The sequence below is a fragment of the Astyanax mexicanus genome, chromosome 1 (assembly GCF_023375975.1).
Source record: "Astyanax mexicanus isolate ESR-SI-001 chromosome 1, AstMex3_surface, whole genome shotgun sequence".
Classification (NCBI taxonomy): Eukaryota; Metazoa; Chordata; class Actinopteri; order Characiformes; family Acestrorhamphidae; genus Astyanax; species Astyanax mexicanus.
Window position 1 is genome coordinate 87,372,092 of NC_064408.1, and position 72,089 is coordinate 87,444,180.

At 38.1% G+C, this 72,089-nt stretch overlaps 4 protein-coding genes across 5 annotated transcripts; 3 read left to right on the forward strand and 1 right to left on the reverse strand.

Moving 5' to 3' along the window:
- The first annotated feature begins 11,448 nt into the window (after positions 1–11,448).
- On the forward strand, positions 11,449–17,752 carry psmc6 (proteasome 26S subunit, ATPase 6). The gene is made up of 14 exons (XM_007252931.4): positions 11,449–11,595; positions 12,262–12,341; positions 13,265–13,304; positions 13,391–13,443; positions 13,964–14,031; positions 14,738–14,852; positions 14,928–15,015; positions 15,477–15,538; positions 15,644–15,767; positions 16,126–16,187; positions 16,319–16,439; positions 16,816–16,896; positions 16,979–17,050; positions 17,321–17,752. Exons 1-14 carry the CDS (start codon positions 11,511–11,513, stop codon positions 17,437–17,439), a joined length of 1,170 nt encoding a protein of 389 aa, XP_007252993.2. The 5' UTR covers positions 11,449–11,510; the 3' UTR covers positions 17,440–17,752.
- A 368-nt stretch (positions 17,753–18,120) lies between these two features.
- Positions 18,121–25,245, reverse strand: cgrrf1 (cell growth regulator with ring finger domain 1). Its single transcript, XM_007252933.4, has 6 exons — positions 24,954–25,245; positions 24,309–24,445; positions 23,843–24,020; positions 22,857–23,004; positions 21,524–21,631; positions 18,121–19,900 (listed from the first exon to the last, which is right to left on the reverse strand). Exons 1-6 carry the CDS (start codon positions 25,055–25,057, stop codon positions 19,586–19,588), a joined length of 990 nt encoding a protein of 329 aa, XP_007252995.3. The 5' UTR covers positions 25,058–25,245; the 3' UTR covers positions 18,121–19,585.
- A 63-nt stretch (positions 25,246–25,308) lies between these two features.
- ddhd1b (DDHD domain containing 1b) lies at positions 25,309–42,594 on the forward strand. The gene is made up of 14 exons (XM_049485290.1): positions 25,309–25,809; positions 28,568–29,024; positions 29,666–29,842; positions 29,978–30,106; positions 30,994–31,141; positions 32,132–32,241; positions 32,341–32,447; positions 35,561–35,817; positions 38,067–38,142; positions 38,315–38,464; positions 38,704–38,768; positions 39,352–39,530; positions 40,533–40,790; positions 42,251–42,594. Exons 1-14 carry the CDS (start codon positions 25,636–25,638, stop codon positions 42,430–42,432), a joined length of 2,469 nt encoding a protein of 822 aa, XP_049341247.1. The 5' UTR covers positions 25,309–25,635; the 3' UTR covers positions 42,433–42,594.
- A 4,081-nt stretch (positions 42,595–46,675) lies between these two features.
- On the forward strand, positions 46,676–54,267 carry stxbp6l (syntaxin binding protein 6 (amisyn), like). 2 transcript variants are annotated; one of them, XM_007252935.4, is made up of 7 exons: positions 46,676–46,812; positions 47,991–48,164; positions 49,577–49,707; positions 49,788–50,058; positions 50,741–50,848; positions 52,536–52,791; positions 53,445–54,267. In XM_007252935.4, exons 2-7 carry the CDS (start codon positions 48,008–48,010, stop codon positions 53,452–53,454), a joined length of 933 nt encoding a protein of 310 aa, XP_007252997.3. In that variant the 5' UTR covers positions 46,676–46,812; positions 47,991–48,007; the 3' UTR covers positions 53,455–54,267. The 2 variants fall into 2 exon arrangements, with proteins under 2 accessions (XP_007252997.3, XP_007252996.3); XM_007252934.4 differs by having other exon boundaries at positions 53,643–54,267.
- Positions 54,268–72,089: the final 17,822 nt, after the last annotated feature.

Sequence of the window (72,089 nt, forward strand, 5' to 3'; positions counted from 1 at the left end):
TAAAAAAGACATCAACTGACTACACTAAAGTGTTTAGAAAAATTCTGACAATAACTGTTTAACTGTTGAGCATGTATGTTTATTATACAGTAAATATGACTAGAGCTGGGGTTATTAATCTAAACAGTAGTTTTAGCATGCCAAGCCTTTTAATGGAAGAGGCTGTGGTATATTTAATTTAGACTGAATTAATTCAGTTTAAAGCAGCAGTATGTGAGAATTTTTATTTTTGTTTCTGGGTGTCCCGTACTTTTGGGGAGTGTAATTTACTTTTATACCACTATCATACATACAAATCACACATTGTGCACGATCTCACACACAGTTTTAAACGTGCATTTGTTGACAAGCTGAGAGACATAGAACTGGCATCTGAGATGAAAGAACCACTGGGTTCTTTCAGCAGACAGATATTACAGGATTGTTACAACTTGAATCATTTCACAGTTTTCTCAAGCAGTCGTGTGCATGATTCACAAGTTATTCACAAGTTACAAAGTGTAGTACCTGCCATGACAAGTCTGGAGTAGCAACTATAGAGATGTTATGTCTGTTACAGTCAATGGACAATAATTCTGGAGTTATTTTAAGGAAATGTTGCTTTAGGTTATATAATGATACTTATTTTTTTGTTTTTTATTTTATGAATGTCCTGGATCTCAGTATTTTTTATTGGACTATTTTCAAATGTATCTATTTAAAGGTTTCCTAGCTTCTGATGTCTATACGATTTTACTAAATTAAGTGTTGTGGTGTGTTGAAATTGTGTTACAGGTAACTAACTTTAACTATATCTGCAAAAATTTAAGTTTAATTCACTAACAGCTTAAATATTTTGCATCCTAGAAACTGGAAGGTCTTTGGTTTACCACCAAGGTGCACCAACAAAGTTCCCTCAAACAAGATAGTAAACACCCAACTGCTCCCAGGGTACCACAGCTAGGACTATGTAAAACTTTGGGCATATCCAGTATGCTGAGTGTCTCCCCTAGTGTTTGAAAAAAGTAAATGATTTGTTTTTAGTTAAATTACCATAGTAATTACCCAGAAGTGCCTCTACTTTCTGCGGAGACTGAGAAAAGCATATCTTCCACCTCCAATCCTCACCGTGTTCTACAGAGGGACTGTAGAAAGCATCTTGAGCACCTGCATTACCATCTGCTTTGGGAACTGCAACACTTCAGATCGCAAGACCCTACAGCAGATACTGAGGACAGCTGAGAAGATCATCTGAGTCTCTCTTCCCTCCATCACTGACATCTACACCACACGCTGCATCCGCAAAGCCACCAGCTTTGTGGACAACCCCATCTATCCCTCACACGGACTCTTTGCTCTGATGCCGTCCAGCAGAAGATAAAGGAGCATCTGAGCCTCCACTACCAGACTCTGCAACAGCTTCTTTCACCAGGAAGTCAGACTCCTCAACACACAGAGACGGGCAGTTAAACTGTCTCATCTGCTGTATTTATTGTAGTGTTATAGTTCTATGTTGCACTTTCGTTACACGTTTGCACTTTATGTTGTCTATTGTATTGTTAAATCATGTTGCACCATGGTTTATAACGTAATTGCGTTACACTGTGTACCTGTACTCAGATGTAATGACAATAAAAGCCTCTTGACTTGATGCTATCTGTTCACATCCCTGCTTATTAGCCAGTAGCTGGGGGGTCTGACTTTTGGCTACCACTTTAACCAGTGCTGGCTAAAAGCCACCTGCAGGAGCCATAGTGGACATAAGTGCGTGAGTTTTATTAGAGTGGGCAGCTTTATCTCAGAGAGGTTTACAGAGAGTGCAGCCTCCGTGTGTATGTTGGTGTATGAGACCCAGCTGGTTCCCCTCTCTGTCTCTGTCTGTGCTGCTGTTCCCAGACTGCTGGGGAATAATTAATGACAGAGAGGTCACACACACACACACACAAACAGTGCAGCGAGGCCTGAAGAGTAGAGGCTATATAAACTGCTTACTGTGAGTGAAGAGGGGCAGATTGGAAATAAAGCCAAATGAACACAACCCTGTCATATGTCTCAGGCGACATTTCCCTGTGATTCACAAACAGCTCGTTGGTCAGGTCGCTCGTAAAAAGCCACGGCGAGCCTTCCTTTACATCCACATAACGTCATAATTCCACAACACTGCGTCAGTTACGCAGCAGCAGGACATCAGCTTCAGCAGGGTGACCCCAAACCATTAGTAGTAGTAAAACAGTCTATTCCCAATGACCTCATTCTGGTTACTCACCAAATATCCACAAAATACAGGGTGAGTCAAATATCAGGACTTTCATTTTAGAAACAAAAGGGAAATTAAACTAGCAATGGGCGAGAGGACTATGTTCGAGACAAGGCTGTCATTTTGTTTTGCCACTTTTGACTCATCTTGTATGTCATGTCATGCTGTAGACTGAATGGGTTGAAGCTAAACTGCTGTAGGCTGAATGGGTTGGAGCTAAACTGCTTTAGGCTGAATGGGTTGGAGTTAAACTTCTGTAGACTGAATGGGTTGAAGCTAAACTACTGAAGGCTGAATGGTTGAAGCTACACTACTGTGGGCTGAATGGGTTGAAGCTAAACTGCTGTAGACTGAATAGGTGTTTTTCTGCCTTCTATATTTCTCTGTCTCTTTATCCCAGTCTGTTTTTATGGGCCCTATTTTAGCAAGCAATAGGCGAGCCATCACAAAGAACGTATTAGCGTGTCTTCAGTATCTTAAGTATAGAAAAAATATGCCTTGTGCTACTTAAAATGTGAAAAGGCAGGTACTAACTCTCCTAATTAATCATTGGTGTGTTTTGGCTGCTTGTAGCTTATCACTTGTCATTGCCTTTAAGAGCAAGGTGCGCTCTGATTTTGGTAAATTGCATCTGTGTGTTTTAGCAGAGGAAAATCACCAGCAATGTTATTTTATTCTGTATTCTGTTTATTCTTGCTGTGTGTGTCCTTGTGTGTGTATAATGAGCGGGGTGTGTGCACAGCCCTGCATCTGTGTTGTCAAGACTGCAATGAACGTCTGACTGATCACTGTTGTCTAGGTTATTTTTTATTCAGTGGTGCACCTGTGTTTTCTGATGCCAAAATAGCAATACACCAGAAATTTATCTGAACACACCTCACTTCCAGCAAACCATGCCCATAGGCGTAGATGTACTCATAATCTCCATCACTATTACGCACATACAAGGTGTGAAAATAGACAGTTCACAGGGTGTAAGGTAACAGTGAGCATCGCGACATGCCTTGCACAGGGTGTTGCACAAGACAAGGCTCATAGTATTCTGTGTCTATGTCTTTTTTTGTCTGTCTGTTAGTCAATTTCTCTCTTTCTGTCTTTATGCCTACATCTACATATCTGTCAGCCTTTTTATGTGTCTGTCTACTTGAAGTACAGATTTAAAGTTGTCCATAGAGAATGCAGATTGAAAATGCAATTCAAGGCAAATTACGTAATAAGTCCATAGATGTTAGTTCAGTGTGTAGAGATTGTTTTACATTGCCACACACATCTGTTGAGACTGATTTCCTGTTCCATTGAGCAACCTGAATCGTCTGCTCGCTGGGAAAGGTCCAAACAAATGTCCTCTGTGGAAAAAAAAACTTAATTCATCTATGAGCCATTAAACCAAAAGGTACTGCATGGCTAAAATTGGACCAAATGGTATAATATTACAACCTAACAAGACTATCAAATAAAGTAACCACTATCAGACTTAGGAAAACCCCAAATATGGAGTTATTTTAAAAATAACTAAGATATTTAAACAGGGTGGTTATCCTGAAGTTTACTCTTGTTATTGCCCTGCACTCTGCTTTACCTCAGGAAGCACTCAGGACTGTTTTAAGGGGTTTTACACAATGTAAGGTCAAACGCCCAAGATTGCTCAAGGAGCTTACTCAATAGTGATATTTTAGCATTAAGTCAAAGTTAACAAAAGCAGCAGACGTACGGCCTAATAAGGTGAAACGTGGACAATAGACTACATGTTTAAGCTTGTTTGAGTGAACTGTAGTAAATCCTTTTTTTTGTCAAGTAACTGTCTCTTCACCAAGGCTTCAGGCTCTTAAACCTCTTCCTGGGTGCCACTGCCCATCACTATTGGAATATGTGGGCACACTTTATAACTGTGTGGGTAACACTTTATAATACTGTTCCATAGTTAATAGGTAACTAAGCAGTAACTAATTAATAGTGCTGCATTAACACCTAAATATTTTCTATTAACTACCAGGGAGTACTGAATAATTACTCAGTAGATAGTACTGAACTAATGATTATAGTAGTTCACTATTAACTCCACAATAATTACTGAGACTTACATATCTCCCAGAGAACTACTTACTAATGATGTCTTCTTTATAATAACTACTTATTACTTACTGCTCAAATCAACATTAACTACTGAAAACCCTTACATCCCACCTGGGGAACTATAGATCTAAATCAGTCTACACAAACAATTATTCTATCAGTGGTGATATTAAAGGCATATTTGAGTGACACCATTTGTAGTAGTAGTAACCTTAATTACCTTATTATCATCATTATCTTCCAAATATTAGCAACATATAGTAAAATACTACAGTGTGTCGTAATCTGCTTAAACCCCATTTTTGAAAGAAAAAAAAACTTTATAACGTAATATTATTACATAGTAGACATTATTTATGTTCTCCAGAAGACTCTAAGACTGACTGTACTTAATTTTGTTTTAATGGTCAGTGCTTTAATTTTAAGCACCAACCTTATAAACGTTCATCTTCAGCCTTGCAGTCTCACAGACTTTTAGTGCGCATTATTAGGGTAATTACGGTAATTCCACAGCGCCGGACCGCTAGCCTCTATCAGTGTGTTTATCTGCTGCTGCAGGTTATTCAGTGGTGATATTAAAATCAGTGACACCACTTATCATATATTAACCTTACTTACCTTAGTATGCTCAATATCTTCCAAATGTTAGACACACTGAAATGTGCAGCAGTCTGCTTAACCCCCATTTTTTGTAATGTTCTGTCAGTGTGTTACAGGTGTTTATTCTAAACCTGTGCTCTTCTTCAGTCCTCCTGGAGATGTGCTCAGTAGAAGTGATGGCTCACATACAGCTTTACTGTAGGCTGTGTCCAACATCCTTATTCTGGGGGAAATCATGTTTAAATGAATAAATATTTGTGTTAGATAACAAACTAGGCATCCCTGTGTTCTTCATAGATAATGAATAAGGGGTCCCTGTCTTCTTTTTTCGGGAGTTAACAGCAGCACATGGTAACCCATTACTAATTACTGAGGAGTTACTGTGTTCTTCTTTAGGAGTTACTGTAGATCATGTCACAGTATTATAAAGGGAAATATACATTATTAATAATAATAATAATAATAATAATAACACACATTTAACCTAGTTAACTAACACACACACATTTAAACTAGCTAACACAATTAACCTAGCTAACACACACACACATTTCCCCTAGCTAACTTAGCTTGCTAACTAACACACATATAACCTAGCTAACTAACACACATATAACCTAGCTAACTAACACACACGCATTTAACTTGCTAACACACATATAACCTAGCTAACTAACCCACACATAAAAGTTAACCTAGCTAGCAAACGAACACACATAACCTAGCTAACTAACACACATTTAAACTAGCTAACTAACACACACATAACCTAGTTAACTTAGCTGGCTAACGCTAACTACACACACAACTTTGCTAACTTAGCTAGCTAACACACATCCTAAAGCTGGTTAACAACCCACAAAGCTCACAGAGTCTCTCTTAATCCTCCTCCAGCAGCAGCAGCAGCACAGCAGAGAATTTACACGAAGGACCAGGAGAGCTGCGTCCGCTGTGAAATTACCGTAATTACCCTAATAGTGCACAGTTAAATAAATCTCTGTGAGACTGCAAACGCTGAAGATGTACTTTTATAAGGCTGATACCTAGTATTAAAGCAATGATTGTTACATTATTACAGTCTTACAGTCATTCTTAGAGTCTGAGATGCCTTCTGGAGAACTTTCATCAAGGTCTTCTATGCAATAATATTACGTTATAATGTTGCTTTTTTATTCCAAAAATTATTGTTATGCAGAGTAATACACACTGAAGTATTTTACTATATGTTGCTAATATTTGGAAGTAACTGAGGATAATAAGGTAATTAAGGTTACCACTACTACAAATGGTGTCACTTGCTTAATTCAAATATGCCTTTAATTAATATGCATTTAATTAAATTAAATATGCCTGATTTAGATCTATAGTTCCCCAGGTGGGATGTAAGGGTTTTCAGTAATTAATGTTGATTTGAGAAGTAATTAATTAGTAATTAATGGATAGTTATTATAAAGAAGACATCATTAGTAAGTAGTTCTCTGGGAGATATGTAAGTCTCAGTAATTATTGTGGAGTTAATAGTGAACTACTATAATCATTAGTTCAGTACTATCTACTGAGTAATTATTCAGTACTCCCTGGTAGTTAATAGAAAATATTTAGGTGTTAATGCAGCACTATTAATTAGTTACTGCTTAGTTACTGCTTAGTTACCTATTAACTATGGAACAGTATTATAAAGTGTTACCACTGTGTGTATATGCTCAATATTGTGCTTGTGCACTGCGTGGATGGAAGTCAAATTCCATCTATGTCCAACACGAAAGCTCATTGTGGTTGTTTTGTCTTGTCTTCTGTCTAAGAATCTACTAGATTTTGAGATTGTGGAGCATTGTTTTGACTGCTTTCTTTGATAAGCATTAGTGAGTTCAGGATGTTGGATGATCACCACTCTACCTGATCCCCAGCTCCCCAACTCACCCATTCCAAAAGTATGGATGAAGCTAAACAGCTCAATACTGCAGGTTTTTACCCCTTCAAAATTATCTCTACACACTTGCTCTAGGTCCCACAAGGCCTCATTATTGATGTTTTGGTAACAAAAAAAAAAAACATATAGGTATTATGTTCTATTTAAAGGTGAATTAAATAATTTAATATAGATATGCAAACATTAAAATATATATTGTAATTCTTCTTGATATCTGATTGTTAAGATATAAAATGACTGGATTTCTGCATATTCTTTGTTCAGGAAAGGAATTCATGAGGAATTGACCAAAATCCAAAGCAATCCAGGACAGACTGGGAGGAGTTTTGTCTCTCATGCATAAGTGGATGAAGGTATGTGTGTGTTGAAGGTGTTTTTATTAATGTTCCTGCTGGTGATAACCTGTTCTAAAAATGAAAGATTATGCAAGACTTCTTTAGAAACATTAAGGCATTGCAGCTAAACACACACACACACACACACACATTTTTTTGTTGGAAAGCTACATATCTTTAATCAGCAATTGTTGAAACTATTAATATTTGTTTATTCATTAAAGAAACACCTATAAAGTATAACGATAGTGAACTTTGATAAAAATGCTGTGATCATGGTTTAAATAAAGAATAATGATAAAGTGTCTGTCAGTTGTAGCTGCAGAACAGTTTTGCGATTGTAAATGTGTTTTAGTGTTAGTATTCCTGCATCTCTGGTTTCCTCACTTCCCTGTTCTAGGTGTCATATGGTCACATGAATTGTCACATTTTATTTTGTTCTAGTACAGGGGATCTTCAGAGTGTGGTTAAGTTTGCGCAATTATTACTTCTACTGTTTTAACTAAATTAAAGCATGGTTTCCCAGACAGGTATTAAGCTTGTTCCTGGACTAAATTTTCTTTTGTCAGGACTAGTCTTAATCCCTGTCTAGCCCTAAATGTGTAAAAAGGTACAGACAGACGAGACAGTTTAACAGACAGGACGGTGCAGTACCGATACAGTATAATGAAAATTCCAGTGAGGATAAGGTGTAGAGATATGTAAAATACTGCTATATATAGAACATACATGATCACAGCAGTTACTGGGGTAAAGCGAGTTACTGTGTGCTGAGTGTGTGTGTGTAGAGTAAAATAAGCTGTTGCAGAGTCTGGTAGTGGGGGCTCTGTGAGTTGAGGTGTCTGACTGCCTGGTGGAAGAAGCTGTGCAGATCCAGCTGTGATTGGATCGTCCACAACGCTGGTGGCTTTGCGGATGCAGCGTGTGGTGTAGATCTCAGTGATGGAGGGGAGAGAGACTCTGATGATGATTTTCTCAGCTGTCCTCACTATCCGCTGTAGGGTCTTGCAATCTGTTATGTTGTAGTTCCCAAACCAGACGGTAATGCAGGTCCTCAACATGCTTTCTACAGTTTCTCTGTAGAAGATGATGAACATAGAACCATATGTAAAAGGCTACCTGCTTCTGAATGATCATATTGCGGCTCGGTGTGTTGATAAGGGCTGAGGCATAAAGTTTTTTATGATGTTCACAGTCTGTTTTTGAGAGGCACAATTGTAACCCTTTTTTCGCATTTTATAATTGATATTGTTTATGTTTTGATTATATTTTTCAAGAACAAACAAGACACAAAGCATTTAAATGTATTTGATTGAAAGACTTTTCAATGAAAATGAATCAGTCTCTGTGCATATTTTTATTTAATATTTTTATATAAAAATATGACTTTAGAACTACAGCATTAAGCCAATAACAGCTTTGACTAATGCCAGAAATATTAAGACTAGATTCTTGAAGGTTTTTGTTGAACCTCAAAAGTCATATCATATTAATCAATGAATGAATGAATTAATTAATTTTTTAGTTTAAAAAAATATTAATTTCCATTTGTATGTTTTTTTATTTTAATTTCAAATCATGTCTTGTCCAGATAGTGTTCTTTAGTGTTTGTCACTCTAGACCCATAATTGGAAAACATTAGCAGGACATCAGTTCCAGACATTACCAAAAAGTGAAGGCAGATGGTGTTCTCTGAGGAAATGACACAGCTGAGGAAGAGTGCGGTAAGTAATAAATGGGAAAAATCCCTTTAGTGATTTTCTAAGAGCTTGGACCTGCCCAGGCACACATCACACAGGGGGATACAGCAGAATACAGTTAAATAAATTACTGCAGTGGATTAGTCATTCTGTGGATACAATGCTATTATCATCATCAGCAAATACAGCCTAAAACCCAATAAGTAGTGAAATAACATGTGGGTTTACATTAGAATTAAATAGAACTGGTCAGACTGGATCATACAGGAAAGGCTAATCCAGGGTGGTAAATCTGGATATTGTTATTTTCTCTAGTAGGAATGAGTTACTTGTAGAATATCTGAAACACTTCCACTTTCTAAAACTCGACTTCATTCGAATCTGATTCATACAAATGTGACTTCAATGGAACATACATATGCATAGCTGTGCTGGCAGTTAAAAAAAAACATTTACATATTAACAATCAGTTTGGTTTATTTAGGGGTTCAATTACTTCTGTTAGTAAAACCTAATCCAGTCAAGTAATCATAGAAAGTTCAGTTTATTTTAGTTTAGTTCAATTTCAGTAGTTTACTAGATCAGCTCATTGAGTTCTATTGTTTTCAGATGGTTCATTTCAGAGTCAGTTTAAGTCAAGTCAGTTCATGTTTCCTGACATAATCAATTGCCTAATTTACAGTGTCCTATTTAAAATGACTAATATACATATTAATATAACTTGTGGGGAAAGAACAATGTGTATATAAGAAAAACACAAGAGTTATAGAAAACTCTTATGGCCTAAAATGTTATAATTTTGCAGTCATGTACATTTACTCTGTTAGGCTGGGATCAGTTTAGTTATAATCAGTTTAGGTTAATTTTATTGAGTCAAGCATCCATTTCCCCACTGTATGTTTCTGGATCCTCTGAATTACAGGCTCATTAATTAGTCATTTTATGTAACAACAACATGAAAGGCAATGCAGACTCAATGAGCTGTACACACACAGTTCTCGTCTCAAACACAAATGTTTAGAAACTGTAAAGAGCAGAACTGTGTTCAAAGCTGTTTGTCCAGCAGACAGAGAGAAACAACAGCCCACTGTGTGGACTAGAACAGCAGGATTCCACAGAGCTTACAGTGTGAAACAGGAACAATGCAAAAGAATTGAAAAGTGTTAACAGGAAAGTTTAAAAATGACACGGTAACTGACGTCAGGCACTTAAAAAAGGGGGAGCCAATCAGTTGTGAGATAAGCAGCACTCCCATAGAGGCTGCTAAAAAATAAAAGTAAAAAGTTATACTATTTTTATATAAATGGAAGTTTGTCTTTTATAAACAAAAAATAAACACAAATAAAGTATGTGGCTAAACATAATATTTTAACAACAAATATAACGCATGAATATATGTTGACATGAATATAAAATAAATGTGTTTATGTGGAATTAAAGGAGCAGGTTCAGTAAGGTAGCTGCAGTCATTAGGTGTTTCATCATGAGGGACAAAGCAAAACCCATGGAGCTCCCGAAAAAAATCCTACTTGTTCAATGACGTGACTCAAGATCTTTAGGGGGTGGGAGGGTCACACCTAAGTTTTTTTTCCCTCAAACTAATTATATTTTAAGACAATTATGAGGGAGGAAATCAGGGAATTACCAACTCTGGCCTTTAGATAAAACCAATACACTAATCATCATATTCGAAAACCCACTTATCCTAGCTGACCACTAACCTCAATAGATATTAAGTCCAGCTTAAATGTTGTGCCTGCAAAGTTATGAACCATGTTTTAAAGAGGAACAGACTGTTTCAGAGGAAGATATATATATGTTCTGACACGGCTTTCTGGAGAACTACATGGATAAGCATTTATTCATCTGGTGTTTGGAGTGGCATAAACACCCAATGCATTCACCTTGATCTGTGAAACCGTAGCTGTTCTTAAATAAGAAAGAATAGCTCTGATTTATCAGTGCAGTTCTTCCTCTGCACTGTTTTAAAACAATGGTTAAATTGCACTCTGGTCTAACAGCGAGCGCTTTGCCTTTAATACTAAGGTTAAGAAGATGAAAATGAATGGCGTGTTGGTGCCATCTAAAGGCCAGAGCGGGTAAAGCAGCTGAGTTTTTTTTATCCCAAGAACTCCTACAAAAAAACATTCGAGTCAGAGCATTATTTTACATTTTTGCAATATTTTTTTTCCATCCATGTAAAATCCTTTGTATATCCTTATATCCTTTCAGAGGTTCCGTAAAACAATTCAACAGCACAGCTGGTCTGTGTATATACAATAAATATATAAATATAAATATATGATATTATTATTATATGATATTATTATTATTATTATTATTATTATTATATATTTTTTTGCTTTACAATAGCAGAGACACTGCAGTGAGAGAACACAAACAATATTGAGAAGTCTGTTAACTGAAGAATACAGTGTTGCAAACTAATGAATTAACACCACAAACTTATTAATACGAATCTTTTTTTCAACCCTTTAATTAATTGATTAGAACAGCTCTCAAAGGTTTACCTGAAAGAACCGATTCAAAGAATCGACTCATTCCCGTGCGACACATCACTAGCTAGCTGGCTAAAGCTAGTACAGCAGCAGCAGCAGTAGTATCGCAGGGGGATCATGGCTGACAGCAGGGAGAAGGGACTACAGGACTATAGGAAGAAATTACTGGAGCATAAAGAGATCGATGGGCGTCTGAAGGAGTGTGAGTGATCTATCTGAGGTTTTTGTTCCTGAGTTTAATCTTTAATCGTCTCTTCTGGCTCATTTCGGCTTCTGTTAGTTTGAATCGGCAGTCAGGCTCAAGTCGCTTTGTCATGCAGGAGTATGCGGCGTTAGCGTTAGCCTAGCTGAACACCCGTATTTCGACAAGTCCCGCCCCTTTCGCCTTCGGGATTGGCTAATTAGAAACTACGTCCTGAGCTATGATTGGCTAGTAGGTCCAAATCACACACAGTTTACCAATCGCAGGGTGCGAGGGATGGGATTTATCGGAATACGGGTGGGGAAAAAAAAGCTAGTGAACTAGAACAGTTTTACTAGCTAGCTGGCTAACCTAGCTAACAAACAAACAACCAATAAACTCGGTTTTAAATGGCTTAAGGGTGTAATACTGTTCTCTGATTATTATAAAAACCTAGATCAAATTGGGATTCAACACAATCTACCCGTTTTCTTTGGTGTTCTTTCTAATGTTAGTTTGGTTAGCTACTAGCTTAGCTTTCTAGCTTAGCCGACCGAGGTAGTTAACTGTTACCGGCTAACGCAACACTACACAGATAGAGACTTTAGACTAGCTAGTGTAAATTGTTTTTCCAGGACAAACGTGTGACTGAAATATCTTTACTGTAAACATTGTTTTATGTTTTAGTGAGGGAGCAGCTGAAGGAGCTCACCAAGCAGTATGAGAAGTCTGAGAATGACCTGAAGGCTCTGCAGAGTGTTGGTCAGGTAGGATGACAAATGAGTTATTTACATTATCCATAACTTCCATCTTTATTTTTTTTTATTATTTACAGAATGTTCACATTATTTAAACCACTATAGGTGTGTAACCTACTGTAGCTATGTTTTTGACTTCACAATATGCACAGCCTCTTATTTAGGTAAATTACTTTAAAAAGATTTCCAGTGTGAAGTGGATTTGTGCTGCAGTTAAACATGTAGCATAGGCCACTTCTGTTAACCTCCAGCTTTCCGAAATACAGTGCTTTCAGCTGATGCTCCCAGCAGGCTTAAAATCTCTGTTCTTACACAAGTATCAAGCTCAGAATAGCTTAACACTTCACTGGTATAATTCTGAAGGTGCTGGCACTGAGAGCTTTGCCAGCACACAGGTAGTTGATTAAAAACACTGTTGATTATGTAAAATTTGTAATTTCTTTGCATGGGTAATGTTATGCCCCCATCACTAGCATTTTAAGCCTTTTTGGAACATCAGCTTAAAGTGCTGTATTCCGGATAGCTGTGGGCTAGTTCACAAAAGTTCGTACTCATTATTTTTTACTACACCCCAAGTCTATTTCACACTGGATTTTCCCTTTATAATCGCTACATTAATTTTAATTTCCACACTTGGAGGACTGTTATTGATTACATAGCATTTACAAACCTCAATGGTTTTAATTGTTTGCAGTATATCTTATTTTTTGTTCTGTTTTTACAATTGTAAGTGTATGCAAAGCACTTACAGGACCCTTAGTATTTACAGTATATAAACTTCTATCAATTGTACAATACTTGTATTTCTTAATCTAATAGGAGGAGCAAATCTTTTTAAACTTGGCTACCTTAAAAATTAATGATATATCCAATAAAAACTGCATACAGTATACTAATATTATCGAAATATTTGTGTATTTCGTTCTTTTTAGATTGTTGGGGAGGTATTAAAACAGCTGACTGAGGAAAAGTGTAAGTGTTTTTAATTTACTCAGTATGTTGATTAATTTTGTCTTACCATTTTCAGAAAGTTAATCAGATTGTATTTGTCTTTGCAGTTATTGTAAAAGCTACCAATGGACCTCGATATGTGGTTGGCTGCCGGAGACAGGTAAGAGGCACCATATTGTAGTAAACATTTACTATTAAAGAACTGTTGCACAGGGTGAGACCTCCACAGTGCTTATATCAGGTCCTTTGTTTTGGGGTCATGAATAAATTTGACTCCTGCAGCATTTTAAACTTGAAAACTAGAGTTTATCTGGAGAAACAAAGTTTCTCATAATTTCTTAGCTTTTACTGATTGAGCTACAATGCTGTAATAGCCTTGGAAAGACAAAATTACAAGCATTTGTTTACTGATAATGTCCTGAGATTATTATCCTACATACATATGCATTGCTTTAAAGTACTACTGACAAAGTTGTGCAAAAAAAAATACTATTTTTCTATTCTATTTGTCTAATTAGTGCACACGTAAAATCTTCGTAACTTTTTGTGGTTTTCTCTTCACACTTAAGTCCTTCCTGTTTAGTTAAGCTTGCGGTTGCTATTTAACAGAAGGGCGATTTGAACTACATGACGACTGCATGCTTACCTTTTTTTTTCCTAACACACTTCATCTGTTACAGCTGGACAAAACCAAGCTAAAGCCTGGAACCAGAGTGGCTCTGGACATGACCACACTCACCATCATGAGGTGAGCAGATGACCTGGGCAAAACACTGCCAAACAATTGCTTTACTAACTCTAAAAGTAGCACCCTGCCAAAGTTGATCCCCCTTATGTCCAAATTTGTTGGGGTGAATAATTAGTGTACATGAATAGACTGATCTGCAAAAGGCATAATATGTAACATGAAACATCCTTTTTGATTTGTTGGATAGACCTTAACAAGCTAAGGCTTGTTCAGATTTATTTATAGCAAATTTTATTCTGATTAATAAATCAAATAATTGATTCCCACAAAGCAGATGAAGTCTTTTAAATAGTTAATAGTTTATAATGCAATTAAAAAATGACTGTTAAGAACGGTGAAGGTCAAGTGGAACCAAGTGAACTTGTAGAGGGAATTGGTGGTAGCATTGCTAGAAAGGCAAATCAAACCCCCTTTTGACTGTAAAATGCTTTTATTTAGCAGACCCTGAAGTGGTGAAGCACTTTCTACTTCATGGAGTCATCCCCATGTCAACCCCTTTCCATAAAATTCAGAATCATATATGATTTTTTTTTTTTAATGGAACGTCTAATCAAGGCAGTCCTGTGGATTGTAAATTTTTGTTTGGAGAAAATTCTGTGTAATTTTATTAAAGAATCACATTCCAAATGATAACATGGGTAGATTTGTCATGAACCATTTCTTTAAGAGTTGCTCCACTTGACCATTTTGTTCCACTCATTTCCAGATATTTGCCACGTGAGGTCGACCCTCTGGTGTACAACATGTCGCATGAAGACCCAGGCAGCGTGTCGTATTCAGAGATTGGTGGACTGTCTGAGCAGATCCGCGAGCTCAGAGAGGTGCGTTTGTCTTCAGTGTGGAAATAAGCAGCTGTAAGGGTCTGAAGGTGTGAGTGACGCTATGTTCTTTTTCAGGTGATCGAACTGCCACTGACCAATCCTGAGCTCTTTCAGCGTGTGGGCATCATTCCCCCTAAGGGGTGCCTGCTGTATGGACCTCCAGGTACCTGCCTTATTATAATCATATATTTTAAATAGTAATTGAGCAGTTAATAAATAATCATTGTATAATAGTTAATTGTTGCAAACATTCTGGTGTGTATATTACATCTCAAATTATGAGAATGGTCAGTCATGGCTGTCAAGTTATAATTTTGTAATGTAAGGCATTATTAAATTCTATGCAAACTAAGTTAGAAAAGACTATGGCCTTTAAAACAGGTTAAAGTTTATAGTATATATGATGACAAAGTTCAATAGGTAACGGGTGACTAATGAGGAATCTCTAGCCTGTAACCTGACCTGTTGTTCAGGCCTTATCTGTCTGTCTGCTTTGTGTTGATGGGGAGGGGGAGTGGACTTGCTGATGATAATGTGACATGAAAAAATACTACATAATATTTAACTAAATATTAAATATTTTAAAGACTGAATTAACATATAATGAGTCTCTTTTATTAACAGGTACTGGAAAGACCCTTCTAGCTCGTGCTGTGGCCAGTCAGCTGGACTGCAATTTCTTAAAGGTAATTGAGCAAGATTTAAATTTCATTTAAATTACATTTCCTTTTGGGGTTTTAATGGAAAACTGTCCTGTTCAGCCAAAAAGTCAATGACTGATGTTTCTGCAGGTGGTGTCCAGCTCTATTGTTGATAAATACATTGGTGAGAGTGCCAGGCTGATCAGAGAAATGTTCAACTATGCTCGGGACCACCAGCCATGCATCATCTTCATGGATGAAATCGACGCCATTGGTAATATAACCTCTCAGTTACTAACTATTATCCAACACTGTCGCACCATCCCAGAATAGCATACATCACCATGGTTTGAAGTAATGTTTATGTTACCGTAAAAAAAAGTGAGCATTCATGAAGTGGAAAAAGCTAATGAGACTTGATGCATAAAAATGTTTTTGAAAGTAACCACTTGCTCCCTGTGGACTATTTGGTTTCAAATTCTCTGAAGTCTTCTAAAAGACACTTGCTTAGCAACAGGAATATTCCTATGAATCTCAGTACCTCTAAAACTTTAGGTCAAGATCACAGTATGACTCCAGTACAAGTACAGAGCAAGAGAAATTGACATTTAGTTTTTTGTATGTTTATCAAGGGGGTCGCCGCTTTTCTGAGGGAACCTCTGCAGATAGAGAGATCCAAAGGACACTTATGGAGGTAGGCTGTACTCATAATTGACTTTAAATTGTCATTCCAGTATATACAACACAAACCGTCTGGATTACATTAATACTATACTGTGCCTTCAGAGGATCAGGGCTGAAATGTAAATTCTGTTTTCTTTTTAGCTTTTGAATCAAATGGATGGCTTTGACACTCTGCATAGAGTGAAGATGATCATGGCCACCAACCGCCCTGACACACTGGACCCAGCTCTGCTGCGACCCGGCAGACTGGACAGGAAGATCCGTAAGTCCCTTGTTCAGTCTTTGCTCCACAGATCAATTAAACGTCAGATTCCATCTCATACTCGCTTTAGATCCACTTTGTTTACTGTACTTGTACTTTTGTTTAGATGTGCCACATTTTCAGATTTATGTTATAAAAAGACAAACATGACTGATCTCTGACAACAGATGCAGTCAATCAACTAACATGCGTTTGAAATCTGATGTGTGCTTCTTTAGTTTAGAGTGGGAGATGCTATGCTAACATTAACAAGCACCTAACTTGGACTATAAACAATTTTAATTTCGTAAAAGTCACATAAGCAACTTAAACAAGCTAAAATGTAGTCTTTCCTGCTGCTGTGCTCATTTAAATATTTTTTGTTTGTTTTTGACAGACATCGAGCTGCCCAATGAACAGGCCCGTCTAGACATCCTAAAGATCCACTCTGGACCCATCACCAAGCATGGAGACATAGGTGAGTTTATACTCAAAGAGACCATTATCAGATATGCTTCAATCAACACCCTTTTAAATGATCTCATCTGCTGTTTCCTCAGATTATGAAGCCATCGTCAAGCTCTCGGACGGTTTCAATGGAGCTGACTTGCGAAATGTCTGCACTGAGGCTGGTACGGAACTGTCAGGCACACTAAAATATCGACATAAGTAGTGATTTTCTATAAAGCTTCCAAGATATTTTAATATTTTAAGTTTTATTGTAGAGAAACTGACCAAAACTTGGTGCAAATAAGGTTAAACATAAAATTCACTTATCATAGTAAAGTGTGCTTTGTGAATCCAGTCAATAATCAAAATTAAGTTTTTGTTGCAGTTATTATTAGATTATGCTGTAAGGCAAATGTGTTCAGTGTTTGATGTGTTTCTGTGTTTAATTGCAGGAATGTTTGCCATTCGTGCTGACCGTGATTACGTAACTCAGGAGGATTTTATGAAGGCTGTGCGGAAAGTGGCAGATTCGAAGAAGCTGGAATCCAAGCTGGACTATAAGCCTGTATAAAATATTTACGTGAGATCACAGCCGGTGGATGTTATGGAGACCATTCAGTACTTTTTGTTACTCTTAGTTGCAGAAGATCTTTTTTTTGTGAACTGTTGACCAGGGGCTTTTCTGATTATTACTGTCTCAATTAGTGTTACCATCCAGTGAGCTCAGCTGTAGGGAAACATATGTAGTCCAATACATCGACTGTTGGCCAAATATACAGGTCTTGAAAATTATAATACCAATTAGAACAATTTATATCACTATTATAAATAAGAGATGTTCCTTCCTGCCTTGTTATACATCATTAAAGTTTCATACTGAGTGAGTTAATTTGGTGATGTGTAATTTTTGGTGGCTCATTTCATAAAAAAAAATCTTTGAGTCAACATTATTAACATTGTAAATCTACAGTTTAAAGACATTGTAAAGCAGCAAGTCATTATTTTGCTATGTTCCAAGTACAGAGCCATTTACATATCCACCTGTTTAGCCTAGTGTAGGCCCCCCTTCCCCATTCAAATTGTATATAATGCATTAGAAGTGTTCCAGTCTGAACTGCTTTATGTAAATGAGGCAGAGGTTGGTAATTAATGTAAAATAAGATGTGAAAATACCTGCTTTTGTTTAGAAATTCACAAACGTATACAGTATATGAGCTCTGAGGAGGGAGAATAGAAAGGAAAATGTAGGCTGTTTAGCTAATTATAAACTCAGATCACAAGTTTTTATTTTATTCACTTGCGTTATGATGGGATTTACAAACATGTACAGCAGACAAAATGCTACATTTGCATATTCATGTTAAAAGTACTAGTTTAATGCATCCCAGCATTCCTGGATCTGAACACTGAAGTCTTTAAATGGATTTCTGTAGCACCTCATCTACAGCACATTCTCAGCAAGAAAACAAGCAGGAGCATTTTGCTCCAGTAGTTAGTAACACAAAATCCATATTTAAGCTACAACTGAAAACAAAGAATAAATATGAGATAAAAATCCATGTTTTCTTCATATTGAAAAAATCTCAATTTGAAACATGATTTTCTAAAAATGAAAAGTTAGTGCACAGCTGCCTTCATTGATACTCACGTTGTTCTCTATCACTACTCTAGATAGCTCCAGCACTAATTATAACTGCATTGTACTGATTAATGTCTGCCCATTTAAAAAATATTTTGATAACATTAAAATGCAGTGTAATTACAGTCCATGTCACAGGTGTAGCAAATTAGCCTCACCAAAAATATTAGGTTTTTACAAATACAAAAAAAAAAAAAGTTTACCTCTATAACATTTAATCAAAATGCTAATGAGGTCATATATACATAAATGACCAACACTGCTGATTGATTATTTAAATGGGCCAAAGTCTCTGAATCAGAGTCACAGATTCAAATATGAAATGCAAAAACACTGTTTGGTAAAATACAGCATAAACACAAAAAACCTAAACAAACAAAATCTGTGGAATGCTGGGTAATCATGCCACTTAAACAAGATGAAAAAGTGAAAGTAAAAGCATCTGTATACCCAAGGGTCTCATCAGCCAGCACAGACTGAACATTGACAGTGCAGGAGAACCACCCCTCTTCAGTCTGCATCTGTGTTTAAGCTGATTGGCTGAGCTGCTTGAAGCAGCAAGAAAGAAACTGTGAACAGTGAATTTTGTATTAATGTTCTGAAATCATTTTCAAAAAGAGTTAAGTTGTTCTCAACTGCATTTGCAATGTTCACCATTGTGCTCAATTCAAATAGATTAGAATGAGCTTTTAAGTATGTGGGTTAATTATCAGCTGAGTGTGAGTGGCAGACATGCTTAACAGGACATTTACTGTTGGGTTCATAGAAATTTGAGTTTTTGCACAGCAGGGTGGGGACATTATGGGCCGGGATGAATTGCCGGTTTGGCAAACGAGGGCGCTAGTTCTACATTTCACAGAAATTGTAAGACTTAGCAGTAATCCTTGTTTACAATTAAGTGAAAATGTCCTTGTGATGCTATATTTACTCTATTTAACATTACAGTTAATCTGACCCACTGTTTTTTTACTGTTGTAATTTGCCATACACAACAGGTACAGCAGATACAAATTAGGTTAAAGAGGAACTATCCCTTTAATACTCACCACTAATATTGATCATGTGATCGATATCTAACTCACTCCTCTGCAACATCCCCAGCTTGTGTCTGATTGGCCAGAGCAAAAGACTCTACAACAAATGCCCGGCAAATCGGGCAGTGCTGAAACCGTGCCACACATCCGTCGCACACACATGCGTGTCGACATGGTAAAAGCACTCTGTTCACAGGTGCGTTTTGACACACAACACAGTCCCTGCCTGGAGCACCTGTCTCCTCTTCCTCCTCCTCCTCTGGCTCCTCTCTCTCCTCCTCTGCTCTGGTAGACTGTGGAGGGTCTTCTACAGTGGAGGATCCGGGCTGCATGCTGCTATCAGCAGACATGTAAAGAGGCTGTAGGGAAAGACAGCAGACCGAGATCAGCTATATTGACCTTATTATACTGAAATAAAGCAATCATTTCTAAGAACATTTTCCTCCCAAATGTTGCTGAGTCAGGTTTAGTGTTTCTTTAGTTTTAGACTGGAGCCCAAGGGCGTAGGAGCAGGTTTGATATTGGAGGGGACACATTTGCCAATATGAACCCAAGCCCACCCTATAGTTTCTTAGAACAACATTTGTGGAAATTACTTTTAATCACAAATAATCATTTTTTTCTGTATTTTGTTTTTTATTAGTTAACAAGGTGATTTTACAACCTAAACATGTTACTCCACATTACATTTACTGTTGTAAGAAAAAATTATGCATATACATATACATACAAAAATGATCAGTTATCACCTAATATTTAAAATAATATAACAGATTTGGTTATTATTATTATTATTATTATTATTATTATTATTATTATAATCATGTATTGGCATGTCAATTCTGTTGTATATTTACATTTTCTCCACTCTTTAAAAAAAAAATCCTATGCTTTTTTCTACTGAGAGCTCTTCTAAAGATTTGTGTCTTTACGTTTCATAAAGGACATGTGGCCTTACTGTGAACCCTGTTCTTACATATTCTACTGAATATTAACACTGTTCTACATATTCTAGAGCTTCCTCTGCTTTAAAGGCACTTATTAAAGTAAGTGGTGGTATGATGTGTCTAATACACTGCTGGATATACATGATTAAACTCAGTAAACTCAGTAAATGACTGTTTATTAGCTGATAAGCTGGATCAGGTGGAAAACACAATTTTGGGGCAGTTTTTTTTTTGTTTTACACTGGAACTACACATTTAATGTAACAAGTGGTCAATGTTTTTTTGGTTTAACTTTGACTGCTTGTTAGCTACATAAGCTTTGTAGTTGCAATGTTTCTTTACTTTTAAAATGTAACTATGAAGCTAATTTAGTTAGCTTAGCAAACTAGTGGTCAACGTTTCTATAGTTTTACCATGGAGCCACAAAGCTAATGTAGTTTACTAGATACAAAGTAATGAATGTTTTCTTTATTTTTACATATTTAATGTGTAAGCTAATGGGCAATGTTTTTTTTTAGTTTTACTTTGAAGCTACAAAGCTAATGTAGCTAATAGGCAATCAACGTTTCTTTAGTTTTAGAATGAAAATAAAGCTAAACTTATTAGTTATAAAATAATTAGTTTAGTTAACTAGTGGTTAACATTTCTATAGTCTTACACTGGAGCCACAAAGCAAGGTTTCTTTAGTTTTACTTTAAAGCTACAAAGCTAATGTAGCTAACAAGCAGTCAATGTTTCTTTACTTTTAAACTAAAACTATTACTAGTGGCCAATTTTCAATAGCTTTACATTTACAAAGCTAATTTAGTTTTAAACTGAAGGTAAGCTAACTTAACTAACTAGAAGTCAAAGCTGACTACATTGGTGGAAAGGGTGGAAAATTGGTGATTTTTACACCATACTATCGCTTTAACAGTACATTATTAGTTACAGTCTGATAGGAATTCTGCCGAGACAAGGGGCTACAGGTCATGTGTGATTAAACTGATTAAAGCAGGGCAGCTGAAAGCTGAGCATTACAAGGTCAGACCTCACCTTTAAGTCGAACATGTTCCCCTGAGCGGTGAGTAGATACTGAAACAGAATCCTTGCAGACAATCTGTATTTATCATCAGGGATGTGAAGCACCGTTACACTGGAAACCTGCAGAACCAGAGAAGAGAGAGAAAGTGTCATGCTTCATTGTCACTGTTGTATAAAACTAAACTTGCATTTAAACTAGTTGCATTTAAATGTATATAAAATATTTCAGGTTTAACCTTTTATAACATTAATATCTATTAAGTTCTAAAAACATATGGTCTAATTATATGATATATATATATATTATAACTGGGTAATATTAATACCCAGAATAAAGTATAAATACCATGATATAATAACCATCTGTAATCCCATATATTTTATTATTATTTCAACTTACGTCAACTTATATATTATTTCAATTTATGTCAAGACATATCTTGGCAAAAGTACTGTAAATAGTTACAGTACATTACATTATTTAACATGAATTATAACTCTTGGGTCAGCAGAAGCGGTGCTAAATTCTTAGGCCAAATAAAACTTTGTTTCTAATGCAGTATTTTCACTATGTTCAGTCCTTGAACAGTCTGTTCTCTGCTTCTCTGTTCTGGTAAAACAAGCCAACACTTCTTGTGTACGCACAGCTTGTACTTACCAATACACATTTACACTCAGTCTGTCTGAACAATAATCTAATTTGCTTTCACTCTGTGTCTGTTGTTTTCTTTTTAAATGTTCTAAACCCACATGGCCTTGTGATTGCCCCCTAAACCTAGTAACTGGTTGGGCCACCCTTAGCAGCAACAACTGCAATCAAGAGTTTGCAGTAACTTGCAATGAGTCTTTCACAGCGCTGTGGAGGAATTTTGCTGCACTGTTCTTTACAAAATTATTGTAATTATGCCACATTGGATTTCCCAACATGAACCACCTTTGTTTTTCTTTAGCTATTCAGAGGTGGACTTGCTGGTGTGTTTTGGATCACTGTCCTGCTGCAGAACCCAAGTGGGTTTCAGCTTGAGGTCAGTGGCAGTAATCAGGCCTGGGTGTGGCTTGAGAAACTAAACTCAGGTATGATCAACCGCAGTTAAGTGAAGTTTTTTTGACTGGGACGGCAAACACTTTTTCACACAGGGCCATGTAGGTTTGGATTTTTTCTCCCTTAATAATAAAAACTTTTATTTAAAAACTGCATTTTGTGTTTACATGTGTTGTCTTCGACTAATATTTAAATTTGTTTGATGATTTGAAACATTTCAGAGTGACTACCGTGCAAAAAGATAGATAGATAGATAGATAGATAGATAGATAGATAGATAGATAGATAGATAGATGTTCTCACTATATTATATGTTTCTCTGTGCTCAGTGTTGGCCAGGGTCAGAACAGCTACTAACGGGTACCGGTCCCTTGGGAGCGGCCCAAAGTCGGTCACTCCAAGATCTGCTGGCAGCTCTGTGAAACACTCCTTTCGCTCCTCCTTCTGTAACCTGAGGCAATGGTTAAGGTACAAATCCATGGAGTTGGTTGTTTACTATTTATCTACAGCCCAGCATTGGGAGTTATTCAAATCACAGGTCCCTGCTAAAGTTTCTTAAAGCAACTGGAGCCATAGAAACACTTAATGTCTAATTTACCAAAATTATTTAAATGATTGCAACTAATATTTAACTATTTAACATATCATTAAACATTCCATGATTTAAATATGAGATAAACAAATACACAAAAAGCTTAAATTTATGTGAAGGAGATGTGTAGCATTGAATACATTACTGCAAGGCAGTGGTGGCCCAATGCCCATTCAGCTGGGTTATTAATGGCGGGGCTGTGGGTTTAATACTCAGGTTGGGGAAGCTCCCACCAATGGGCCACTGAGCAGTGCTCTTAAACCTCACTGCTCCCTGGGCACCGCAGTGAAGGCTACCCACCGGTCAGGGCATGTGTGATTACAATATCACTGTGTGTGCTAACTAGTGTGTATTTGTGGTTAAAGGTGGCAGTATTATATACACATGTATTATAAATGTGATTGTCTCCTGCAGACTGAATGAGCCAAAATGCTGTTGGCTGAAAGGGTGAGGCTAATCTGCTATAGGCAGGATGGGTGGGGCTAAACTACCGTAGACTGAACAAATGGCCCTAAACTGCTGTACACAGAATGGGCAGGTATATGTAAACATGCTGGTTTCTGTAACATTACAAAACAATGAATGACAAGATTTTTTCTTTCCCATGTTTGTACAGTGGGAGTGCATCCAGGTCTCCATGTGGTTAGAAAAATATGTTTTCTATGATACAGGCTCTTTAAGAAACCAGAGTGGATATTGGAAGGTCTGGCAGTGGAGGTAGTGAAGCTGCAGGGCCTGCTGGAACAGCTGTGGCGTGGAGAGAGCAGTGTCGTGCTGGTGTTTCTGCAGTGCAGCTTGAAGAACCTGAACTCCACAACCCCAATAACAACTCAGTACACACTCCTCCAGACAGTATGACTGAAGACTCACACCATCTAAAACACACAACACACAGCAACAATTTAACTGATAAACTCTGTGTTTAACAGAGTGGTATGCACAACAGGGCCACATCTCAAGACATCAGAACTGCCTAAAGGAACAGTTCAGAAAAAAAGAAGAAAAACATGAATGAAATTAATAATTGTTATGCCACATACTGTATCAACCAATTGACTTGTCAATGCTTAGTTTACTTATTAGTTAGACTTTTATTCTGACGGGATGTAGGTTGTGATTTGAAAATTAAACAAAATGACACAAATACGCCAGTGCTCACTTACCCAATAAAGTACCAGCTGTTGTACCCATTTCCAGTGAGAAGGGGTTGGTCACCTGCACCATCCTCTTCTCTGGGACGGGCAAAAATGACTCTGCTTCATCAGAGCTGCGTAGAATCACTGGCACATCAAAGCCGAACCTAGAGATGGAGCACATTGCAAAGTACTGCAGAGCCAGAAAACATCCCAGATTTTCAAAATAAATAATCATTTTTATTATTTATACAGTAATCTTGTCAGCCCGCTACTGTTTATTTATTTTTTTATTAATTATTCTTATAGCGTTTTACCATTTATTATTATTTATATAATAATAGTCTTACCAGCCCAATACCGCAGTGTTTGATTGTATTTATTTACTATGAAGTATATCACATAGTTGTGTTAAATCTTTTTTTTTTATTATTTATAAAATAGAAACTATAAAAAGTTCTATTTAAGAAATATATATGCCTTAATAGCTCAATATGAGTCTTATCAGTACTGTAGTAGTTTTTTTTATTATTTATAAAATTAGTCCTTACCAGCTCAGTACTGTATTTTATTTATTTTCTATAATTATTTATATAATACGAGTCTTACCAGTCCAGCACTGTGTTACTTTATTATTATTTATTTATATTATAATGTATACAACTACAGTCTTACCAGCCCAGCACCGCCGCTGCAGTGATGATAAAGCAGACTGAAATCACACTGATGTAGAAAACGGGGGAATACTCGTACAGTTTCACCAGAAACTCGGCGGCCATCCCCGCGCTGAAGCTCGCTCTGCTCTGAGGCGAGTGTGGAGATTTAAATGATAAAGTTTAAACTGTTTTAAAGCTGAGAAAAAAAGCTGAATATAGAGAACTCAGCGCTGTCACAACAAACCCACCCCACCACTCACACACATCCGCTTACTGCAGCTACGGCGGCCCGCGCGGTCAGACTTCAGACAGACTGAAAAACGCGATTCAGCCGTAAAACTGCGACTGCTGCTGCTGCTGCTGCTGATGATGATGAGGAGGAGGAGGAGGAGGAGGAGGAGGAGGATCGAGGAAGACTCCGGCGGTGAAGGGTCCTCGGTAGTATGGCGGACTGCAGCTCACATGTAGGGCGCGGGACATGAGCGCGTGGGTAGCTGATAAAGGCGCGTGCTGAGTGCTGGCGTGTCGTAGTGCCGGGAGGGCTGCTGGTGGTGGTGGTTGGTGGTCGTGTTGGGGCGGATGGGGCAGAGGCAGCTCGGGCTGGGTGGGTGAAGAGGATCCATCCTGACGTTCAGCTCCACCACCAACAACCCGCACAGCTACACCAGCATCGCCGCTGCTCCGACCTCCGCACAGCAGCGATGAGCGGGTTTAAGGAGCCGTGCGTGCAGGAGGAGGAGGCTGAGGAGGGCAGGGCGGGCTGGGGGAACCATGTGGGGCTTCAGGAGGGACTGCTGCTGGGCCTCATGGGGGAATCATACCAGGACTACCAGAGCTCCAATCCAGACTACCAGGGCTCCAGCACGGGCTATCAGGTGAGACCGAGCACCCCACTGTCAAACGTTACCTGTAACACTGCCTATCAGTCATAGTCTTACAGTCTTCAACACCACAACAGCAAATCACGATCTACCAAAAACTCTCTGTTCAATTCAGTCTTTGAGATTACAACACATTCAGAAGACGGTTTGGTATCAAATGTGGTTTATTAAAGGTAAACTGACAGATTTAACCTATGTTTCTTTACAGTGGAAGTCACAGTTAGCTAGAAACCAGGCTTCACCATGATTACAATACAAAGAGATAGAGCTGTTTTGTTTACATTGTGAAGCTGCTACTCATATCTTCTGATTTCTCTCTCTAATGCTCATTATGTTAAAACCTAGGGCTGCCAATATCACCATTCTTTGATTTTACCAAATTGAAAACCTCTGGAATATAATCAAGAGGAAAATGGATAATTACAAGCCATCAAACCACCAAACTGAACTGCTTGAATTATTGCGCCAGAAGTGGCTCTTCTACACTCACAAAATACCTAAACAGTAAGAACACAATACAAGTGATAAGAATAAAATACTTACAAAATATACATATTTAATGAACAGCTCTGAAAAAAGGTACCACTTAAAATTTTTGAGTTTCTTAGGTTTTACCAAATTGGAATATAATCAAGAGGAAGATGGATGATTGCAAGCCATCAAACCAAGCTAAACTGCTTATATATATGCAGCAGGAGTAAAGGGATAAAGTTATCCAAAAGCAGTGTGTAAGACTGGTGGAGGAGAACATGCCAAGATGCATGAAAACTGTAATAAAAAACAGGGTTATTCTACAGGGTTATTTTACTCAAACACATAGCTATAAATAGCAAACTGGTTCAGAAACTAAAGTGGTCTCTTATTTTTTTTTTCAGAGCTGTATATGATTCTCCATTACTCGATTTTTACTCAATCTTATACATAACTATTTAACAACTTCAGAGGTGCACAATCTAATGTTTTCTTTACATTTAATTGAAAAGTGTAAAATATAAAAATCACTGCCAATTAAAATAATTATTTACATGTTTCTGACAGAACCACAAGCCTATCTACTGAGATTCCCTCTGAAAGCTTTTATATGTGAAGATGATCAATCTCCATTATCCCATTTTGAAAATCATATCGCATTAAAACAGTAATTTAGATTCATACGTTTAACCTACCAGCCATAGTGCAACCTCAGTTCCCAAAAATGCAGTGATTTGCATCTCTAATAGAGCCATTTTTTAATTTAAAATAGTGTATAACAAAGAACACCTACAGAAAATATTCACAGCGCTCCCCTTTTCCACGGTTTATTACAGCTAGGTCTGTAATAATATTTACAGTGTTGACTTATCGTAAAATATGTTTGTAAAATCTCAATAATTTTACTTAAATGTTTTTGTTCACTTTTATTTCTACAAATTACAGGCCTGTGACAATAATTACATTATTGATGTATTGTGCAATACACACTAGAGCACTTTAATGATATTTTTAGAATGTTTTATTGCGATTAGAATGTCAGAATATTCTTAAGAATTAAAAGTTCATTATTCTACTTTAAAACTATGTGATACACGTGCTGTGAATACTTTCCAGAAGGCACTTTTTCAGATGTTAAAAGTGAGACATTTTATAATTTCATGAAGGACATGAATTTATTCAGAGACTAAAGGAAGAAAAGCTCTAAAAAAATGTGGGGGAGAGCTATGTCTACCACAGTGTATCACAGTGTATCATCTCTTCTTATTTTAACAACAGTCTGTAACTGTGAGTGAAAAGACCTTTTGCTGTGTTTGAGTTTTGGGAGAGATATGTTGTCCTATTCTTGTCTGATGGAGGATTCTATTTGATCAACACTCCTGGGTCTTCTTTGTCAGATTTTTTAATTCACAATGAAGTAATGTTTTCTATTGGTTAAAGGTCTGGCCTGTAAGCAGACCTTAATGCTGTTGTGATGAATGCAGTGTGTGGTTTAGCATTGTCTTGCAGAAATGTTTAAGGGCTTCTCTGAAAGGTGGTAGTAAATGCTATTCTAAAACGTCTATATACTGTTCAGCATTGGTCATGCTGTTTCTGATGTGTAAACTGCCCATGTCTTTGGCACTAATGCAGTCCTGTACCATTAGAGATGCTGGCTTTTAAATTATGTATGGATAACTAGCTGGGCTGATAACAAGCAGCATGTCTGCATGACATACATTCAGTGTTCTTCATAAAAAAATGGGTTCATATGACCACAGAATAGTAAAAAAAAAAAAAAAAGCATCTGGTTCAGTTTGTCACCACAAATCTGACTCTGCAAGTTTATCTAGAACAGAGTATTTTACACCAGACTACTCATAATGAATGTGTGACATCTAAATTGTTTCAAAATGCAGATAAAGTAGAAAATTGTGTAATGTCAGTTAAACAGAGAACAGAATACAATGTTAAATACTGTTAGTGTGCTGATGATGATAAAAATACATACATTTAATTTGACTGTAGTACTTGGCAGGAAATATCATCATTAAATTAAAATAACTAAAAAAAAACTACTGTAGACTGGTATTATTTGTATTATGGCCGATTTTAATCAGATATGCATCAGATATTCATTATTAATAGCACTTTAAATTAAAGATATTGTGATATAAATTATAGTGTCATTTGCTAGTGTCTCTCATTGGGGTAAATATTAATATCACTGTATAAATGTAGGTATTGTGATATAAACTGAGGTTTATCATAACATAACATATATTAATGTTGTACACCACAGGACAGTGACCCAGGACCCACCGATTATCTGGACGTGTTGGGCTATGGACCCAGGCGCAGCCGGGCCGGTAGCTCCCGGCACCGGGGGGAGGTGGTGACGGAGCTGGGGCCAGAGGAGGTGCGCTGGTTCTACAAGGAGGACAAACGCACCTGGAAGCCATTTGTGGGTCACGACTCTCTGCAGATCGAGCTCACCTACCGCAAGCTGTGTGAGCTCAACCCAGGAAAAGCCAGCGAGCAGGACGAATGGGAGGAGCTGGGGGGCTCAGGGGGAGACTCTGAGGGAGTGGAGGGACAGAAGGGGCAGACGGAGGCTTCGGTCAGCAAAGAAGTGGCAGGTCCAGCTGAGGAGATAGACGTGGACTCAATAGACATTGGTGTGGAGGCAGTGTGTGTCAGAGGGGGGCTGTATGAGGTGGACGTCAAGGAGAAGGAGAGTTACCCGGTCTACTGGAACCGTAAGTGTTTTTTTTTTTTTTTTTAAGAGAATGACTTAGGCAATGAAAACGTAAGTGTTTACATATTACATATTTTTGTTAAATTAGCTTAGAAAATTGCCTATCAGCCCTGATAAACAATGAGACCACTTAAAAATGATGAATTTCTTTGATTTACCAAATTGAAAACCTCTGGAATATAATCAAGAGGAAGATGGATGATCACAAGCCATCAAACCAAGCTGAACTGCTTGAATTTTTGCACCAGTAGTGGCATAAAGTTATCCAAAAGCAGTGTGTAAGACTGGTGGAGGCGAACATGCCAAAACTGTGATTAAAAACCAGGGTTATTCCACCAAATATTGATTTCTGAACCCTTAAAACTATGAACTTGTTTTCTTTGCATTATTTGAGGTCATTTCAGCCATTAGAGCAAATGCTCTAAATGACAATGTTTTATTTGAAATTGGGCAGAAATGTTATCCATAGTTTATAGAATAAAACATCAATATTATTTTTACTCAAACATATACCTATAAATTGCAAAATCAGAGAAACTAATTCAGAAACTGAAGTGATCTCTTCATTTTTTTTCCAGAGCTGTATATTTTAAACTAATGTTGCATTACATCGATATAGAAGTGTGAATATGTGTGATACAGAGCAGGAGCGAATCCCTGTGATGCGTGGTCAGTGGTTCACTGACGGAACGTGGCTGCCACTCGAGGAAGAGGACAGTGACCTGATAGAACTGGAACACCTATCTCGTTTTCGTGGACACCAGATGAAGGATACATTTGAAACGGAGGCAGTAACCACAGCAGTGGACAGCAAGGATGGTGAGCTGGGGCAAATGTTTAGGGATACATTCTAAGGGGCAGGGAAAAAGTACCCACTTACCTTCAGTTTAATAAATATACTGTTTCTTTTCCTCTCTCTCCCTCATGCTTTCTCACTCTCTCTGTGTCTTTCAGCCATCCACAGTCTAAAGCTGAGCCGCAGTCATGTGGACTGGCACAGTGTTGACGAGGTGTACCTGTACAGTGATGCCACCACCTCCAAAATTGCACGTACTGTCACTCAAAAACTCGGCTTCTCAAAAGGTTGGCGCAGTTCTGTTTTTAAGTTTCGTTTTTTATAATGCACAAACTGTACTTTAGTTTAGTTACACTCAGCTCAGTCATAATGAAGTTATATGCAGTGCTGCTTCTTGCTAAAAGAGACACAATGCAGGGCAGCCAATCAGAACAGAGCTTACGGGGGAAAAAATGCTGTTTATACTGAATCCTGAAGTAATTTTAACCAAAGAAGGGGTCTGTAACCTTGCCCTTGGAGTGCTACTGTCCTGCAGGTTACCTCTTTATCCCCAATCTAACACACCTGTATGTGCAGCATTTGGTATAGTTTTAATTTAGAAGTTCACATTGTAAATCATATGATTTACAGAACAGTCAAAGAAGATGTATTTATGTAAAGTTATGTTTATTTTTTGGACGATACAGCTTTAACTTGCATTTGTAGACTGTCTGGCAAACCGTTTTTGCAGACAATTATTTCTGGAAATATTTCTGAGCCAATGTAGTGATTTTTCAATATAGAATCATGCCTGATTTTAATGCTGTGTCATCAGAGGTCCTAAAGATCACCAGCATCCAAAACTGACTGTCAGTCTTGTCCCTTGCGTTCAGAGATTTCTCATGACTCTTATCATTTTAATGATTTTATACACTGTATATGTTTGGGTATTTTGTAGTTTTACTATTTTATGTTGATAATTGTGAGAAATCGTTTTGAAACTTTTCGATGCAGTTTAAGTTCTAGGCTTTTTACCTTTTTAAACAGATCAGGCTCAGTAATTAGATGAATCGTTTGAAAAATGTTTATAATATATTTATTTCACATTTTAAAGAATAAGTAAATGATGCAGTCAGTTTAGTTGTAATGTATAGGATGTGAGATATGTTATGAGTGTTTATTTGTGTGTGTTTAGCTTCCAGCAGTGGGACTCGCCTACATCGAGGCTATGTTGAGGAGGCAGCACCTGAGGACACGCCTCCTGCAGCTACACACATTGTGTTTGTGGTGCACGGGATAGGTCAGAAGATGGATCAGGGCCGGATCATCAGAAACACCAGCATGTAAGCTCTGCCCAGCTAACGTTTCATAACATATCTTTTCATATATTTTATATATTTTTTAATTTTGTGTCATTGTGTACCACTTACCATTTATTTTCATGCTGAAAATCAAATCTTGAGTTCTACCGCATGCAGAGGGTGTTTTGCTGGATTCAGATCCAGTGACGGGAAGAGCCACCAAATAACACTGACCTCACTGAACTCAGTGTTAATGAAACCAGTTTTAAACAGTTTTTGCTGTGCTTAGTGTGTTATAATGCTGATGTTGCCATTAGAAGAAGTTCATGAAGACGTGTACAGGTCAGTAGCAATACTCACATTGACTGAAATGTGTTCGAAAAGTGCAAAAATATATTCTTTACAACATTACATAACTTCCAGCAGCCTGGACTGTTGTCCAAGAAAATTAGGCATATTGATTTCATATTGTTGAATCAAATTCTGAGCCTACCAAATTCTTTCACTCTTCAACTGTCTAGTACTGGTGCGTCTGTGCCTACTGCAGACTCAGCTTTCTGTTCTTGGCTGACAGAGGTGACAGCTGACATAGTTTTTCTGCTGTTCTAGCCCATCAAGTTTGGATGTGCGGTCATCATAATTGTACAGAAAGGTTATGTGAGTTACTGTAGCCTTTCTGTCAGTTCCAGTCACAATATCTCCTGACCTGATCCTGATCTCCTGTATGTATCTGCATGATTTTATGTATTGCAGTACTGTCACACAATTCATACATTAGAGTAATAAATGAATATGTATGTGTGCTGTTCTTCCTAATAAATTGCAGTGTACAGTCCTGTTTTATTTAATGTTTCTGTAAAAGTATTTGTACATACAGGGATCTGAAATGATCAGGTTACATAAATGTATATCATTATTATTACTGTATACATTGAATGTAATAAAAATGTGATTAATGAATGTTGTTGTTTTAACAACTGAATGCTGTTAATCAAATCATGGCAAACTCTGTGTGTGTGTGTGTATGTGCAGGATGCGTGACGCTGCGAGGAAGATGGAGGAGAAGCACTTCTCAGACAGAACTACAGAGCATGTGGAGTTTCTCCCTGTGGAGTGGAGATCTAAACTCTCTCTGGATGGAGGTGTGAAAACCTTATCCCACACAGAAAACATATAGTTACAGAAATGATTGTGTGTGTTTTTTTTTTTTATATATATTTATTTATCTTCTGCTCCTGCAGACACTGTGGACTCCATCACGCCAGATAAAGTGCGTGGGCTGAGAGACATGCTGAACAGCAGCGCCATGGACATCATGTATTACACCAGCCCACTCTACAGGGACGAGGTCAGACACGCATCAGACTGTCTCGGTTTAGCTGCTCAATACTGCCTCAATGGACTTACATAATTAGCTGTTATCACATAATAAGTAATATAATGAATGATATTAACAGTCAGGTTCTGTTGAAGGTAGCTTTTCTGACATTGTTTTAGTGTCTGAAATAGACAGAACTAAATATACCAAATAAAAACATAAAATAACTAAAATACAAAAAATATGTAGAATACACAGAAACTGAAAAGTCCTATGAAAATGACTTTACTATGCAAATACATTAGGTAGAATAATTTATGAGGGAAAAAAAATGTAAATTTAAAGGCAAGCATCTGTAGAAATTGCAGGAATGTGCATATTTTATTTTTGGTACTCTTAAAGTGATTTTTAAGTAATAATAGCCATAACAATAATATGATGTAGCATAATAAATGTGTTCTACTTAAGTGACTAAGTGGTACTGTTCTTTACAGTAATATGATATGAGTGTGATGGACAAGCTGCTGGTGGAAATCGGGGGGTCATCTGTGTTGTTTATGCTCAGTTAAAAACAAGGGAACCACAGCTCTAAGGCTGATTTATACTTCTGTCAACACCATTTGGCGAGCTATACTTACCCCTGATCCCCTTCTCTGTGTCGCGACACAGATTTGCTTTTGTGCCGCTTCTAATCCTGGTTAATTGTAAATCCAATGTTCAAGATGGGTTTTCTGTGGCAAGGGTTTGGGTGTAGAGTGTGGGGGCAGACCTATAAAATCCTTTTTTTTTTCTCAGTAGAAGCAGAATTTGTGATGTGACTTGTAAGCAATTAAATCAACAATCAACATGGTTCTGAAAGTCAGATCCTCTTCTGTAGTGAACAAATTTCTGTCAAACTGCACCTAAAGCTGATTACTAGGAGTGGGCGATATGGCCCTAAAATAACATCACGATATTTCATGGTATTTTCGCGATAACGATACTCTTGGCGACATGACAAAACACTGAATTACAAAAATATATTTCAATAATACATTTTATTTTGTTATTGCATACGATATGATATGGCACACTCCTAACTAAGATGTTAAAAAATACAAGAATTTGATCAGATTTGTAACTGAAGTCAATGATCCAGAATGCCATGATGCTAATAATGCACTCCAAACATCTCCATATATCCAGGATTAAAATAGAATAAATGATACTGGACAGATATAATCTGTCTCTACTAGATATATAATGGGAAATGAGACCAGTGTGAATTTTTCTTTTGCTAAAAAAAGCAAAAAAAAGTAGTACCCTGATGTGATAATGAGAGGTTTGTGATATGGAACCATATTTCAGAGCATAATATCGTTAACAATATTTAGAAATGTTGGCAATTAATATTGCATATGATATTATATGGCACACCCCTACTGATAACAATAACACCGAGCATTGTGACACTCTGAGTCCAACAGGAAAATAGCACTCTCTAATTCTAGCATTAAGATCAATTCTCTTTAGGAAGCAACACACAGATTAGTGTATATATAACAGGAATAGTTTAATGAAAACTAAAATGTAACCATGACTAAAAGTACAGTCAGAAAGCTAAAGGAACCACGTTCAATATATTATGGAGTTTTTAGTGTTTGTATAGTAGTTATTTTTGGTTGAGTTTCCGCTTAGAGCAGCACAGTTCAGTTCTAAATGGGAATTCATTGTATTTATGTCACACAGCATTTTAAGTGTGTGATTCCAAAACGTGAAATGCATTTCAGACTGAGAGAAAATCTATTTCCGCCCTTAATTGATCGATTACTGATTGCAGAACCAGTCATTCAGTGTCTTTGATGCCGATACCTCTTGCAGATTGTCTTTTAGTTCAGTCGATCGATCAAGGGAGGGGCTTGTTTTTTTCTCAGTCTGAAATGCGTTTTGCTTTTTGGAATCACACACTTAAAATGCTGTGGGCACAAGCACAATGAATTCCCATTTAGAACTGCACTGTGGAGCGCTAAGTGGCAACTCAACCAAAAAGAGCTGCTTTTCAAGCACTAAAAACTCCATTATATTGCATGTGGTTTCTTCAGCTTTCTGACTGTACTTTTATTGGTGGTTACATTTGGTCTGCACCAATTGCTGTGTGTGATGTGTGGTTAGAGTCATTTGATCATTATCTCCTATGTGTTGAGTGCTAATAGCCTCCTAACAGAGCACTCTTGATAGTGTTATATGGTTACTAGCATCTTTATTCTCTTTCCTCCAAGAAACACATTATATGTGAGTTATATTTAACATGTATATGAGTGTAAGTCAGAAACAGCAGAAACAAGCAGACACAGTGACACCGCAATGGGTTTTAATAAAAGTCTGCAGCTGTTTGCTGTCTTTTTGCCAGCTCCATACTTTTATCCAGCAGTTAAACTAGGAACTAGGAGCAGCTCAGTGTAAACAAGAAATCCCGAAAAGGAGCCTTGCACAGAGCTGCTGTAATCCTTATCTCCCAATTATGATATGATTGGCTCTCAGGATCGTCTTAATTAGAGACCTATTGTTGCATAATTGAATGAAATTAAAATTGCCTTATTGCAAAACATAATTGATGTCTATCATCTCTAGTATCTTTCAAATCATATCTCAAAACGCATCTAGACCTTTATTGGTTTGATGTTGTTTAGAACCCAGTATAGCTTACTTTATTTTGCAAACACAGCAATAAACATGCCAAAAAAGCTGAAGAATGGGATAACTAGAACCACTTTAACTTCAGCACAGTGTGTGAGATCACTCCCCACAATAAAGTCCAGTTTAAAAGGTCCAATAAAAGCAGTTCCAATAAAATTGAATGTGCAGTTTAGCTTAAATAAGGTGCCTCCAAGGTGCCTTAGCTTAAATAAGGTTTCCTGACAATCTGTATCTGTGGACAGTATTCAGTCATGCTCGTTGTTCTTTGAAAGACAGATGCAGGAAGAAATCCTAATTACTGCTGCAGAAATAGGTCAAGCTCTTGTGGAATAACCTCATCTTGGCCCCCTGAATCGAAATGTAATTTAAAAGACCTCAAGATCTTACCCATCTTGTGCTGATGCTATATTTTCTTATCTTCCTCTTCATCACACACTCACTCACTCCCACACTGTGTGTTTGTATAGATCACGCGTGGGCTGACCAAAGAGCTGAACCGGCTCTATACACTCTTCTGCTCTCGGAACCCTGAGTTTGAGGAGAAGGGGAAAGTGTCCATCGTTTCTCACTCTTTGGGCTGCGTCATCACCTTTGACATCATGACCGGATGGGACCCTGTTCGCTTTCATCATCAGGAAGCTCCTGATGCCATGGAAACGGAGCAGCGACGCCGGGGGTGTGAAGAGCAGCGGCTGTTGGAAGAGCTTCACCTCACCCGCATGAGGTACCTGGTGCCATTTCACACAGTACCACACCAGACCTTTTGTTAATCTGGGTAAACGGGATGCAATTGGTAGTATTAGTCAAATTAAAACACTAATCAGAATATGGAAAAAAGCAATTTCTTTGTTCAGCTGAATATAAATAATGAGCCAAATCATTTAAATCTAGCAGATGTTTGTTGAGTCATATTGCAGTGTTGCCTCTAATGTTAGAATTTTTTTTCACCAATGGCGGCAGATAAACTAACGGCTAAAATTGTACTACTGTATGTAAATATGCTCTATTCAGGTTAATATATAAGTAAAGTAGCACTGTTGAGGTACATTTTTAATAAAAATGGTTTTACAGAGTATACTTATGACTAAAATTGCACTTCTGAGGTACAGTTACGGTTAATGTGCTTTTACTGAGGTAACTTTATGACTAAAATTGCACTGCTGAAGTACAGTTATGGTTACAGTGGTTTTACTAAGGTAACTTTATGACTAAAATTGCACTGCTGAGGTAAATGTGTGACTAGAATAGCACTGCTAAAGTAAATAATGTTTACTGCTGAGGTAAATGGATTGTAATTTGCTGGTGCATTTGCCTAGATATTAAAATGTGTATTTTTTATTTTTATTATTTTTTTGTATTGCTATTACTTTTAAAATTATATTTAGGTTATTTAATTTATACAGTAGTGAAAAAACTACCTTTGTACAACCATGTTTTGTATTCGGTATTCATACTTTGGCCAAATGTTTTTTTTTTTTTTGTTCAGTTTAATTTTCTGCAAAAGAATTAAATTTTTGTTTATAACTACTTTTTACAAAATAATGAACCCATCAACAGCCTGCCTGCACCAGATCAGTTTTGATGAACCTGTGCTCACTGTATCCTCAACTTTCTGTAACTTTCTGGCTCAACCTCAATCTTGGACGTTTTGCATTCTGAGGTGCTTTTCTGCTTGTCACAGTTGTACAAAGTGAAAATCTGAGCTGTCAGCTTGAACCAATTAGCCCATTCTCTGTTGACCTTAAAAAAGAGAAGTTCTAAATAAAATCTAGAGACTTTTGTGTTAAAAGAAAACAAAGTCATCAGCAGTGCTAAAAATACTCAGACCAGCCTGTCTGACACCAGCAAGTACAAATAAGTCCCATCTTCCCACATTATCTGAAGCTGCTGGCTGGTAAACACAATCATATACTTGCAGAGCTTACAATACAAAAGGAGGAGTTTACAAAACGAAAAGGTTAAAATATGCAGATTTGGTGGCTGAGGTGGGAGAACATGGGTGGCAGGAACAGACTGGCAGGTTAGACTGGTGGAGATGAGCGATGGGTGATTATGTAGGAAGTCATCATATCTGTGTTGGTGGAATTTGGGTTCAGAGGCCGTGTGTTTAGGGCAGTTGTGAAGAAAGTGTCAGAAAAAGGTTGAGAGATCTAGTCAGTGGTTGTGGATAAGTAGGAATTGGTTTAGTTCGGGAAGGCAATAGTGTGTTTGAGAGTTGTGGGTTGTGATGTATCGAGGACAAAATCTTGTAATGTCCTATGTAGTAAGCTTAGAGGAGAGTGAGTCTGAGGTGACAGGATTCTGCAGGTTTTGTGGGCCTAATTTAGCAAAACACTGATAAAAGGAAGTGTCTACCTGATAACTCCTGGGGAGAGCTTGTGATATAGTGGATGATTAGTGTATATGTTATAGGAAGGTTTTGTGGTTGTGTTATATGTTGCTGATCAGATCATAAACGGTTTCAGCAACTTAGCTGTTAGCGGTCAGATCTTCATGTTTGGGTTAAATGTTGCTAATCGGATCATAAATGGCCACAGCAAATTAGAGGGAAAACAGTATAAGGGAAGGCAATTGGCCCTCTATGTAAGTCCAGATGTTAGGCACAGGATTTATCATCTTCCTGTATTATGTTACTGTGTACTATTGTATAATATTTGACTGATTAAACAATTGCATTGCCCTAATAATTAGCTTGATGAGTTTACAATTTATGTATAGTCTAGTATTTTTCAAAGTGTTGTATAAAAGCCAGCTAGCACTTGACAGTGTTTTATCTCAAATATCATCACTGGCATGATCGACAAAGCTCTCCTTTATTATGTACCAAAGACCCCATTGCCACTGTGATGTTACTCAATATAACTTACTGCAAATTATGTAATACTATGCTTGGTCATGGTCTTCTATATGCTTGTAGGTGAGGTATAATACCAATAAGCCTTATACTTATTTCCTGTTGTTTTAAATTGTCAGATTAAGGGATTTGGAGGATCAATTTCAAGGCCTGAAGACGTCTTCCTCAAGAACTTCCCCACCCTTAAAATTTAAGGTATGAAATTTATTTTTTCTTCTGATCTGATGCTTCATTTAGTCATTCTAAATCTGTTCTAAAGCTTCCTCTGCTCATATCTTTCCACAGACCAGAAACTCTCCTCCACTCTCCACTTTTTAAATATAGAAGACACTGTTTTTCTCAGGTTGTGTTTGAATTGTTTTTCTAGGTGGAGAACTTTTTCTGCATGGGTTCACCGCTGGCTGTGTTCTTGGCTTTAAGGGGAATCCGGCCCGGTAACAATGGAACCCAGGACCACATTCTGCCCCGTTCCATCTGCCAGCGGCTCTTAAACATCTTCCATCCCACTGATCCTGTGGTAAGCAAGAACATTAAATGTGGAATAACCTCAGAACAACTTTTATGATCTTTAATTGATATATTGCCAAATTAGTGGAGTTTAAGCTTCTGTCCTTAGCCACATTAGCCTCACAGCTCCAGACCTAATCGGCAGGAAATATGCTTCATTTTCTTGTTAGCTACATTAGCATCGAAGTACCAGTGGTAACTGGTGGCTATAAGGTTTGATAACTTATTTCTTTCTTTTTTGTCCTGCAGGCATACAGACTGGAGCCTCTGATCCTAAAGCACTATAGTAACATTTCTCCAGTTCAGATACACTGGTAAGTGTAAAGTCCTAATTATTTCACATGTTGTTTACACATCAGTGTATGTTTTCTGATTTTAAAAAGTGACAAATGCAGTCCTAAACTTAAAAAAATTAAAATATATATATATAAAATACAGTTTTATCAATTGATTACAGCATTTTATCACATTAATCACAATACTATTGTGATTAATCGTTTTAAATCACAAGTTAACATGCTTGTTCTTTACATTTTTGGGGGGAGAAAAATAAAATAAGTGTAGTGTTGGACATACTGTAGATTGAAAGCAGAGAGAAGGGAAGGGTAAGAGGGTAAGAAAGTTAGTTATGAGATTTAATTCATATTTCAAATAAATAAAAAGTAATCTGCCTTCTGAACTCAGTAGTAATCATGCTGTGTTCACATCACTAATATAGCATCTAATCATCAGTTGGCTCTGTAAAAATATGAATTATTGGAGGAATTCAGGCCAAACTTGAATGAATGCCATACCATTTTTTAGATGAAACATGTATATTAACATTGACAGCACTAGTATATTAAAGGAAAAATATTAAAACAGTAGTAATACTGTTTGTGTCTGTGTGCACTTAAGGTACAATACCAGTAGTCCCACTCCATATGATCAGATCCGGCCCACGCTGCTGAACCCGCTGAAGGAGAGCGTCTCAGTGTCGGACAGTGAGAGTCTCCCAAGCCCTTGCACGTCGCCCCCGCAGAACCGCAGGCACTACGGAGAGTCCATCACCAACCTGGGCAAAGCCAGCATTATGGGTGAGCAGCATAGAGGACTGAATCAGAGACTTAGTCAAGATACACCCAGAGACTTACAATTTAACAACGACTCGCAATCAGCAACTCGGGCTCCAGCGTTTGTGACTTGACTTTTAACTTAAACCCAAAGACCCAAAGCTAGATTCGGATTCTCTCTCTAGAGAATCTAGGCTTTACTGTACTCGACTTGTACTCGGATTTGACTAAGATTTACTTAAGGCACTTAAAACTTACACCCAGAGGTTTGAAACTTGATTTGAACCCCACACTTTGAGACTTGACTTTACTCTTTTTAGACTTTTTTTGTGAATATCAATATACAGCTCTGGAAAAAAAATAAGAGACCACTTCAGTTTCTGATTCAGTTTCTCTGATTTTGATATTTATAGGTTTATGTTTAAGTAAAATTAACATTGTTGTTTAATTCTATAAACTTCGGACAACATTTCTCCCAAATTCCAAATAAAAATATTGTTATTTAGAGTATTTATTTGCAGAAAATGAGAAATGGCTGAAATAACAAAAACGATGCAGAGCTTTCAGACCTCAAATAATGCAAAGAAAACAAGTTCATATTTATAAAGTCTTGGCATGTTCTCCTCCACCAGTCATGCACGCTGCTTTGGATAACTTTATGTCTCTCTTGGTGCAAATATTCAAGCAGTTCAGTTTGGTTTGATGGCTTGTGATCATCCATCTTCCTCTTGAGAAATTTTTCAGAGGTTTTTAATTTGATAAAATCAAAGAAACTCATCATTTTTAGTGGTCTCTTATTTTTTTCCAGAGCTGTATTGTACATTCCACATCCAGGCATCACATAACAGGAAAGCAGGGTTAAACCAAGTTTAAAGAATTGTCTATTTTTCTGCTGTTAAAGCTGCAAGAAGAAGTTTGCAGTGAGGAAAATGGAGATAAGAAATGGAGAAAATTCAAACTTGATTAAAATGTGAAGGTAAAACTATTGAAAAGAAGATACTAGCTGTGTGCATGTGTGTTTCTCAGGAGCGGCGAGTATTGGTAAGGGCATTGGAGGAATCTTTTTCTCCCGCTTTTCCCGTTCAAGCGGGCAGGTGGGTGGAACCGAGGAGGAACCATCAGACTCAGAGGGAGGAATATGTGAGACAGAGGGTGCGGCTATTGCGGAGGAGGGCGGGGTTGCAGAAGCCGAAGAAAAGATGGAGGACAAGGTGGAGGACAAGAGAGAAGGAAGCGCTGGCTGCATGTCTCAGTCAACTTCCACCATTATGGACAACTCCACCTGTGAGTTTCCCTTCTCACTGCATGACACTAAAGCTGCAGCCTTGCGGCATCAGAATAAAGAGATTTGAGAACCCAGATTTTGAGAAAGGCAGAATCTGTAACCAAAAAAATTAGAACTTATAACCGAGGCTGCTCGAGAAGTATTATTAGTATTATAGCAATTCTTGTCATTTATATTTATTTGAAATGAAAACCTGAAAGGGTTATTTTCAGCTATTGTTTCTATATTAGCTAATGGCTAGTGAGTTCTGAGCTGGGGTGTGACATTTTAGCGTCTTGTCGGCTCTCGACGAATCTGTCAGACAGCGACATCTATCGGTTAGGAAATGAGTGTAGTGGATAACTGAGTGTGTGGATAAGTGTTAACTGGCAAAAGGATTCAAGGTTATCAGAACATTCTCAAAACTAAACCGCTCCAGACAGAACATTTAGAGTAGTCCAAGTCCGGATGGACTTTGTTTTAAAGTCGCATTCCAGGGCTTCGGTGTGAGAGTATTTTGGCTTTAAGCCAATTGAGCGAGGAGAAACCATCAACGTGAATGAGCTGCTAACCTAAAATCCCATTCAAAGCACAACCATCCAGCCCAATTTTCTGAGCTGAAAATTGAATATGAATAATGTTTCCCAAGAGAGATCCTGCCTCAAGCACCACACAGTAAACATGCTGATGATCCTTGCTCGGAATTTGTCTGACAGTTAAATCCATACTAATTTGTGTTTTATAGCATATACATAAATGATCAGAAAAAAAGAAACTGCAACTGCCTTTGTGTTATGTCCAGAGTAAAAAAAAAAAAAAGTTATTTTAATGTAAATGTTGCTTTATCTATTTGTTGTTACTTAATGTCATCCTTTTGCACTTTTTGTTAACAAAGAATTTATTTTGTTATAAAGGTCTGTTTAATATTTAGTGCAGTTTTTTCAGAACCCACAGACATCCAGGGTGGTTGATCTTTATTTGTTTTAATTATTTAGGATATAATATTTCTATATTATAAGCACAATGTCTGCTCTTAATAATAAAAAGTTAGTTTAACTGTAAAATAGTGTAATAGTATTATTATGCTAGTATATTTTTACTGTAGCACACTGTCTTAAAGCTCCTTTGGGAGCACAGAAGCAGGAAAAAAACATTTTCTATAGTGGCGCTTTAAAATTACCATATTATAGTTTATCGCAATAATTTCTGGGACAATATATCATCCTGAAACTTTTGTTATCATGACATGCCTGAGTTGACCTTTTTTTGAAGTCATGGTCAAGGAATTCTACAGAAGATGGAAGGCGTGTTATCTTAGGGGAGGGCTTAGGAATGTCCACCCCTGTAAAAGTTGTGAGGTGTTTTTTTTGGGCATGATGTTCAACATGCCTTTGTCTCTGTGTCTTTGTCTGTATGTGACTTGTGTAGCCGCTTCATCACTGTGTGTGTGTGTGTGTGTGTTCTGTATTTGTTCTTTCAGTTGAGCTGGACAGACGTATTGACTTTGAGCTGAGGGAGGGACTGGTGGAGAGCCGCTACTGGTCAGCGGTGACCTCACACACGGCCTACTGGTGTTCTCACGACATCGCTCTGTTCCTGCTCACGTTCATGTATGGGCCCAACACTCCCAACGAGACCACAGAGGACAACCTGGATTCGTAACAAACACTACACACACACACCCACATGCACACGCGCACACACTCACATACATGTGCATGCACACTGCTTGTCAGAGGTGTTGTGAAATCACAACAAAGCAGTTAAAAATGGCCTTTTGCTTTATCTAAGAAGTCACAAATTACCATTTTAAATAAATCATCTAGAGCTAAAAGTTTTAACTTCTCAAATTGTGTTTGCTCTATAAACAAATTGCCCAAACTGCAATAAATTTCATCACCAAAGGCTTTGGAAGAAACAATGTTAATATATATGGAAAATGTGTAAAGTGTATAAATGTATAAAAAAAGAAATCTAATTATAGCTGATTTAATGAAATTCATGCAAGACAGACAAAAAGAAGTCACTGATATGAAGCTCTTTAAATGATCAAATATAAAGAAATCACCATGTTGTAACTTTTTACATCACTAGACTGCATTAAATCCTTCTCAAAAAAGTTTTTTTTTTTTTTTTTTTTTTTTTAGTTGTTTTTATGTCAGCAAAGAATAGAGAAGATTCAGCTTCACATGTGTGCAGTGTGCAGGCAGCAAACATACAAATAGCAACATACTTGGAGTTTAATCAGTTACTGTAAAATGCTCTGAATGGACCCCCACCAATATGGTGATTAGAGTAAATATCATACATACAGTAGAGAAAAAAAGGTTTAATATGGGTAGCATGCTTAATATGGTACCTATAACCCACTATACAGTAGAAAACTGTAACATATGGTAGGGTTTAATATGGTAAATATGGTATTATAAACAAATAAAGAAAGCACACATGATTTGAAAAGCTTTGTTGTCTCCAGGCTTTTGACAGGCAGTGTATGTACACTCCCCAATGCACACATACACACATTAACACACAATAAACATGCACTTACAGTAGAAGCTATATAGATTAATAGACCCAGTTCACTGTGCAGAGAGAGACACTGTCCACTTCCCTTTGCCTTGTCCATTGGTGAACACTTCGAATTGCCTCCGTCACTCTGAAGCTTGGTCTCTGGCCAGTGGTCCTGACTGTTCTTTAAGAAGCACCTCTGATTGCAGCCTCTTAGTGGTGGTCACTCGGTCATGCCTTGTTTACTGTTCTTGTTTCCCATTTTTCACTGTTGTAGCACTAGGAAACTCATTGTCTGCCAAAAAAAATATGTTATTTGATATTCATAGTTCATGTTTACTACATTAATATGAAAAGTAATCTGGATCCTGTTTCATAAAGGCATTGTCTATTCCTTGTTTACATTATTCAATCAAATATGTAAAAAGTGGCAAAAGTTCATCCTTGGTCAAAGTTTACTATTTGGAATGCAAAATTCCAAATTAATATTGCCAAATATTGAGATTTGACTTTGTGTATCAGCTATACTTTCATTGACCTATGCCTGGAATCCCTAAAGTGCTAAATCTGCTGGACTAGCAATATTCATATTTACACAAATACCAATATTACGGGTGGGAAATATGACAATATATTATCACCATTATAATGCATTTTGTTACTGTTTTCTTTTTAAAATATACGATTGGTATGGTCAGTGCTTTTAAAACAGCTGCATGGTTGATTAAAAAGGCAGTTTTGTTATTATTATTATTATTATTATTATTATTATTATTATTATTATTACTGAGGCTGTAAAAACTGCTTAAAGTAACTGCAAGTAACTAAGATAATGAATAACATTAAATTCATACATTTTTAGAATTGCTTAAAATTCCTATTTATGTGCTTAATTTAATTTTGTTCTGCTACACTGTTTTTTAGGTGGCACTGCTTTTTGCTTATTAATAAGATTAAAATAAAATATATGTATCAAGTACTGCTATGTTAGATTTCTGCCATATCACCCACCCTTCACACATTCAGACTGTCTGATGTTTCTGGTCTTGATATAACTGTGTGTTTTGGTCCATATTTGGATTGGTTTACAGCAATATATTATAAATAATGTAATGTAATGACACACAGCATTGTCAGTAACACAGACTTGGTCGGACAGTCTGAATATCTTTTGATATCGGTTCTGATGATCCAACAATCAAACACTTTTGGGAATTTAAGGCACCTGGACTAATGAACTAAACATATTCAAAATTTAATACGAATTTTGTAATGGCTAAATTGTGTACAGGATTAAAGAGATGGGTTGTACATTTGGAATGAGCTGTTGAGACAAAATGAATATGAATACTCCAAATGATTTTTGAATTGTATATTAAAATCTAACTTATTTTCCCATTACAATATTATAAAAAGCTGACATGTTCAAAGTAGTTATTTATGATTGTTGTTTTTATTATTTATTATCATTTAACACCTTACATATTCCTTATTGTGACCACAATGTTGCATGAAGGATGTTTTTGCGTCTGCATTCAGCTTATGATGACTTGTTTGAGTATAACTGGGATTGAAATGACTGGAGCATTTTAGCACTGGATGAATCTCTGCAAAAGGACTCGTGTTGGCTGACACTAAATACGGCCGATTCTGAACTTTCATTTTGTGTTTCTGTTGTGGTTGTGTATTGTGTTTATTATTCTTTTTTTCCTTCTAGACAATAATCCTTGAAAATCACCCCTATGCCTTTACACTCAGATGAGCTACGCTTCCTTCACTTTCAGTCCTTTCAGACATTTCCGGTCGTGGATGTGCCAACCGTGTGGCCAGTGCCACCGTCCATACGAGCAGGCAGGTGGTGCAGCAGCAGAGGGCATGTATTGCCCCACCCAGAGAGCCATAGACCATTTATTTCTCCAACTGGAGGACATTTATTGCTCCGTATAGAAAACATTTAAATTTACTGCTCCAAACTAAAGGGCATTTATTTACCCATATAGAAAACATTTAAATTTACTGCTCTAAACTGGAGGGCATTTTCAGATTCAACCAGAGGGCATTTATGTCCAACCGGAGGGCATTGCCAGCTTTAACTGCTGGGCATTTACTGACCTATATAGAAGGCAGTTACAGCATAGAACTAGAGAGCATTTACAGTGACTGAAGTGCCAACTAGAGAGGATTTACAGCCCCACAGACTTAATAGAAGAGCATGTACTGCCCCGACCAGAGGGCATTTATTGTGCCAACTGGAGAGAATTTTCTGTCCTGTCTGAAGGACATTACAGTGCCAATCAAACGATATTCATTGCTATCGATATTAAAGTGCTAACCAGAGGTCATTTACTGCACCAGCCAGAGGGTATTTACTGCAGTGGACAAAAGGCATTTTCTGTGCCATCCAGTGGGTACTGATAGCCCAGTAACCCTCTAACTGGCTCAACTAGAGGGCAGTATTATCTGGGTATTATAGTGCCAACCAAACTGTATTCGCTGTGCCAGCTAGAGAGCACATACACCCCCATTTATAGCTTTTGGAGTTAATAAACCCATTTTGATGGCGTGTACTGGCTCAATCGGAGGTCACTTACAGCCACAACTGGATTGAAATTATTGGCCCAATTAGAAATAATTTACTGTGCCAGGTAGACACATTTGCAGTCCTAATCAAAGGGCAGTTACTGCCAAACCAGGAGCGCAGTTATTGCCACACCAGAAGGGTAGTTACGGCAGTAAATGGAAGGAATTAACTAGACCAACTTGATTTACTGAATTTGAGAGTTTACAACACCAATTAAAAGGCCATTTATTTTCCAAATTGGATGGCATTTACTACATCCACCAGAGGGCAATATGAGGGCATTCGCTGCTCTTTGTTGATGTGAATTTGCTGTTCCAAACACAACATTTTACACCAAATGGAGGGTATTTACTGTCCCACCCAATGGCACTTGCTGTTGCAACTGGTGGGCATTAATTTTCCAGTCAAAAAGTCCAATCATACCCCATTTATAGTCATAACTGATGCCAACTGATGCATTTACTGTGCCAACTATAGGAAAGCTACAGTCCCAACAAAAAGGCAATTCTTGTCCCCATTCTGCTGCATCATACTGCCTGCTCATCATTCGCCCTGTGTGTGTGTGTGTTAATCTGATTAAATGTGTGATGCTGTGCTGCTGTAAACTCCATTTTACAATAAAGTTGCTCTGATCTCCAGCAGGGTGTGCCTCATTTGTCCCTGTTGAACCTTTCAGCACTGGAAATTTGTAGCAGGCTGTAAATTGTCTACAGCAATAAAAGATCAAAGAAATGAAAGAATGTGTTGAATTGTTTCATTCACTCGCAGTTCACTGAACCCTGGTGACGTCACGTATATCTTGCACGTGATTACAGCTGCCTACTGTGCCCTCGCCCAATCACACACAAACTCAAATGGGGGGAGGCAGTGAGGGGGGGCTCCTTTGAGAAGCTTTAAGAAAACAGCAGATCTGAAGAAAGAAGAAGCAGGAGACCAGAGAGAGCCACCAGGTAAAGAGTGTGTTTGTGTGTGGTTGTGTACGTTTTATAAGGGAGTGTTAATGCACTAAGAATGGGGTCCTGCTCGCTGTGGGTCAGTTTGGACGCTAACAAGAACTTTTTCTAACTTTCTGTCTAACGTGATGCTGTTTAGAATCAATTCCTAATAGTTTTTCTACTTGTCCAGAGAATAAGATTTTCTATAGTTTATTGACGGACAAAGTCATTTTTTCTTTAGACTGTGGTTAGTGTTAGTTTGGCTTGCATGACCGATGTGGACACAATGGCTGATCTGTCCATTTTACAGCTGCTCTGTCTCCTATTGTTCTGCTGAAGATGGTCCTAAATTCTAAAAAAAAAAAAAAAAAAAAGTTCAAAAGTAACTTTTAAAATGAACACTTGGACATTAATATCTTAACACTATTTAAAAGTAGTTTAAAAGTGGATATTTTTGGCATCAATATTAGATTTAATTATCTAAAGAGTACTGTTTTTATACCATTATACAAATGGCCGTTTCAAATTGCTTAGTATTTGTCTTGAGCTGATATTTTCTCTGTATTCTACGTTTCTCTGCACAAATACTCTGTTTCCTTTGTTTCTGCATATTGAAATATGGCCAACAGTGTGTTATTGCTGTGTGTGGATATTCAAAAACTAAACCTTTAACAAGGTTGATAATAATTAGATATTTGTTAGACATCATAGATCCAAATTTTGACCATGTCCTTTAATAATGTTAGATTACAATAGTATCATTTAAGAAATAAAAGGGGGCCTAGTACAGAGCCCCGCATGTCTATTACACAGATATAATGTATTGAATTAGTAATCTCCAAATCCAGGACCTGATCTTACAAATTGTGTGCTCATATGAAATGTATTTTCACAATCAGAAACTGATCCACTACTGGCATACATTTATGGTACAGACTGGAGATTTGCATCAAACGTAATCAGTACCCTTTATTTCTGAATCATGCATAAAATGCATTGCTACAAGTTTTTGTGAGATCCATTGGAACTGATTTAAATCATAAACATTTTTTTTTATTCTGATTATCTTTCTGATTATCTTTTTGATTATCTAGATTCATCTTTTAATCTAATCTTTTTTTAATCTAAGCTGCTCTCTCAGGAACCACTAGTTTAAAACTACATTAAAACTACCACGGAATGTGTTTGTGCAGAGGCCCCTGGCACACTGATGATGAACATCCAGTCCAACATCAGCAGGGAAATCTTTGCCCCACAAGACGAGAAGTTACTGGTAGCTATTGAGGTGAAGAAGAGGAGGAAAAGGAGGCTGCCCTTCCTCACAGCTGGAAGGAAGAGAGACTATGTGACCTTCCTTTGCCTGTCAGGTAATACACGAATCCTCTTTTAGTTAAAATCTATTTTTTCCCCTTTAACATAAACTTAAGCCAGACAGACTACATGATTTTAACCTGATTTTACCTTCACTTTACTCTTTGGAAGTAAATGTACAAGCCAGAAGATCCAACAGCTTTTTTATAACACAAGCCTTCACAAGTCCTGTAGTGTGACCTGGGTAGTGATGCTATTGGACAACTATGCCCAGTTAAGATCATCTTAATTATTTAACCACTTACATCAGTATGTTGCTTTACATCAGTGTCTTTCTGCCAAGACAAGAAGAAACCCAGCCTTTAAACCCAAAAGAATTCTGCAGGATTGCAGCACAATTCTACATTATCTTAACTAATCAAGTTTAATTTACATCCTGCAGAAAGTTTGATCTTTCCCATCACTGAGTTTTCCTGCAGGGATTGTTGCAAGTATTGGAAAATTCTGCAGATAGGTGTCCATATACACCTATTTGTAATGTGTCTTGCCAGATATATATATCCCTTTGGAACTTCTTGATTTAAACCCTCCGTAATATGTATTTTCCCTGTAGGAGTTTCCTTCAACGGATAGTCAATACCTAGTGAATATCTTCAGGTCTTTAAAGTTGTCCAGCAGAACAACGATCAATTAAAATTCTAAAAGATTATCTTTCTACCGGGGTATTTTTTTTACACTCTTCATGCAGGAATTACCTCCACATTAGCCCTGTAGGAATCTCCTAAAAGAATTTCCATTTCATGCAAATTTATGTCTAGCAGTACTTCTGAATGTCCTAGACACAAAAGAACATAATTGAATAAATGTTTAGGTGTGGTTTGCATTAAAACTGTGATCTAATGCTTATTTAAAGGCCTTGAATGGTTTTGGCTCTTCTACACTCACAAAATACCTAAACAGCAAGAACACAATACAAGTGATAAGAATAAAATACTAACAAAATATACATATTTATTGAACAGCTCTGAAAAAAAGGGACCACTTAAACATTTTGAGTTTCTTAGGTTTTACCAAATTGGAATATAATCAAGAGGAAGATGGATGATTGCAAGCCATCAAACCAAGCTAAACTGCTTATATATATGCAGCAGGAGTAAAGGCATAAAGTTATCCAAAAGCAGTGTGTAAGACTGGTGGAGGAGAACATGCCAAGATGCATGAAAACTGTGATAAAAATCAGGGTTATTCCCCCAAATATTGATTTCTGAACATTAGACAACTGAAAAATTTACGATGATATTTTTCTATCTAGGATGTTCATGCATGCGTTTCTAATTCAACATTCCTACTTGTTTCTACCCTGTGATTCTACCCTATCAGTTTCTGCAGAACGCTCTTATTATTCACCCATGCAGGTTAAAATTCCTGCAGGACTTTCTGATCTTTTTCTAAATCTCAATCCCTGTAGTTACGAATAAGCGACCTTCTCAGGTCTTCATCACGAAGGTGAAGCAGTATCCTGGCTCTCCACGTTTTACCAAACGGTCCCAGTGGTCTGTAGAGCAGCTCCGCCAGGTCGATGGCATCAACCCCAACAAGGTTTCCTGGTCCCCTCTCCTTATGTTATCTCTTTATTAGAGCCATGTGTATGATTTAACCAGTCGTTCTGAACATTTTAGGACACTCCAGAGTTTGATCTGGGGTTCGACCACAACCTTGACCAGTGGGTAGCCGGCTCGTCTGCAGAGAAGTGCATGTTTGTGCAGATTCTCTATCATGCCTGCCAGAACTACTGGGGTGGAAAGCTCGGGCTTGGGGCTGCTGGAAGTCAGAAGGGCCCAGGGGCCTCAGGGGAACAGCCAGATCCTGCAGGAGCTGTGGAAAAGAAAAAAGCCCCAAACGCTCCACGGCCAACAGAGTTCGTCAACTGCCAGTCCAAACTAATGGGTGGTAAGGTGAACTTATTCTAGATGATTTGGCATAAGTAGACACATCAGGTTATTTTTAGTTATACCTATAATTACAGAAAATAGTAGTATTGAGAGAGGGTTATCTCACAGTGTACAGTTTTCCATCATGATGTACACACACATTTTCCTAGATATAGAAACTCTTTGAACCTATGTAACCCAGACTTGTGTGTTTCTGCAAACCTAACTCTATTTAACATAAGAATAAACCCAAATAAACATAAAGTCAGTGATCAGTGAGAGTGTTTACCTGTAATAAACTCTATATAACATTAGAATAAACCCAAATAAACATAAAGTCAGTGATCAGTGAGAGCGTTTACCTGTAATAAACTCTATATAACATTAGAATAAACCCAAATAAACATAAAGTCAGTGATCAGTGAGAGTGTTTACCTGTAATAAACTCTATATAACATTAGAATAAACCCAAATAAACATAAAATCAGTGATCAGTGGGAGCATTTCCCTGTAATAAACTCATTAGAACATTAAAACATTAGACATTCCTCCAGGAAAACGGAAATTAGAGAGTTTACACACACACAGCAGTCACAACAGATTATTTGGATGTATTGTTAATCTAATCTCATACTATGCCAAATGGCTTTACAGATTATTTTATTACTTCAATAGCCTTATTTGTTTGTTTTCTGTTGTAGATGCCTGCTCTGTCAACATGGTCATCTACCGCTGTAAGATTTTCCTGAACCGCATGAAGAACACAATGATTGCAAGCCCTAGCCAGCTTGAAATTGCTGGCCTGAAAGGTAAGCCAGGGAATTCGCTGTGATTGTTTATTGTTTTATTTGAGTTTCCTGATTTTAAGCATACCTGGGCCAAGAAACCCCAAACCAGCTCTGAGAACTGGATTGGGTATAAAGCTGTAATGCACTGTAGCCCTCAGTGCCAGACTGATTTCCTCACGGTTGTTAGGCACGTGCCTGTGTGTTTGGCACAGTGTTAAGCACTGTAGACAGAAATTATTCCATGAAAAGCTCAATTGTTTTATACAGAAAATAGAACAGCATTTCATTTAAAACCAGACCAACCCCGCTTCATCTGATGGCAGTGGAGAAGCCTGGTCTGTACCAAGAGACTTTTAGCCTAGAAGACAATTTGCTCAACCTTCCATCATTCAAGAGGTTTGAAAGACAAGCATATATAGACCTTTCTCTGTTTTGGTGCTGATTTAGTGGAACCAACTTCCTCTGGGTGTCTGAGCAGCTAGGTCATAGCGCTGGGCGGTATGGCCAAAAATGCTGACTGGGCAGTATGATTGTATATCACGGTATTTTTTATTTTTTTATTTTTTATTTTTTGTTTGCTTGAGTGGGCTTTTATATAGGTTTGTGAGTTACTGTACTGTTAGGAGTACATATAATATAAATATAATATGTAAAAAGGTTTTAAATTAAGGCTTTGATTACTATTGGGTTTACTTTGTCACACAAAATTACACAATAATAATGAACAAATTAGACTTCATTAGAAAAAAACAGCTAAAGAATGTGAACAATATACCTTAAAAAGACACGACTTTCTTTACAACACTAAATATTTTAAATAGTTCCATAAACATCATAAATAGACATAAAATACTCAGTGTTTTAGTATTCAAAAAGATATTTCTTAAAAGCTCTTTTGCACAAGTACAACACAAGTTTAATATCAATTTACAAATGTTATTCCTGAAGCCATTAGAGGCATTACAGTATTTAAATCAGGCACAATACCCTTATTACATTATTATGAATAGCAAAATCTGAGAAACTACTTCAGAAATTGCTGTATATTGTAGAAGGTGACCCAATCAGATTTCATAACCATTTGTTTCTTAAATAGAGTTTTAGGTGCTTAACTAAATCAGGTGTGTGAAGTAAAGGCAAAAGCTGAGACTGTACAGAGCGGTGGGTCCCTAGAAGGGGGGCGAGGGTTTGACAGGGTCTTTGTGAGCGGAGAGCTGTTCCTCGGCGGTGGCTGGCTGTTTAGATCTCTCTGACAGCACTCTGATAGAGAAAGGCTCCATTACCACAGTTCAGAGGCTACTTTGTTCTGTAGGGTGAGCAAGGACACAAAGCCGGTCGTGAGTGTGTGTCTATGTGTGTGTGTGTGTGTAGGGTGGGGGATGTGAACTGGCACAGGGCTTCACGCCGGCCTCTTGAAACGTAATGGATGGGAGAGGTGCCAGGCTGAAGGGATACACAGTGACGAGTCTTATACACACCTCCGCTACATTCATTCATTTTCTGAATGAAGAACAGATGGAGCAGTTTTATTCATATAGTGAGGCATTTGTTGTGAGGTATGGACCTATAAGGTGGCCACTTTATAAGAAACCCCTTATTTGTGCTTCCACAAATTAGTCTGGAGTCTGGAGAGAGAGAGAGAGAGAGAGAGAGAGAGAGAGAGAGAGAGAGAAAGTATCTAATTGAAGGTCTGAATCTGTGATTTTAGCCCCCGCCACCAAAGCTGCCGCCACCAAAGCCGCCACCTCCAAAGCCGCCACCTCCAAAGCAGCCGCCTCCAAAGCTTCCACCACTAAAGCCTCCACTGCTAAAGCCTCCACTGCTAAGGCCCCCTCTACTAAATTCTTCAAGCCTGTCTCCTCTCCTCCAGCCCAGAGGAGTGTGGGTAGTGTAGTTCGCAGGGCCAGTCATGTGCTGTCTGACCGCGACTTCAGGGTTGCAAGACAAATGGCAAAACAAAGAAGGTAAGTGTTTAAATTCTGCAAAATAGTCAGAAAAGTAAGTGAAACTATACGAATATTCATTATTTTTGACCTACCTATGAAAAAAACGTTTGATATGATGCTAAAACACTTTTTTCTAATAATTAACATTATGTAAACAATTTTAGAATTAACAAAGTTATAACCTAGTCCATAAAACAGTGAACTGCTTCACTGTTTTTGTGCAACACAGCACAAAGCACAAGCCCAAAGTATAGGGTGAGTCAAAAGTCTCAGAACACTTTTATTGTCAGTAAGGGCAGAACATGGCATTTTTGTTTCTGGAATAAAAGGGGGTCCTATAGCTTTTGACTCACTCTGTAGTTTAGCCCCACCCATTTAGCCTATAGTTGTTTAGTGCCTTTCTGCAAGATCTACAGCAGTTTGTCTCCAACTATTCAGCCTACATGAGCTTAGCTCCACCTCTTCTGCCAAACAGCAGTTAGCTCCATGGGTTCTACCCATTTAGCATACAACAGGTTAGCCCCACCCATTTTGCCTGAATGTAACTGCAGTACTTAATATTAATTTGATACCTTTTTGCATAGTTGCATCAGGAATTTACAGTAACTGTTCCTGTATATGTTGCATTATTGTTTTACGTTGTGTTATGTTGTCTTCTTTTCTGCTCCTAGTTTGCCTTAAATGGATCAGATGCCCTGTCCAGTGCACCTCTAATCTCCTTGTTTAATGATCCCTATGCCATTTGTGTGGCTTTACCTTCTTTTTTTTGGTGCATGAAGGATCTAACACCCTTCCCTCTACAGAACTGAGCTGGATTGGACTGGACTAATGCAATGCTTCTGTCTCTGAATGTCTCTTCACTTCTCCAGGTCCAGTTTCCCGAAAGCTTTTTAGTATTAAGATCATCTTAACTACTTGAGAGAGAGTTTCATGTGAGGCTCACTCTGAGGCTTATGGGAATTCCAACCCTGGAAGGTGTCTGTGTGTGTTGGCCTGTGAAGCACTAGGGGTCAGCATTGCTTCACAAAGGAAGGTTTGCTTTTTTTTTTGCCTGTAGGAAAGTAGAAGCTATTTTTGTATAATATGTAGCTGAATAATGAAATGGTTTAAATGGTGTCACTGGGCATGCTCTTGGTGAGACTTGTGTAATATGTGCTGCTTAAGTGTTATGTCCAGACATGGTTTAAATGTTCTGCTGGTATTTCTTACCGAGGATGACCTGTTTGGGCTTATTTGTCTTATTTTATTAGTATATCAGCACTGCTGAATACTGAATATGCACCTTCAAATTAATGTATAATTGTATTGCTGTAGTTCCGCAACTGTGTAGCAAAATTAAACAAGTCCAGTTCGTGCATTGAGGAGAGGTAAAAAGATTGATATTTAGTGTAAAAAGTCAGATTGTTACAAAATAAGAAAATACTAAACACAAGTTGCTTTAAAATATGAATTCACTAAGAAATAAAACATCAGAACAAAGTGAAAAAAATATAATATAAGGGTATGAAAGTAAGAAAAAAATATTAGTAGATGAGATGAACAGTAGACTAAGATCACTTTAAAATGTGTACTGGCCTGTGTTATAAAACTGACCCCTATTAAAATTAATTAAAATCCATTAAAAATTTGTGGACCCCTAGATATCCAACATATTATGTTTGTAACTAATTGCAATAATACATAACTTTCTATAATTTCCAGGAATATTTACCTCACTAAAATCACACAATTCCTCTCTTAGCAGCTAAAAGTGATTTATATCCCACATAATTTGTGTTTTAGTTAAATATGTACTGGTATAGTTTTCCCTTAAAATACAACTGAAAAGTTAGTGTCCGCAAACTTTTGGCAGGCAGCGAATGTACCAACTCAAGCTGCAGGACATTTGTTTGTCTTCTGATTACTCTGTATTCATATATTTAGATCATGTCATTTTGAATTATGTGTGTCCTTCGGTGATAAAAAAAACACCTATATGTATTTTAATCATGTCCAAAGTCATCTACTAATGCTTTTAACATTAATGACTGTCGTCAGGTATGAAGCACTCAGAGTTGATGTTATGACTCAGAAGTACTGTGCTGTTGTTTCTGTGTATAACTGTATTAACTGAACTCTGCTGTAACTGTCGTTGCTGTCTGTGTCCTTGTCTCAGGTAAATATACCTGTCTGAATGTTAACTTGTTTCTGTTCGTCAGTAAATGAAAAAAAAAAAATCACTGTTGTGTAGGTGTCTTTTCTTTTCGGAGAGTTTGTTGCAGTTTGTGTGAATTTGTTAAAGCTAAAACATGGAAGGTAGGTTTTGACACTTTAAAATATTGTACAATCCCTGTAAAAGGTGCCTCGAACCATGTTATGAACCAAATTACCAAACTTTTGCCCGACCAATATATTCGGGCCTGGTCCTTATTAACTAAACTATGGTATGCTTTGTCTTCAGTGTGAAACCACTATTTAAAATGGTTCAGCCTTTTTAACCAATTACAGAAAGTTGAAGCAGCTATCATCATATCATCTGAAGGACCAATAAGAATTATATTTTCAGTAGTAAATGATAATTGATCAGGATTTGTCATCAGATATTAAGCAAGCATGCAAAGTTCAAGCACTGTCATCTATTTTCAGCAGACCTTCAGTCAGTATTTTCTTACTAGAACTGTTTGGAACGTCTGCAAAATCATGCGAAAGCTTAAAATGCTTAAAATGCAGCTTAAAATGCCTCAGCATTCGTCAAAAAAGCTCAGTGGCCACAGACAGAATAAAATGTGTAAATAATAGCAGTGAGTTTAACAGATGGAAAGACTACAAGACAGTCAGTATCCTGAGTATTCGCATTCATCTAGTGGTCTGTGCAGCTGGGACAACAAGACAGAGGGTTCCTAAAATAGCTAACTAGCTAGGTTAGGTATGTTAGATTGATCTTTTTTTGCGCTGGCTAATGCATTCATGCTACACATATGCTAACATAAACTGCAGCCAGTCACAACGGAGGAGCACACATGTCGTACGCTAGATATAAACACCAGAATCCGAATATTTGACTTTATATTCACTCAACTTAGCTACAAATGTTGTTATATATTTAATCATTTCTTACACCCAAAATGGTAAATGTTACTCATGGACACTCCTGAAAAATAGCTAGCTATTTAGCTGTTTATTTAAGCAATAATACACGAGAGGGAGGGCTATAATGTGTTATATTGGCACTGCTGTGATGCGGTCGAAAGCACAAGGCCGAAGGCCGAGTGCCAAAGATCAGCACAGCAGTGCCGATATGACAAGTGGTGTTTCTAATGAGGTGTTTCTAATATATGGCACCAAGACAGTCCAGCAGAAGCCACCACAAATTAGACTCGAAGGTGGTGTCTCTAATATATGGCACCAAGACAGTCCAGCAGAGACCAGACCACCACAAATTAGACTCCTTGTCACAGCATATACTACAGGCAAGCAGTGTACATGTACCCAGAACTGAAAGGACCAGCATTGTTATTTCCACTGCTCTGACACTGGTCCCTTGTTGTAACAATCATCAACTGTAACCATCATTTAATGCCACTGTAGACTTTCTGCCGGTTTGGACCACATGAGATCTGATTCCCATTTCCCACCAGAGGCATTTGGTTTTCTGGCTTAACGACCTCACCCTCTTAAAAAAAATAAAAAGATTAATAATATCTTAAAAAGTGTCAATTATTAATAAGTTGACACATTCTTTTGGAAGTTCTGATAATAAATGTATTCTTATTGTAAAGTGTTACCCAACAATCTGTATGGCAGTTATAGTATCCTAACAGAAATACTTCATATTGGGGGTTCTGTGTTTTTGATGCTCTATCAGCTTCTAGTGTTTAGGCACCCTTACTCAGGCGCTGCATCACCTGACCCTCACACCCTCACAGCAGCACCACAGTGGGGATTAATTACAGCACACAGTGTAATCTGATAGATTATTATATGATCTATGAAGCAGAACGGCTTTGCAGTAATCGATCAGTGTGATTTAGTGTTCACCCTCAGCCCTACAGACAGTAGTATTGACAGAAGAGATGCCCGCTGACCGCTGGTTGGGTCAGCATCGGCAGAGATTAAAGTGCGTAAATCCTGAATTGATCTCACTGGCTCTTCATCCTTCAGCTTTGACATCATCCTGATCCTGTTGACCCCCTTCTGACCTTTGAGGAAGAAATCCAAAAGAAAATCATTGTATAATAAGTTTCTATTTAGAAGGAACAAAAAGATTTTGTTCACCAACATAAAAAATCTTGAAAAAGATTTTTTCCTTTGAGGAAGCATTTCCTTGACTAAAGAAGCCTTGAAGGACCCATATTATTTAAAATATATACAGTAACTGTATGTTTTCAAATTGTGCCACAAAGAGGGATGTAATATTATTGCTAAGGAAAGGTGCTATGGTGCCATTTGTTTCATAAGAAGCTTCTAAGATATCTAGCATATACGTAACACAGTGTCTCAATCTTGATTATCTGATGATTCTTTACATTTGATTCTTAATGTTAATACACTATAAGACAGTTTCCCACACAGGGACTAAGCCTAATCATATACTATGTTTTCCTTCAAATGCTTTGTAGTCCAAGACTAGGCTTAATGCTTGTCTAAGAAATTGTCCCTATATGTTTTGCTGCTGCTCATCAGTGTCACTGCGTGTTTTTGTTTTAACCATAACCATGTTTAACCATGTTTTAACAGCATATCTGCATGGAACAATCATGGATCATCACATACAAAAAAACTTTTATACACACACTGTGATCAAGCTCACTCACACACGCCCTCTCCATGTTCCAGATCAACATTATGTTCTGATTTGAATATGAGTGAAAAAAAAAAAATCCAATTTGTAGTGCGGGAGCAAACACAGGAGAGTGGGGATTAAGGCCAGATGCTAGGAAACCAGAGAAGTGGGACAGGAGTGTGTGTGTGTGTGTGTGTGTGCATGTGCAGATCCCTTCAGGTCCCTGTCACTGTAGCTGGGTGATGGACCTCCACAGCAGTGGTTTAATCCTGACAGGTCGGCAGAGGCTGTGCTGAATTTAGCTGGAGGTGTTTCAGGTTTTTTAGGATTCATCTGTTACCTTAAAATAAGAGTTTAATATCCTTAAAATAATAGATCATTATATTAATATGTAATATTAATGTTAATATTTAGTATGACGCTCTACTAACAATTATATCCAGTGGTAAAGGAACTTTGAGAGATAAAACTGTGGAGAAAAGAACTGATTTTAATAATTGTCAACAAATTAACACAACCTCCAGGTAGTTGTCTTGCTCTCACTTTCTCTCTCTCTCTCTCTCTCTCTCTCTCTCTGTGTTTCTGCCATATGTTGCTTCACATTTTTGTCTCAGCAAAACATTTGGTCACCAATTCCTCAAGTCCCTCTGAGACCACTGTCTAGGTAACACAATCACCCCCCCCCCCCCCCCCCTCTCTCTATCTGTCCAATCACTGATGCTGCTCGTCCACCTACTGACACTGTCTGGTCTGTTTCTAAAATTGTTTTCCTGGGTGAGCACTTCAGGGTCCATGTGTGTGTGTGTGTGTGTGTGTGTGTGGTGCTGGTGTGTGTAGTGCTGGTGTGTGTGCTTTTGTTTGTCAGGCAGAGGACAGCTTAGGTAAATAACGACCCGTCTGTATTAAGCTCCTTTCAAGATCATTTCCCTAATCCTGCAGATGTTGATTTATGAAGCCACAGTTAAATGTGTGTGTGTGTGTGTGTGTGTGTGTGTGAGTTCATGGACAGGCCATGAATGCTTTAAGACCTATAATAAAAAAAAACTGCAGAGGTCCAGAAACATCACTGTGTTGAAAATTTGCTACAAAATCTACAACAGCCTACGTATTAACATATTATAAATGAACAATAATAACAATAAATCAATACAGTATCTGTAGGTTGATTTAGGGCTTTGTCCATAGATATAGATAAAAATGTGTTCAATCCTGTGGTATACTTTTTGCTTATGATGTGTGTTTTAAACAGAATCATTACATTACAATAATAAATACAATACAATGCAATAAAATATAAAATACAACCAAAGCCCTATCTGAACGGGATTAGTCCTCAAGAGGACGTATGTGAAAAATATTTCACACTTCTACTCAGTGATAAAACTCTTGCATCCGGACTGCAATTGAAAAAACAGGAGGAAAACATGACATTGCGTTCTCCTCCATTTCCACTCGCTGCTGTGTTTACGTGGATCTCCTTAGAAACTTGCGGCCAAAGTGTAATTACAGTGCGTGGCAGACAAACAGCTATTTTATTAAACGCGAGGTGATGAAACTCAGAGATGTGGACTAAAAATTAGAAAAACAGTAGATAATTCAGCCTGTAATTTTCTCAGAGGACATTTGAGAAAAGCACATACATGGTAATTTTATACAGGAATGAAATAACAGAGGACCAGTCACTTTTATAACTTTTATAACTTATATAATATAATGTCATTGACCATTTGCAACATCTACTGCACTGCTCAGTTTACAGATAGTTCTTTACCTTGTGTAGAAAGTTTTCAAAAAAGTATCTATCTATCGATCCATCCACCCATCCATCCATCTTTTTACCTGCTTCTTACCTGTCTGTTGCAGGGCACCACACACAACCATACACTCACACCTAGGGAATATACAGAACACACAGAACATCTCACAGACAGAGACCAGGGTAAAGTTTCCCAAAAGCATCTTAGCATTAGGAACATCTTAACCTGGAGAGAGAGTGGGGAAACCCACCGCAGAGCTAGAATTAAACCCATAACCCCTAGTCACTGGAGATGTGAAGCACACATTGTAAGCCACCAGATCCCTGCCCCCTTTGTTGTGGCAAATGATTTAAAAAAAAATTCCATTTGACAACAACAAGCGCATTTTGCTAAACGCACACTAAAGCGTTGAGGTGCTGATGTCAGGTCTGCTCATTCTGCTGTTGTCAGAGAAAGTGTTCGCTGTGTGACAGCTGGTGAACCCTGTCCACTTTAGCCAGGTTAGATCTTATCTAACTGCTAAACGAAGAGCTGCTGTGTTGGACTGTGACTGGCAGCTGTGAGTTTGTGTTTATGATGGGTCCTCAAGGTTGTGATGAGTAATGTGTTTTATGTGCAGAGACACCACTTTGTGCTTGTCTCATGGTTTAAGTGATGTAGGAAATAGCTCAAAAGCAAATGCTAATAATTTGTGCTAAGGTAGCAGTAAATGCTAAAGCAAAGACCTGTGAAGATAATACCTGTGAGTGTTAAGGTTTTGGCTACTTTCTGTATATTCTATTGGTCAGTTTTTGGTAATAATGCCACAGCAGATCCTCTTTAGTGTGATAGAGATTTACTCAGGTTAAGAAGGTGCTGTGAGGTGACTGTGTTGTTTTAACCGCAGATCATTTGAGTTAGACCTTAATGTCAGAACAGATACACCCAGATTACCAGCTGGCCTAAACACAAACACTGTGCTTTCGATTTGAAAGGGATTTTTATCTGTTTTAACTCTCTGGTCCTCAGCAGTTATGTTTCCAGCCTCTGTGCAAAGTTCATGTTTTTGATCTAATGTTGATACATGATTTTATACACTATTAAGTTTTCCAGCATCCTTACAGTATTGTAGTGAGAAAAAGGTTATTTTTTACACATTTATGATGTTTAAAAGCTGATTTTGAATAAATAAATGATTTATTTAGTTAGTTGTTAGAAAGTTCCCATACATTCTCATAGTAAAATGCAAAGGTATTAGTTAAATACTGAGCACCAGCTGAAAGAGCCTGTGGGTTTATGCAGAGCTGTACTGGGGAGCACAATAGTCGCTTTAGTCACAAAATCTTCCTTAAACTTCCCAACTGTTGTTGCTGTTCTTTTGATTGTGGTTAAATGTGGTATGCACCTTCTGCTGATTTGCTGGTTAATGGTGTTTTAGCAATGCTTTGTTGTTATACTCCCTGAGTGGTATCAGGTTAGTGGTGTTAAAAGTCTTTAATCAGAATCCTCAACAAGCACATTACAATACAATATTAATATTAATATTAATATTAAAAATTGGAAGGACACTGGGAAAAAATATTAAATTATCGTGATCAGTGATCACTTTTATCGAAAGGAAAATCATAGAAAAACATTACTAGAATGCTGAGAAATGTTTAAAAGTAATGAAAATAAAAGCATTTACAGACACAATATGAAAAAGAAATGGGACTAAAAAGCTGTGTAGCCTTAAGAAAATCACTGAAAATCAGTGAAACTAACCGGTTAAAATTGCTCCAATTTGCGAGGTAGAATAAAGATTGGACTGCGGAGTAATGGAAGACGTTTATGTAGTCTGATGAGTTCAGATTTACCCTGTTCCAGAATGATGGAAGCATCAGGATAAGAAGAGAGGCAAATGAAGTGATTCACCTTTCATGTCTAATGCCTACAGTACAAGCCTGTGGGGGCAGTCTGTGGTGGTCCTGTGGAGCCCTGACATCTCAGACTGGTTTCTTGAACACGACAATGAGTTCAATGTACTTGAATGGCTCCACAGTCACCAGATCTCAATCCAATAGATTATGTTTAGGATGTGGAAGAACGGAAGATTCATCATGGATGTGCAGCCGGCAAATCTGCAGCAACTGCGTGATGCTCTCATGTCAATATGAACCAGACTCTCTGAGGCATGTTTCCAATACCTTGTTGAATTTATGCCACATTGGATTAAGGCAGTTCTGAAGACCAAAGGGGGTCCAACCCAGTAGCAAGGTGTACCTATTAAAGTGGCCAGTGAGTGTATACTGTCAGTGTCAGACAAGATTAGCAAAATGTCAGTATCTATATGTAATAATACGTCTCAAATGTGTTCTATAACAAGAGAGCACTCCTTCTTCTAAAAATGTACATAAGCACACACACACAGAGAGCTGGGACTGAGAGTAATGTGAAATAGATATGAATGTCCTCCTGGCACAGCTGAATTTAATCCCACTGTAAAAATAATCTGCCCTGGATTGAGGCTGTGTGTAATAAAGCATTGTGTACAGAAGAGAGATGAAAGAAGAGATTAATGTTTGTGTGTGTGTGTGTATGTACAGTGTTCCCCTTAACTACTGTACCCTCTCCAGCAGTGGATTGTGGGTAACAGAGTTCACACAAGGCTGGGGTGGTTGTGGGGTCTGTGCTGTGTCTGTGCTGTGCTGCGCTGGCCTACTTCACCTGCAGACAGCAGCACAAGAGACACCAAATCCCATAATCCATCCTACATTGCCCAACCTGAGATGATTAAAAAGCTAAACCACTCTGTTTTAGACACACACACACACACACACACACACACAAACACATACTAATGTGCTGAGTGGAGGGAGGGATATGAAACTGGAGCAGAGCGTTTTAAGGGGAGTGAAGGGCAGGATCTCTCCTCACTGTCCTCTACATAAGGACAGCACACAGCTGTACAGACTCATGTCCAGATGTGTGTACTAGTGCCGCTGCAGCTCAAAATGGAGGTGCAATTCAGCAAATAATCAAACGAGCATGATTGATTTCTGACTCCAGATGATCTCTAACTCCATATTATCTCTGACATCAGATCATTTAACCCTGACTTCACAAGATCTCCAAATGATCTCTAACTCCAGAGGATCACTGATTCCAGATGATCTCTGAATTCACAAAATCACTGACTCCAAACGAGCTCTGACACCAGATGATCTGAAACTCCAGATCTCTGATTTCAGATGATCTCTCACTCCAGAAGATTACTGACTCCAAGTGATCTCTGATTCCAGATTATTTCTGACTGTAGAGAATCAAAGCGGTTACATGTTTTTACATTTGACAGTGACAGCCTATATATCTACATACATCTATGCAATCAACATGTTCCAAAAATCTTGCTACCAGTGAACTCCAGTGCCCGTTGCATGATGGGTAACTGCAGTGGACACATTATTTTGTCAGCAGATCTGTATTGTGGTCCGTCGGGTCTGATGTTCCAGGGCATGGTGGGACACCCTGTCACTGTCACACTGTGGTCTGTAAAGCCTTGTGTCAGCGGGACACGGTGGCATGTGTCACACTGCATGACCGTCGCAGTGTAGAAACGAGGACAGGGCCAAGTCGTGGGGGAAATTTCAGTCGGCAGTGAGAGATGGGGCTTTAACCCCTTTCTGAAGGACCCCATGTGTTTCAGCTATTTCAGGCACAAAAAGTGTAACACCTCAATGATGTTTTAATATATATGTTCTCTGAGTGAATAAAATGTGTAAATTCCTAAATCCCATATAGAGTCACATGTCAAAGGACAGTTACTTTTCAATTTGCAAGGACAAACCTACTCAGACACAGCCAATTACAATCATTACAACCCACTGCATTCTCTGCAATCACTGTGGTAATAGCAAAGTCTTTATAGGTAAGCCAGTTCACTCAGCGGCCATCTTGGCAATGTGACTGGGTGCTTATATTCTCTCATGCATGACCAGACTTCTATCTGTATGAATGGAGAATGCAAAATACTGGAAACTGAAGGTCTAATTACCATTTGAACAACATATTTTACATCACTGATAAGATCTGCTAAAAACTTCATGAACACTTTTTGGATTTTGGAAAACATAAGCCGTGTTTATTTTGTGGGGCTGGTAGGAAGTGGGTATGATAAAACAACAAAATGCATGTACCCACCAGTGCATAAGACCCAAACTTTTGAATTGCATGCATTATTTATTTCTCTTTGTTATTTGGGCTAATTGGCATCTGATTAGTGTAAACAAAAAATAATCTTTTTACATGATGTAGTTTCTGAGAAAAATTATGTTCACATTTATTTTGTGGCTAAACACAGCAGCATGTTTGGCCTCAGTGCAAAACAAAAGTAGAAACAACAGTTGTGCCCCTTTGAGCAATATGGCTCGTTTTAAATGCTGCTTTGACACACCATAACAAAGTATAAAACAAACATTTACTATATTAACTGTTCATTTAAATTTCTGAACAAAATCGATACTGTAACATGTTAAAATCTTCTGCCACCACTAGGTGACAATATAATGGCCTCATTATAGGCCTCCAGGCCCTTGTAGAGTGAAATTTAATGTTGTGGTCCAGACAACTCAAAATGTGATGTCCACATATGTGATGTGTGATGATGTGTGATTTTACATGAATCCAGCTCGTTTTGGTTTGACACTGTAACTTAATGGCAAAGAACTTTGTAACATCCAGTCATTATCACCTACATGGACTGCGTCTCCCTATATTTCACATTGATTAAATTGATTGTTGAAGGGCCTGTGTCGAAAGAAAAGGCATGTTTTCAAATCAGCAAATTGCCTTTACAGGTGTTGTGCAAAATTTTGTCCCTTGAAGTGAACGCTTCATGTAGAATGAGTGTAAATAAGTAAATAATTTTTGTAAAGTACTTTGTACAGTTACAGCAGATACAAAAATCATCAGCAGAAGCTGTTGCTCACATATTGTTGCGTGGTGAACGTGCATGCTAAGAGAATCAGATTTTTGACTCAACACCGGTTCTTTCTCTTCTTCTATTGTTTACTGGCAGATGACAGAATGCCTTAAGTTTTTGTAGTTGGTCCAGAAGTCTAAAAACTGTTTCTTACACTGCAAACAAACTGAACATAGGTTCAAACTGAACCAAACTGAAAAGTCTGAAGGTCTGGACCTTCATTAAAGGCTTTAAACTCTTTGTTTACATCTTGATCATCGTGTTATGCTAAGAATTTAGAAAAAAACAAATTATTTCTTTAGCTTAAATGGACCAATAAGCTGGATGCACAATTTTCAGAAGCTCATCTTCTATAAAAACTGGATGTTCCTTTAGCTCCGGTCTTCACATTGGGTGGTTTTGTGTATGTAGACGGTTGAATCATTTGAGCTGGATGTTTGGGCTCCAGGGACCATCCATCAGACTGAAGAGGCTGGGCCACATGTGTGTGTGTAGATAAGTGTGTGTGCGTAAGTGTGTTTGCTGATGGATCACCTGTGCGCTGCTGCATTAATCTTCCCCGTCACTGGATCCAGCAAACACCACTGGGAGTTTCCTCAGAGTGAGTGTAAAGGTGTGTTTTTTTAATGGTGAACTGTGTAAACTCAGACCTGAGGCTCAGTCTCCACACGCAGTCACACATGAGACAATGGCATTAAAGGCCTAATCCAGATTACCCCTTAAATCATTAGAGGATGTTCTAATCCTGCATCTTTCACACTGACACATCTCTCTCTCTTTCTGTTTGGGGAGTCACATCAAATTTGGAATTAACAAAAGCTCTATACCCAGAAACTGACCATCATGCTCCCTGAATTATGTGCAATTATTATCAGTGGAGTAACAAAAAGAGTGTACACGCACATTGTATCAAATTGCTGCACATGCCCGTAATGGTCGTGGAATCACATTATGTGAGCAGATGGGGTATAGGGCGGGATCAATCCACTCCCCTTACTAGCTAGACTCCCAATTATCTCAAGAGTAAACAGTAACACACCTTTCTCACTTATCTTAAATTATTTTGTTTAGTTTTAGTCCAAATCCACAATACTTGCATCACTCAAAGGCCTGAGAGAATGTGCAGGATGTCTCATTTTAGCTTAATACTGTAACTCAGTAAGTCCAAAAGTTAATGTTTTCCAGTGGGAATGCCAACTCCTGTCAGCTCCTATTAGACAGGTCTGACATGAGGGTTGAGGATGCAGGAGAAAAGGGCAGCAAGACGATCTGAGACACTTGGGTGAATATTTGGGGTCTGCAATTGTACTAGGTGCTCCCAAAAAGACAATGCATGACCAAGCAAAAGGGTGAAGAGTGCCTGACTTGGAAAAGGTTGCTCTATTCCAGTGTGTCCTATTTTCTTTTTCTCTTCAACACATATACAGATATGTTAGTGTGCTCTGTTTACCTATGGGGGGTGCTGAAAATAAAAATCTGATCCACAGCAGCTCCACCTTGCAACTTAAGATGAAAACAGTAATCACACTCGCACCAAAAAACAAGCAGTTTGTTTGTGGCGGGAACAGGATCTAACCTCGACCTGACCCAACTATTATAATGCACTTCTCATGTTTAAGGTGCAGTTTTACCTGATTTACTTCCCAGTGTGTTACTACAGCTTTTAACTACTTCAACGTCTACCAATAAGTGGAGATATTAAACTCACGTGTGTGACATATTTTGTTAGCTTTGTAGTATTTCTTGTGTGAATCCAAACTTAGCCAAGGTGAAAATTCTTCAATTTAATTAGAGATGTATCAATACCAATACTGGTATCAGGTATTTGCACAATACCATGCTCATTTTCTCATACTTCTAATCGCGAACGAGGCTCCAACATACGATTCCATGTGCCTAGAGCACATTGATCTGCTAACAAACAGACAAATTTTGTTTTCAGCAACTTCATTGCTCCCAGTTCCACAGCATGAGAGAAAAAAGACTGATGAGAAAAGACTGAAAGATAGAGAAGACACAGCAAAAAAATCTCCTGGGGTGTCCATACTTTTGCATGGTGCTCCTTTACCACTAAATTTTTTTTACCACCTTTACCAATACATTTCAAAAGAATGTTTGGTCCTTAAAGGAGCAATCAGAAGGAAATTAGAGCAAATGCGTGAAATGGCCAGAGCAGTTCAGTTTCAAAACACTGCGTCTGACCCACACACCCCTCCACGAATGCCAAGCTCACTTGGTTTGCCAAGTTGAGGACACTGAACCTATACAACCGAGTGGAAGGCGTGTTCAATAAATTCAATCATGGCAAGCAACATTATAAACCAGCTCATGTGGATAAATAACTTTGTCTGCAGTTAGCTAGCTAGCTTTATTCACTGCTAACTGCGTTAGCCTAAGCCAAGTCCATTATACTGAAAAAAGCTTAGAAAACACACACACTCTAGAGTTGGAGTTACTACTTTTGAGATCCCAGTAATTTAGCAGATAACAAATAAATCTGCAGCCTGATCTAGATCTTAGTTATGATTTGCCCTCACTGGTGTAAAATGTAGTCAGTGAAGACTGGAAATAAATGACTAAATAGCGAACCTTAATAAGCTGCTAGGAATAGCCATAAGTAATGTTTTCCATTACATATTGTGGATGTAAGAAATCGCTCAATATATAATCTAAAATGGAGTCTATCTTTCGGTTTCTGGTGTCTATTTTTGTCACACTCGTCACTTCTGAGGTAGTAATCAGATCCTACTCATGTGTAGCATGTGTAGCATGACTGTGTTAGCCAACATAGTCCAGATCACTTTAGCTCACCTTGCTAACCTAGCTCAGCTATGTTAAGTACCATCTGCCTTGTTATCCCAGCTGCACACAGACCACTGATAGGAATGTGAACACTCGACATTTTAAATAATTAAAATGCCCATCTGTAGTAAGCTGTAGTAGTGGTTGTGATCAATTACCTGGCTAAAGAAACTAACCTGTTCACCGGAAAAAATAGCAGTTTGGCATCTGTCTTGTTGTCTTTCTGAGCTTTAAGTCTTCTCCTATGTGGAACTCATTGTCAGTGTTTATTCCCCTTTTACTCAGTCTTTGGTCATTGAGCTTTTATGATGAATGCTGAGTTTTTTAACAGCTAGATAGCTTTGTGTTACCTTCCATGGCTGCTGTTGTGTTTTTAAACCTGGCAACTTTGGGGGTGGAATTAATGTTAGAGATTGAGCAGCAGGCTGTCACACAAATTTCCATGATATACTGCATAGTTCTAGTACTAAAATACTGGGCAAGGCTCTGATGACAAGAGATGACAGTGCTTGATCTGTGCATGTTTCCTTAGTACCTGATGACACAGCCTGATCATTTTATCATTTACTAATGAAAATATAATCTTTAATGTTTGATTAATGTTATGCTTTTTGCAGATCAGTTCATCTTCATCATCTATGTACTTAACTAATCTTCACAGAAAATTTGACTGCAGAATGACTCAGTTCTCAGCAAAGTTGGCTAATCTGAGTTTATCTCCTTCTTATCCACATAACTAGCACTGTTTACACTAATACAGAGAGAGATAGGGAGAAAGTGTGAGAGCCATGGAGTGACGTAGTAATTATTAATCCTCTTAGAGGAGGAGTTAAATGAGGCTTAAACCAGGCTGTGCTCTATGTCCAGGTGTGTGTGCAGTTAATGTGATTATGTAATTTGAATGCAGCCGAAACATGAGTGTGCAGTTGTTGAAGGCTTCAGACTGCAGAGCTTCCCTTTAGAACGGAACACAGTGTATTGATCAAAAGTTACACCAGTATGTATTTGCAGGGGAACGCGTCCACTAACAGACCTTTACTGATGTTTAATGGAAGCACATTTTCATTTATTTTCTCTCAATATGCATCTGATCTCCAATATTTTGTTTTGACATAATTTGAAAACACCAGTTGTCTATTAACATTATTCATTCGGTTGATTCATTACCATTAACTAAACTTAAAGACTATACATGTCTACTTGCCCTCACAATATAAGGATAAATGAATGGTGAGATACCATCAAATCATTATTGTGATTCAGGAATAATTCTAATTTGTGTATGTAGGAGTGTAAGGCATCTTTAAGTTATCAATTTGTACTACCAAAGTGGTTTTGCTACGCCATTGCTCTAAAAATCCTTTATAGATCCTTAATGCTTTAAGAATGTTTAGGGAGAGGAAAAAGAAGAAAGGGATGTCTACAGCACTTTAGCCACAGCCATTCAATTTACAGCAGTTTGGCTTAATCCATTCAGCCTATAGCAGTTAAGCACCATACATTCAGTCCACACCAGACCCCTCCCCCATTCAACTTACACCAGTTTATCTACACCCATTCAGTCTATAAGCATCCATTCATCCTACAGCAGATCTGCTTCATCCATCCAGCCTGTTAGCAGTTTGGCTCCAGCCAATTCAGCCTACAGCAGTTTAGACCCCATCACACTAGTTTAGCCCCGCCCAATCAGTCTACAGCAATTCAGCCCCACCTATTCAGTCTACAGCAGTTTAGACCCACCAATTAAACCTACGCAGTGAACATTTATGAGTTTATGAGAATTTATGTCCTGTTTATGGCCCAGAGAAACTTCATCCCAAAAAATCTTTCTGTTCTGTATTTCAGGGCAGACTGATTTTTGTATAATGTGTAACACAAGCCTGCCAATGAAATTAGCGGTTTCATAATTTTTATCAGGTTTTAAAGGTACACTCTGTTTATTTTTAAGGGATAAAGAGAGGTTTGTGCAACAAAAAAAAACGGTGTGTGTGTGTGTGTATGTGGGTGTACGTACACTCAACCTGGACAATCAGTTCCCTGTAAATCCTCTGTCTGTCATGGGCAGTGCAGGCAGGTCGTGTGATGGGCAGACAGTGAGAGGTGGGTCATGTGACCAGCTGTGCTCTGTTACCATGTGGAGAGGATTAAACAGGAAGCAGGGTGAGCGGAAAGACAGTAACACACGCAGAGGTTTGAGGAAGTGGTACTGACGAGCATCACTGTCCAACTTGCACACAATCTGTACTATTATTACTTAAGTAATAAATAAACTATAAACTGTGTGATTTTAGTAGTGACTTACCTGGACACACACCTGGATACTTTCAGTTTTAGTCTCTCACTTGAACACTTTACCTTACTGTCTGACCTGAATGTCTGACTATGTCCTATCTAACTGACATTTCAATTTTCACTGTCTCACCTGGATACTTTTAGTTTCATTATCTCACTTGGACACTTTCTGTATCACTGACTTACTTTGCCATTTTCTATCTCGCTGATTCACCTAGACACTTCCTATCTCACTGATTCACCTAGACACTTCCTATCTCACTGACTCATCTAGAGACGTCCTGTCTCACTGACTCACCTAGAGACTTCCTGTCTCGCTGACTCACCTAGACACTTCCTATCTCACTGACTCACCTAGAGACTTCCTGTCTCGCTGACTCAACTAGACACTTCCTATCTCACTGACTCACCTAGACACTTCCTATCTCACTGACTCACCTAGACACTTCCTATCTCACTGACTCACCTAGAGACTTCCTGTCTCGCTGACTCATCTAGACACTTCCTATCTCACTGACTCACCTAGACACTTCCTATCTCACTGACTCACCTAGAGACTTCCTGTCTCGCTGACTCACCTAGACACTTCCTGTCTTGCTCACTCACCTAGACACTTTCTATCTCACTGACTCACCTAGAGACTTCCTATCTCGCTGACTCACTTGGACACTTTCTATCTTACTGACTCACCTAGACACTTCCTATCTAACTTTCTCACCTACATACTTCCTGTCTCACTGACTCACCTAGAAACTTGAGTCTCACTGACTTATCTGCATGCTTCCAGTCACACTGGCTCACCTGGACACTTCCTGTCTCACTGGCTCACCTGGACACTTCCTGTCTCACAGACTCACCTGGACACTTCCTGTCTCACTGACTTACCTGCATGCTTCCAGTCACACTGACTCACCTGGAACTTCCTATCTCACTGTCTCACCTGGACACTTCCTGTCTTACTGAATCACCTGGACGCTTCCTGTCTCACCTGGATGCATCATATCCTATTCACAAACCTGAATCCTTCCGGTCTCACTTGAACACTTTACCTTACTGTCTGACTATGTCCTATCTAACTGACATTTCAATTTTCACTGTCTCACCTGGATACTTTTAGTTTCATTATCTCACTTGGACACTTTCTGTATCACTGACTTACTTTGCCATTTTCTATCTCGCTGATTCACCTAGACACTTCCTATCTCACTGATTCACCTAGACACTTCCTATCTCACTGACTCATCTAGAGACGTCCTGTCTCACTGACTCACCTAGAGACTTCCTGTCTCGCTGACTCACCTAGACACTTCCTATCTCACTGACTCACCTAGAGACTTCCTGTCTCGCTGACTCATCTAGACACTTCCTATCTCACTGACTCACCTAGACACTTCCTATCTCACTGACTCACCTAGACACTTCCTATCTCACTGACTCACCTAGAGACTTCCTGTCTCGCTGACTCATCTAGACACTTCCTATCTCACTGACTCACCTAGACACTTCCTATCTCACTGACTCACCTAGAGACTTCCTGTCTCGCTGACTCACCTAGACACTTCCTGTCTTGCTCACTCACCTAGACACTTTCTATCTCACTGACTCACCTAGAGACTTCCTATCTCGCTGACTCACTTGGACACTTTCTATCTTACTGACTCACCTAGACACTTCCTATCTAACTTTCTCACCTACATACTTCCTGTCTCACAGACTCACCTGGACACTTCCTGTCTCACTGACTTACCTGCATGCTTCCAGTCACACTGACTCACCTGGAACTTCCTATCTCACTGTCTCACCTGGACACTTCCTGTCTTACTGAATCACCTGGACACTTCCTGTCTCACCTGGATGCATCATATCCTATTCACAAACCTGAATCCTTCCGGTATCATTTATCCATCTGGTCACTTCCTGTCTAACAGAATTACCTGGATTCTCACTAATTCATCTACACATTTCTAGTCTCCCTGACTTGCCTGGATTTTTCCAGTTTCACTGTTTTACCTGTACACTTCCAGGGTACATTGGGGTGCCAATAAACCTTTATAAGGTTATATTGTTATTATGAGCCAAAAACATGTTTCAGTTTTATCGATGCAAAATAAATTTAGAATCTATTTTTGCTTAGTCTATGAAATATGGTTTATATTCTAATGCTTGTTTGATTATTTATATTAAATCATATCTCCACATAATGTTTCATCATGTTTGTCCAGATTCTGAGCAGAGACGCCTCGTAAAGCTGCAGAGATTTAAGTGACTTTAAGAAAAATCATAGCTCATCCTTACCCGACTGATCTGCACAGTTATGTTTTCCCCAGCAACCCCGAAAGTGACGCAGCCCTGCGGCTTTAAAACTGTGCTCACACCCCGTCTCACACACTGCACGCGCCTCAGCCGGAGTGTGAAAGCCTTTTCAATGCATGTCAATAGTAGAGTGAGAAAATTAGCCCCACTCTTCCAGCTGTGAGGAGCGAACGCTGGGCTCTGGGTGGTGTTTCCGGAGCAGATGGTTTTTCTTTCTTTTTAGCTGAAGAGCTTTATTCATTCACATCTTTATTTTCTGATCACACCTGCTCTCTCTCTCTCTCTCTCTCTCTCTCTCACCTGAAACACCAGCAACTCTGCAATCTGTGGTATACAGTGTAACAGGACTTCTCCAGATAAACACAGTTTCCTCTTAGTGACACACACGCAGACACACACACACACACACACACACATTAAACACCTACCTACCTACCTACCTTACTGATAG

Excerpts from the sequence above, each read along its gene's own strand:
- cgrrf1 (XM_007252933.4), bottom strand. The coding sequence starts at position 25,057 with ATGGCCGCCGAGTTTCTGGTGAAACTGTACGAGTATTCCCCCGTTTTC. Across the intron at positions 24,446-24,953 it reads GCAGCGGCGGTGCTGGGCTG|GTTCGGCTTTGATGTGCCAG; the intron begins GTAAGACTGTAG and ends CTCCATCTCTAG. Across the intron at positions 24,021-24,308 it reads AACAGCTGGTACTTTATTGG|ATGGTGTGAGTCTTCAGTCA; the intron begins GTAAGTGAGCAC and ends TGTGTGTTTTAG.
- stxbp6l (XM_007252934.4), top strand. The coding sequence starts at position 48,008 with ATGATGAACATCCAGTCCAACATCAGCAGGGAAATCTTTGCCCCACAA. Across the intron at positions 49,708-49,787 it reads ATGGCATCAACCCCAACAAG|GACACTCCAGAGTTTGATCT; the intron begins GTTTCCTGGTCC and ends TGAACATTTTAG. Across the intron at positions 50,059-50,740 it reads CCAGTCCAAACTAATGGGTG|ATGCCTGCTCTGTCAACATG; the intron begins GTAAGGTGAACT and ends TTTCTGTTGTAG.
- ddhd1b (XM_049485290.1), top strand. The coding sequence starts at position 25,636 with ATGAGCGGGTTTAAGGAGCCGTGCGTGCAGGAGGAGGAGGCTGAGGAG. Across the intron at positions 31,142-32,131 it reads ATCATCAGAAACACCAGCAT|GATGCGTGACGCTGCGAGGA; the intron begins GTAAGCTCTGCC and ends GTGTATGTGCAG. Across the intron at positions 39,531-40,532 it reads GGGCAAAGCCAGCATTATGG|GAGCGGCGAGTATTGGTAAG; the intron begins GTGAGCAGCATA and ends TGTGTTTCTCAG.
- psmc6 (XM_007252931.4), top strand. The coding sequence starts at position 11,511 with ATGGCTGACAGCAGGGAGAAGGGACTACAGGACTATAGGAAGAAATTA. Across the intron at positions 13,444-13,963 it reads TGGTTGGCTGCCGGAGACAG|CTGGACAAAACCAAGCTAAA; the intron begins GTAAGAGGCACC and ends CATCTGTTACAG. Across the intron at positions 16,897-16,978 it reads CACCAAGCATGGAGACATAG|ATTATGAAGCCATCGTCAAG; the intron begins GTGAGTTTATAC and ends CTGTTTCCTCAG.